Source organism: Sciurus carolinensis, unplaced genomic scaffold (assembly GCF_902686445.1).
Source record: "Sciurus carolinensis unplaced genomic scaffold, mSciCar1.2, whole genome shotgun sequence".
Taxonomy (NCBI): domain Eukaryota; kingdom Metazoa; phylum Chordata; class Mammalia; order Rodentia; family Sciuridae; genus Sciurus; species Sciurus carolinensis.
Genome location: NW_025920120.1, coordinates 2,610,616 through 2,682,704, shown reverse-complemented (window position 1 = coordinate 2,682,704; position 72,089 = coordinate 2,610,616). Strand labels below are relative to the sequence as shown.

At 35.8% G+C, this 72,089-nt stretch overlaps 1 protein-coding gene and 1 pseudogene across 1 annotated transcript; one reads left to right on the top strand and one right to left on the bottom strand.

The window, feature by feature from the left end:
- Positions 1-30,089: 30,089 nt before the first annotated feature.
- Positions 30,090-32,264, top strand: LOC124973724 (pyrin domain-containing protein 3). Its single transcript, XM_047537476.1, has 2 exons — positions 30,090-30,570; positions 32,212-32,264. The coding sequence occupies exons 1-2, from the start codon at positions 30,313-30,315 to the stop codon at positions 32,224-32,226; spliced, it is 273 nt and encodes a 90-aa protein (XP_047393432.1). The 5' UTR covers positions 30,090-30,312; the 3' UTR covers positions 32,227-32,264.
- Positions 32,265-42,271: 10,007 nt separating this feature from the next.
- Positions 42,272-70,405, bottom strand: LOC124973741 (cyclin-dependent kinase 17-like; annotated as a pseudogene).
- Between the last annotated feature and the right edge of the window lie 1,684 nt (positions 70,406-72,089).

Here is a 72,089-nt window from a genome sequence, read left to right as displayed (position 1 = left end):
TTTTAACTTGGTTTATTGTTTCCTTCATTTCAAGGATTTCAGTTTGGTTTTTTTTCAGTATCTCTAACTCTTTATTGAAATGATCTCTTGCTTCCCGTATTTGGTCTTTTAACTGTTGATTGGTGCGATCATTTAATGCCTGCATTTGCTCTTTCATCTCCTCCTTCAATGCCTGCATTTGCTCTTTCATCTCCTCATTAGCTTCCCTGATCGTTTTAATTACGTACATTCTGAACTCCCTTTCTGACATTTCTTCTGCTCTGCTGTCATTGGGTTTTATTGATGTAGTATCTAGGTTTGTTTGGGACATTTTCTTCCCTTGTTTTCTCATAATGGTCAGTTGTCAGTGGGACCCTGAGATATTGCAGATTTCCACTATTGGCTTATAGTGTCCCAGTAGATTTCCAGTGTATCACCTCCCAGCCTTCAGTAGCCTGATGTTTTGGAGGAATCTGATAAAGCAGCTCATTCGAAGAATACTGCCCCTAGCCCCCTACTGGTTCCACGTTTTGGAACTGGCTCTGTGCGGAAATGCTCTCACTGTGGGCCTGCACCGTGCAGCTGGCCGTGTGGGAAGAGCCCACTGCCGGAGTGTGGAAGACTACCTTGGGAAGACTCAAGCTGCCCTGCCCGGCTCTGCTAAGCCACCTCTATCTGGGCCTGCCACCCGGGCTGGGCTTTACCCAGTGGGCAGACTCACCCGTGGCTCCACTTCAGACCGAGTCTCTCAATGCCTCCCCTTCTTAACTCCTGGGTTCTGGAGCGACCGGGGGTGCAGTCGCCCTCTAGGCCGCCATCTTGGATCACCCCGTGAAGAGAGCCCGCAGCCGGAGTGGGCAGAGCCGCCTGAAGAGGTCTCCGGCTGCCCTGTCCTTATCCCTGAGGCTGATTGCAGATCGAGGCTCTCTGCTGGTTCTTTGCAGGAGTACACTGCACTGCAGGGGCTCCGGGACTCGGAGCGTGCTCTGTTCAGACAGGCTCTCACTAGCGGGCCAGTTCCGTTCCGAGAACCTGGAGAAGCTGGCTGTGTGGGCGGGGCCCACCGCCGGAGTGCACAGGACTGCCTGTGGATGACTCTAGCTGCCCTGCCCGGCTCCGATAAGCCACCTCTATCTGGGCCTGCCACCCGGGCCGAGCTTTACCCAGTGGGCAGACTCACCCGTGGCTCCACTTCAGTCCGAGTCTCTCAATGCCTCCCCTTCTTAACTCCTGGGTTCTGGAGCGACCGGGGGTGCAGTCTCCCTCTAGGCCGCCATCTTGGATCGCCCCGTGAAGAGAGCCCGCAGCCGGAGTGGGCAGTGCCGCCTGAAGAGGTCTCCTGCTGCCCTGCACTTATCCCTGAGGCTGACTGCAGATCGAGGCTCTCCGCTGGTTCTTTGCAGGAGTACACTGCACTGCAGGGGCTCCGGGACTCGGAGCGTGCTCTGTTCAGACAGGCTCTCACTAGCGGGCCAGTTCCGTTCCGAGAACCTGGAGAAGCTGGCTGTGTGGGCGGGGCCCACCGCCGGAGTGCGCAGGACTGCCTGTGGATGACTCTAGCTGCCCTGCCCGGCTCCGATAAGCCACCTCTATCTGGGCCTGCCACCCGGGCCGAGCTTTACCCAGTGGGCAGACTCACCCGTGGCTCCACTTCAGTCCGAGTCTCTCAATGCCTCCCCTTCTTAACTCCTGGGTTGTGGAGTGACCGGAGGTGCAGTCTCCCTCTAGGCCGCCATCTTGGATCGCCCCATGAAGAGAGCCCACAGCCGGAGTGGGCAGAGCCGCCCGAAGAGGTCTCCGGCTGCCCTGCCCTTATCCCTGAGGCTGACTGCAGATCGAGGCTCTCCGCTGGTTCTTTGCAGGAGTACACTGCACTGCAGGGGCTCCGGGACTCGGAGCGTGCTCTGTTCAGACAGGCTCTCACTAGCGGGCCAGTTCCGTTCCGAGAACCTGGAGAAGCTGGCTGTGTGGGCGGGGCCCACCGCCGGAGTGCGCAGGACTGCCTGTGGATGACTCTAGCTGCCCTGCCCGGCTCCGATAAGCCACCTCTATCTGGGCCTGCCACCCGGGCCGAGCTTTACCCAGTGGGCAGACTCACCCGTGGCTCCACTTCAGTCCGAGTCTCTCAATGCCTCCCCTTCTTAACTCCTGGGTTGTGGAGTGACCGGAGGTGCAGTCTCCCTCTAGGCCGCCATCTTGGATCGCCCCGTGAAGAGAGCCCACAGCCGGAGTGGGCAGAGCCGCCCGAAGAGGTCTCCGGCTGCCCTGCCCTTATCCCTGAGGCTGACTGCAGATCGAGGCTCTCCGCTGGTTCTTTGCAGGAGTACACTGCACTGCAGGGGCTCCGGGACTCGGAGCGTGCTCTGTTCAGACAGGCTCTCACTAGCGGGCCAGTTCCGTTCCGAGAACCTGGAGAAGCTGGCTGTGTGGGCGGGGCCCACCGCCGGAGTGCGCAGGACTGCCTGTGGATGACTCTAGCTGCCCTGCCCGGCTCCGATAAGCCACCTCTATCTGGGCCTGCCACCCGGGCCGAGCTTTACCCAGTGGGCAGACTCACCCGTGGCTCCACTTCAGTCCGAGCCTCTCAATGCCTCCCCTTCTTAACTCCTGGGTTCTGGAGCAACCGGGGGTGCAGTCTCCCTCTAGGCCGCCATCTTGGATCACCCCCCTATAAGCCTCTTGAACTTGATTTTCCATTTCATTCTTCAGATTTGGGAAATTTTCTGATATTATTTCATTGAATAGATTGTTCATTCCTTTGGTTTGTTTCTCTCAGCCTTCCTCAATCCCATAATTCTCAAATTTGTCCTCTTCATGCTATCCCATAGTTCTTGGAGATTCTGTTCATGATTTCTTACCATCTTCTCTGTTTGTTCCACTTTGTTTTCAAGGTTAAATATTTTGTCTTCAATATCTGAGGTTCTGTCTTCCAGGTGTTCTATCCTATTGGTTATGCTTTCTATGGAGTTCTTAATTTGGTTCATTGTTTCCTTCATTTCAAGGATTTCTGTTTTTTTTTAATATCACTAACTCTTTATTGAAATGATCTTTTGCTTCCTGTATTTGCTCTTTTAACTGTTGAGTGGTGCTATCATTCAATGCCTGCATTTGCTCTTTCATCTCATCATTCAATGCCTGCATTTGCTCTTTCACCTCATTGTTTTCTTTCATGATCATTTTAATTATGTGCATTCCGAACTCCCTTTCTGTCATTTCTTCTGTCATGCTGTCATTGTATTTTATTGATGTAACATCTAGATTTGTTTGGGGCATTTTCTTCCCTTGTTTTCTCATATTGTTCAGGAAAGAGTAGGTCATTAAGATATTGCAGATTTCCTCTATTGACATATAATGTCCTTGAAGATTGCTAGTATATTCCCTCTCATCCTTCAGTTGCCTGCAGTCTTGGAGGAAGTTGATAATGTGGTGCTCTACAAGGAAGCTGCCTCTCTAGGGTTGGTGACCCTCAGGTGGGCTATATTCCCTGATAGTGGGCAGAGGTGCCTCCACTTGTTGACCAATGGTCATCAAAGGGAAACTAGGCTGCAAGCTGAGGCAAGGCCTGTTTGTGTCTGTGTCTCTGGTTTTACGGACCTTGTGGGAAAACCTCAACTGGCGGGGAAGACTCACCTGCTGCAGAGATCTCGCTGGTCAGTTCCCCTCTGGAGGTTCCCCTCAATGTACACCTACTGCCTGGGCTGGGCTGTCTTCCTCTGCAATGTTCCCAGGGTCCCAGAACTACCTCCTGGGCTTGGGAGCCTCACCCTTCACACACGAGTCTCCTTAGGCTGCCTCTTCTCAGAGGATCTGCCCGCAGTCCTGGAAACTTTGCTCGGCCCCTAGGCATGTCTCTGTGCAGCTCTTCCACCAAGAAACCGCCTGGGTCCTGGGACTCTGCTCTGCATCTTATTGCCTGGCTATGCGGCTCCTCCTCTGAGCCACCACCTGGAGCCCCGTACAATAGCTCCAAGACCCAGAGACCCGCCACATACCTCTTCCTCTGGACAACCATATTGTGTTCTGACACAGTCACTAGAAGTCCAAGCAACTCACTTTGCATCTCCTCCTGCCAACCTCCCGTAGCCCTAGGCAGTCATTCCGAGTCCAAGTGACCCGCCCTGTTCCTCCTCATCCTCGGGTAGCCCCCAGGGTTTTCAGGAGCGGTGGCTCAGAGACCAAGCAACCCAATGTGCTCCTCCTCTGGGCAGGCCACTGGTGTTCAGGAGTGGTCGCTTTGAGTCCAAACAACTCACAACTTGCCTTCTCCTCTGGCAACTGCCTGTGGCTCTGATGCAGTCACTCCTAGGCCAAGTGACCCGCCATGCTTCTCCTCTTCCTCTGGGCAACCCCCTGGTGTTCAGAAGTGGTCATTCTGAGTCCAAACAGCTCACCACGCAGCTCCTCCTCTGGCAACCGCCTGTAACTCTGATGCAGTCACTTCTAGACCAAGTGATCCCCAGCACTTCTCCTCTTCCTCTGGGCAACCCCCGGTGTTCAGGAGTGGTCACTCTGAGTTCAAACAGCTCACCATGCAGCTCCTCGTCAGGCAGCTGCCCAGAGCCCCAGTGGTTGCTCTGAGTCCAAGTGCTGTGCTGAGGAACCACCTCTACGATGATCCCAGTTGTCCGTATTCACCGCTCCAGTGGGGGGAGGGACGTCTCACTGAGCAACTCTACTTCACAAAGTTCCCTGCATTCTGGGGCTACCACCCCATCCGGGACGCCTCCCCAAAAGGAGAGACTCACCCGGCGGCTTTGAGTTGGTTCCATTTCTCTCACTATCTCCTCTTTTGAATCCTGCATCCTGGAGCAATATGAAATGCAGCCGCCCTCTAGTCCACCATCTTGAAAACCCAAACTATTTAATATTAAAAATAATGTTGTCCATGCAGCAATGGTAACAATTCATGAACAGAACCTCCAGAAATTATGGAATAACTTGAAAAAATTAAGAATTTTCTCATAAAAGAAGGAGCAGAGATACAAGCAAAAGAAATGTACAATGTTTTCAATGACATAATATCAGAAAAGTTCCCAAACCTAAAGAATAAAATGGAAATCAAATATAGAGGCTTACAGGACCCCAATTGTACAAAACTACAGAAGATCCACACCAAGACACATTATATTAAAATGACTAAAATACAGAATAAGGATAAGATCTTAAAGTCTGTGAGGGAAAAAAAAGCAAGTTATGTATAAGGGAAAACCAATTCAGATTTCAACTGATTTCCCCATCCAGACCCTCAAAGCTAGGAGGTCATAGAACAACACATTTCAAACTCTGAAAGAAAATGGACACCAACCAAGAATTTCATATCCATCAAAATTAGCTTTCAGATTTGAAGATAAGATAAAAATCTTACAAGATAAACAGAAGTTTTAAAAAATCACAATTAGGATTACTGCAGTACAGAACATAGTCAACAAAATATTCTATGAGGATGAAGGAGAAAAAAAGTGAAAACTAGAAAAGGGTAAAACTACACTAAATGAATAGTCAAAAGAAAAACTAAATCAAAGTAAAAGGCAGAAATAAGCCAAAATGACTGGGAAAAAGTAACATCTCAGTAATAACCTTGAATATTAATGACCTAAAATCTTCAAACAAAAACATGGCCAGATTGGATTAAAAAACAAGACCCAACAATATGCTGTCTCCAAGAGACTCACGTCATAGGCAAAGTCATCCACAGACTGAAGGTAAAAAGATAAGAAAAAGAAATTATCACTCATATGGATTGCATAAACAAGCAGGGGTTTTCATCCTTATATCAGATAAAGTGCACTCCAAGCCCATGTTAATCAGAAGGGATAAAGAAGTTCATTTCATTCTACTGTGGGAATTATAGAGCACAAAGAAATAAAAATTGTAAATATTTATGCTCCAAATGATAGAGCATCTATGTACAACAACAAACAAACAAGCAATCAAAAACCCTTCTCAATTTCAAGAATCAAGTAGACTACAACACAGTAATACTGGGTGATGTTAACACATTTCTTTCACTACTTGACAGATCTTCTAAACAATAACTAATTAAAGAAATCATAGAACTAAATAACACACTCAGTAATTTAGATTTAACCGTTAATATAATATATCATTCATCAATGAGTGAATATAGTTTTTTTCTTAGCAGCACATTGATCATTTTCTGTCAGGGACCAAGAAGAAGTTCTCATTCTGAGGATGTTCTGACATTTATGATAAGCAGCAGCCCAGGGAGCATTTTGCGGTTGCCTCCCCTGCACAAACACCCTGCAGCTGAAGGCTGACGGATTCCCAGAGTGCGCCCCCTCCCCACTCCCGGCTGATAGTTCTGCCTATGGCCCGCCGGTGTGAACTTGCACCTTATCAGGAGCCCAAAAGAAAAACACAGCCAACCAGCCTGTGTCTCATCATACCCCTCATTCCCTCAGCATAAATATCCTTGAGAACAATAAAAATTTGCAGCTTGATCAGAATTCCTGTGTCTTGCTGTCACTCCCTGTGTCTCTTGTCCCTTCATTCCTTCTCTCTTAGGTTTGCCATCCTGTGTTGATGTCCCACGGGTCGGGACAGTTGGGACCCAACGTGGTTGACTCAAGCCTTTGTCTGAGAAGCGAACGCCGCCCTCCGGGGAAGCCTTGGCCAAGCGGGATTCGGATCGCCTCGGTAAACACGACCGGGAGTCAGATCCAGGAAGAGAGTGAGGCTGGCGCAAGGTGAGTGACACACCATGGGACAAGCAGTTTCATCACATGATTTGTTTCTGTTGGGTCTCAAGGAGTCCCTCAAGACTCAGGGAGCACGTGTTAAGAAAAAGGACTTAAAATTATTCTTTTCATACATAGAGGATTTGTGTCCTTGGTTTCCCCTTGAGGGGTCAATTGATGGTAAAAGGTGGCTCAGAGTAGGAGACTGCCTCAAAGATTATTATGAGACTTTTGGTCCTCAAAATGTGCCTGTCACTGCCTTTTCTTATTGGAATTTAATTAATGAGATTCTTAAAAGTTCACCCTTTGACAGTGGTACTTTAAAACTTGTAAAAATTGGGGAGCAGGCAATGCAATCCATCTCTCGCCCCCCCTCAGCATGCCCTTCGGTTAGTATTCAAATGCCCCCTACTCAGCCTTCTCAGGACCCCAGGACCCTCCCAGACCCCACCTTACCAAAAGAGTTCCCTAAAAATCCCCCTAAGATTTATCCGGTTTTAAATCCCCATGATGAGGTGACCCCAGAGGAGGAGGCTACCCTGGAGGAGGCAGCAGCTCAATACCATTCTCCAGACCTTCCACCTCTTAAAAATCCACTTCCCTCTGATACACCCCCTGCCTTTCGTGCACCGGCCCTTCAGGGACCTACTGCCCCCCCCAGATATTTTTCCCCCGCTTCCCTTGCCTAATCTAACCCCTTTACGCGAGTCTCTCCAACATAGGTGGAAACAAATCCAACTTTTAAAAGAACTAAAAGTCCTTGATGCCGAACTTTGCTCACTGGCCTTGGGCACGGAGTTAACACAAACTGGCCCCAAACCCCTTAATACTCGTAAGGTGAAGCCGCGTGGTCAGCCTGTTCTTGCCTTTCCAGTTACTTGCAGTCAAGCAGATCAGCTCGCACAGACTAAAGCAGAGGGTCTAGAAGGAGGTCAGGAAAAGGAATCAGGGGAGGAACAAGAGGTAGAACCAGAGGGAGAACAAGAGGAGGACCAGGAATCAGGGGATGAGGAGGAGCCCACCTCTGGACAGAGTGGAGCCCTTGGTTCTTATAAAAGGCTGAGCCTCCATTTTCTTGAAAGACTTAAAAAGGCTTGTGCTCAGTATGGTCCCACTGCACCTTATACACTGGCCTTGCTAGAGAACCATAGTACACAATGGCTCACCCCTAATGATTGGAAATTTTTGGCCCGAGCCACCCTCAGTGCAGGTGACTTCCTGTTGTGGAACGCAGACTTTAAGGAATACTGTCGAGAAAATGCCCAAAAAAATTCAACCAAGGCTTCCTCTAAATCCTGGACCTATGTTAAACTAGTGGGTAATGCGCCATTTGATACTAACCCTAAACAGGCGTGCTTCCCTACTGGGCTCCTAGCACAGGTTCAAACTGCTGGTTTGCACGCTTGGAGACGGCTCCCTCAAAATGGCTCGGCCACCACCTCCCTAGCAAAAATTCGTCAGGGCCCTGACGAGCCTTACAGTGACTTTGTTACCCGGCTTAATCTAGCTGCGGAGCGCTTACTTGGACCAAGTGAAAGCGAGAGCTCCATTGTAAAATATCTTGCCTTTGAAAATGCCAACCCAATATGTCAAGATGTTCTTCGGTCCCATAAAGATAAAGACCTTTCTGACTTCATTAGGCTGTGTGCCGGGATATGAACGGCCCATACCATGGGTCTCGCTATTGGCGCCGCCTTCACCAAGGCCCTTCACAAACTTGGCCCACGTACTTGCTTTACTTGCAAAGAACCTGGCCATTTTGCACAAGAGTGCTCAACAGGGAGACTGGGTCAAGGACCCATATCTCCTCAAACAGGGGCTAAACCACCTCCGCTCACCCTTTGCCCTAAATGTGGTAAAGGTCGCCACTGGGCCAAGGAGTGTAGATCCAAGATCAATGCCCTTGGACAGCCTATTCCCTCTAACTTCTCAGGAAACTCCTCTCGGGGCCAGCCCCTGGCCCCGACCGCCCCCAGAACAAACCCAGGGGCAATAAGGTTTGTTCCCTCTCAGACTCCCAACCCAATCCAGTCCCCCTGTCCTTCTCCACAATCACCTCCCTCCAACGCGCTACCCCAGGAAGCACAGGATTGGACCTCTGTCCCTCCACTGATACAATATTAGACTCTATGCAAGGACCCCAAATTATACCCACTGGGGTTGTAGTCCCCCTCCACCTCATATGTGTGCTCTTATTCTTGGGAGAGCTTCTACCACCTTACAAGGCATTCAGGTCTTCCCTGGCATCATTGATAATGATTACACTGGAGAAATTAAAATACTGGCCATAGCTATTAAGGGAATAGCGGCCATCCCTGCAGGAACAAGAATTGCACAATTAATACTCCTTCCCCTCAATTCAGGAAATACTCCTGCCGCCCAAAATTCACCACGAAACACGGCCTCTTTAGGTTCCTCTGATGTATACTGGGTCCAACCTATCTCCCACAAAAGACCCACTCTTACCTTATTTATTGAAGGAAAGAAATTCCAAGGGATCCTAGATACTGGTGCGGACGCCACAGTTATTTCTCAAAAATATTGGCCATCAGAATGGCCCCTCACCTCATCACTAACTGACCTTAAAGGAATAGAGCAATCAAAAAACCCCTTAGTTAGCTCCAGGGCGCTCAATTGGACTGACACAAAAGATAACACAGGAAATAAAGGAACTGTTACCCCCTTCGTTGTTCCTGATCTCCCTGTCAACCTTTGGGGACGAGACATTCTAAGCCAAATGAATGTTATTCTTGCTAGTCCCAACTCTTTAGTCACTCATCAAATGCTCCGTATGGGCTTTATCCCTGGTACAGGCCTTGGGAGGCTAGGACAAGGACAGGTTGAGACTGTACAGCCCATACAAAAACCAGACAAATTTGGACTTGGTTATTTGGATTTTTAGTGTTGGTCCCTGACCCTCTTGTACCCCATGCAGACAAAATTATTTGGGAAACTCAAACTCCTGTGTGGGTGGATCAGTGGCCCCTTACCCAAGAAAAATTAGAGGCTGCCTCCATGTTAGTACAGGAACAGTTGACAGCCGGCCATGTGGAACCCTCAACCTCACCCTGGAACACTCCTATTTTTGTTATTAAGAAGAAATCAGGCAAATGGCGCCTTTTACAGGATTTGCACACTATCAATAAGGTTATGCACCCCATGGGGGCACTACAGCCAGGCATCCCTACACCGGTAGCTATTCCTAGGGACTATCATAAAATGGTCATCGACTTAAAAGATTGCTTTTTTACTATTCCTTTACATCCTGAGAACAGACCCTATTTTGCTTTCAGCCTCCCCCACATCAATTTTCAGGGCCCTATGCAAAGATTTTAATGGAAGGTCCTTCCCCAGGGTATGGCTAACAGCCCTAGTCTTTGCCAAAAATATGTTGCTCAAGCAGTAGACCCTGTGAAAGAGCGGTGGCCACAAGTTTATATATTACATTATATGGATGATTTGTTAATCGTTGCACCTAATACCTATGATCTTAACAATTGTTATTTGGATCTCTATAAGGCCCTCACTGCCTTGGGACTTCAGATAGCCCCTGACAAGGTTCAGACACAGGACCCCTACACCTACTTGGGCCTCAAACTTCAAACTAATCAAATTCAAATCCCTAATATACAATTGCATGTGGACCACCTCCACACTCTTAACGATTTCCAAAAATTACTAGGGGATATCCAATGGCTAAGACCATATTTAAAACTACCTACCTATGTGCTTTTGCCTCTTAATGATATTTTAAGGGGAGATTTTGACCCCTCTTCTCCTCGAGAGTTTACTCCTGAGGCACGGCAAGCATTAATTCAAGTCACAGAAGCCATTGCTCAACAATTTGTTACACAAATATCTTATAACCTTCCTTTGGTTTTGGTTATATTACACACCCCTCATACACCCATGGGACTATTCTGGCAGTGGGATCCATATTTTAAAAATGAAGGTTGCCCCTTGCTTTGGGTTCATTTGCCCGCCACATCCTCTAAAGTTATTGCTCTCTATCCTGCTCAGGTAACTTCTATCATTATTAAAGGTCACCTGCTTTCTTGACAACATTTTGGCAAAGACCCTGATAGTATTCTGATTCCATACACTAAGGATCAGACCCAATTTTTACTACAGACAAGGGATGAATGGGGTATTGCCCTATCAGGCTTTTTGGGAACAATTGATAACCACCTTCCCAATGACCCCCTTTTGCATTTTGCTCAATTACATCCATTTATTTTTCCTCGGGTTACTCGGAAGGCTCCTATTCCACAAGCCCTTACTCTTTTTGCAGATGGCTCCAGCAACAGCCGTGCAGCCTTTGTTGTTGATAATCAGCCCACCACCTTTGACACTGCTTATCCATCAGCACAGCTTGTAGAATTGTTTGCTATAACACAAGTCTTTATGACATTTTTTGATAAACCTGTTAATATTTATACAGACAGTGCTTACATTGCCCATTCTGTGCCCCTACTGGAGATTTCATCCGCCATTAAGGCTTCCTCCAATGCAGCCTTTTTGTTTAACCAGTTTCAACAACTAATTCAGGCTAGAAAACATCCATTTTTCTTAGGTCACATTAGAGCACATTCTGATCTTCCCGGTCCCCTATCACGGGGTAATGCTCAGGCTGATGTAGACACTTGCTCCCTTTTCCCAGTTCTTATTGGATCTATCCAAGAGGCCACAGATTTACATAACCTTCACCACTTAAATTCTCAGAGCCTTCGGTTACTTTGTAAAATTACCAGGCAACAAGCAAGGGAAATTGTAAAAGTGTGTCCTGCTTGCGTTGTCTCCCTTCCTATTCAACATCTGGGTGTTAACCCTCGAGGATTACTGCCCAATCAGATTTGGCAGATGGATGTTACTCACTTTCCTGAATTTGGGAAAACAAAAACATACATGTTTCCATAGATACCTTTAGGGGCTTTATTTTTGCATCACTGCATTCCGGAGAAGCTACCAAGGATGTCCTTTCTCATCTTGTCTCAGCCTTTTCCATAATGGGAAAGCCAGCACATATTAAGACAGATAATGGCCCTGCATATACCAGTACCAAGTTCAAACAGTTTTGTGCCACTCTTCAAATCTCTCATACTACTGGAATTCCATATAACCCTCAAGGTCAAGGCATTGTGGAACATGCAATCCTCACCTTAAAAACCTGGCTTACCGGCCTTAAGGCCTCTTCCCTTGCATTTACCACTCCCAGGGATCACCTTAATCATGCATTATTTGCTCTTAACTTTCTTACCTTAGACAATGAAGGACATTTGGCCGCAGATAGACATTGGCATCCCTCTTCTAATTCTGCTCGCCCATCTGTTATGTGGCGTGATCCTTTAACAAATAAATGGAAAGGCCCAGATCCCGTCCTCATTTGGGGACGAGGCTCAGCTTGCATTTTAGATCAAGAACAAGCAGCCCCAAGATGGTTTCCAGAATGGCTGGCCAAACAGGTCAATGATTTACCACAACCCAGGGATGGAAACCTTCCCCCTGAGGATGAATCTTCCTCTCTTACAGATGCAGCCGACAATCTATGTGAAAAATCCCCTGAATGGCAAACCCTGTGACTGCACACCATTGCTTCTCTGGATAATAGCTGCCTGTTCACTGCTCTCCCACAGCCTTGCAGGATTTGAGGACCCTGCTAAGGTCCCCTCCTTTGCTTGCTGCTTATCATATCTATAGGTCCTTTGATATTCAACAAGATCATGGCTTTTTTTAGAGCTCATATTGAGGCTATACTCACGAAACATATTCAGGTTCATTACCATCAACTGGAGATCATGGATCGCGACGGTGATCTTAAAAGACCATCACCCCTGTGAGCTGAACTGGACAGCCAATGACGGCTAAGATTCGTGAGAGCTCATACCAACCCAAGGCAGGAAATGAGGGCTAGAGCCTCATTATCCAAGGACGGGTAAGGATGTTGCTCTGTCACGGACAACCTAAGACAGTCGCAGTTCCCGAGGGATTGTCACTCCAGTTCTGTACCTGTTGGGGCAAGCCATGCCCCTGCCTCGCCACATAGCCTCTATCACCCCTTTAAAATATGGCTCTCAGAATATGGTCAATAATTTTATATAAGAAAGGGGGAAATGTCAGGGACCAAGAAGAAGTTCTCATTCTGAGGACGTTCTGACCTTTATGATAAGCAGCAGCCCAGGGAGCATTTTGTGGTTGCCTCCCCTGCACAAACACCCTGCAGCTGAAGGCTGACGGATTCCCAGAGCTCGCTCCCTCCCCACTCCCGGCTGATAGTTCTGCCTATGGCCCGCTGGCGTGAACTTGCACCTTATCAGGAGCCCAAAAGAAAAACACAGCCAACCAGCCTGTGTCTCATCATACCCCTCATTCCCTCAGCATAACTATCCTTGAGAACAATAAAAATTTGCAGCTTGATCAGAATTCCTGTCTTGCTGTCACTCCCTGTGTCTCTTGTCCCTTCATTCCTTCTCTCTTAGGTTTGCCATCCTGCGTTGATGCCCCGCGGGTCGGATCAATTTTCTAAGGTAGACCATATTTTATGCCACAAAACAACTCTTAATAAATACAAAAAATGGAGATAATACCCTGCATTCTATCATTTCATAATAGTCTGAAATCAATTATAAAATAAAAGAAATCATTTCTTAGTATTAGTATTGGAAACTAATACACAATGGAATGATGAATATATAGTAGAAGAAACCAAGGATGAAATACTTAGAGGTAAATGAGAACACTGATGCAACATACCATAGTTTCTGGTACAATGTGAATGCAGTACTAAGGGGAAAATTTGTTGCATTGAGTTATTTATTAATGAATAAAAAGTCAGCAAATAAATAACAACATTACATCTGAAAACTCTAGGAAAAGAAGAAATCAATACCCAAAAGAGGAGAAGATAGAAAATAATTAAAATCAGTGCTAAAATCAATAAAATTGAAACAAAAGAAACATTTGAAAAAATTGACAAAACACAAAAATTTATTCTTTGAAAAACTATAAAATTGATAAACACCTAGCTGCACTATGAAGAGTGAAAAAAGGACACACAAATTACTAAAATATGTGATGAAAAACAAAATATCAAAATGGACACAGCTGGTATACAGAAGATAATTTAAAACTATTTTGAAAATTTGTAATCCAATAATATAGAAAATATTGAAGACATTGACAAATTTCTAGAGACATACAACCTACCTATACTGAATCAGGAGGTCAGACATGATTTCAACAGAACAATATCAAGTAATGAAATCAAAACACCACTAAAAGTCTGCTAATTTAGAAAAATCCAAGATCAGACAGTTTCTCATTTGAGTCCTACAAGATCTTTGAACACCAATATTCCTCAAATTATTCTATGAAATAGAGACAAACCCTTCCAAGTTCATTCTATGAGGCTAAAATCACCCTGATACCAAAATGAGACAAAGACACATCAAAGAAAGAAAATTTCAGAAAATTATCCCTGATGAATATAGATGCAAAAATTTCAATAAAATTCTGACAACTCTCAAACAAAAACATAAGGATGGTGCACCATAATCAAGTTCAGTTTATTCATAGGATGCAGGGTTGGTTCAACATATTGAAATCAAAAAACATAATTCATCATATAAACAATTAAAAACAAGGATCATACAATTATCTCATTAGATGTAGAAATAGCATTTGACAATAAAACACCCCTTCATATTCAAAAGAGTAGAAAAACTAGGGAGAGTAACAACCTAATTCGACATGATAAAAGCCATGTAAGCTAAACCCAAGCCTAACATAATTCTAAACAGAGAATAATTGAAAGCTTTTTCTTTAAAACCTGGAGCAAGACAAAAAATGCCCTCTTTCAACACTTTTACTCAACTTTGTTCTTGAAATTGTAGCCATAACAAATAGAAGAAAAAATTAAAAGTATAAAAAAGGTAAAAAAGAAAAAAAAACTATCATCATTTGCCAATGACATGATTCTATATTTGAAAGATCAAAAAATTCCATGAACAAACTTCCTGAATAAATGAATTCAGAAAAGCAGGAGGATATAAAATCAATGGCCATCAATCAAACACATTCTTATACATCCATAATGAATCCGCTGAAAGACAAAAACACTATCACATTCCCAATCACTTGGGAATTAATCTAACAAGAGATGAAAGACCTCTACATTGAAAACTACAGAACACTAAAGAAAGAAATCAAAGAAGAACTTGGAAGATGAAAAGACCTTCCATGTCCCTGGATAGGCAGAATTAATATTGTCAAAATAACCATACTACAAAAAGCATTATACAAATTTCATGCAATTCTACTAAAATCCCAATGGTGTTTTTCCTAGAACTAAAAAGACAATCATGAAATTCACTTGGAAAAATAGGAGACCCAGAAGAGCCAAAGCAAATCATAGCAAGAAAAGTGGAGCAGGGAGCATCACAATACCAGATCTCAAAGTAAACTACAGAGCCATAGTAACTAAAACAACATGATGTTGTCACCACAACAGGCATATAGACCATGGTACAGAATAGAAGACACAGAGACAAATTCATATAGAACAAGTACCTCATGTTAAAGGCGCCAAAAATATTCACTGAGAAAAGACACCTCATTCAACAAATGGTGCTGGTAAAACTGGAAAGGCATGTAACAAAATGAAATTAAGCTGTGTCTCTCACCCTTCATGAAACTCAACTCCCTGTGGCTCAAAAATTTTGGAACTGGAACAGAGACCCTAGAACTAGTAGATGAAAAAGTAGGCCCAAATCTTCACTATGTCCATCAAGGATCTGATTTTCTTAACAAGACCCCTAAAGCACAAGAAGGTAAATCAAGAATCAATAAATGGGATTATCTCAATATAAATAGCTCCTTTTCAGCAAAAATAACAATCAATAATGTGAAGAGAGAGAGCATCTTTACTACATGCACCTTGGAAAAAGCATTAATCTCTAGACCATATAAAGAACTCAAAAAATTTAACACCAAAAATACCAAATAACCCAATAAATTAATGGACTAAGGAACTGAACAGACCCTTCACAGAAGAAATACAATCATTCTACATATATTTGAGAAAATGTTCAATATCTCTAGCAATTAGAGAAATGGAAATAAAATTTACTCTAAGATTTCATCTCACTCCAAACAGAATGGCAATTATCAGTAATCCAAGCAGTAATAAATGTTGTTGAGAATGTGGTGAAAAAGGCACACTCATTCATTGATGGTGGGAATGAAAATTGGTGCAACCATAATGGAAAGCAGTATGGAAATTTCTCACAAAACTTGGAATGGAAGTACCATTTGACCCACCAATCCCACTCCTCTGTTTATACCTAAAGAACTTAAAATCAGCACTCTACAGTGCCACAGCCATACCAATGTATATAGAAGCTCAATTCACAACAGCTAAAATATGGAAACAATCTAGATGCCCTTCAACAGATGAATGGATAAAGAAAATATGGTACATAGAGAGCATGCCATGGAATATTTCTCAGCTTTAAAGAAGAAAAAAGTTCTAGAATTTTTTGGTAAATAGAGATAGAAAATATCATGCTAAGAGAAATGAGCCAAACCCAAAACAACCAAAATCCAAATGTTTTATCTGTTATGTGGATGCTAATTTACAAAAAGTGGGGCAGCAATAGGAAAGAATAGAATCATTTTATACTAGGTAGAGGGGAGAAAATGTAGGGGAATTTTTATGCATGCAGGAATGAAAGTAGAGTGAAACAGTGATCATTACCTCATTTACAAGTAGAACTGCATGAATGGTGTGATCCTAAATTTGTAAAAGAAACATGAGACTACAATTTTGTGGATATTTCAAAATGTATAAATGCATTCTATTATGTATAACTAATAAGTGAAAAAGTATCTGGTTTATTGCAAAAATGTAAATAAATTAATAAAAGAATATTAAAGTTAAAGTTGTGAAAAAAACTCTTTTGTATCTTTTGTATATCTCCAGCTTCATCTCCACTGCTGGTTTTTGAAGGTTCTTTTGTGACCCTGAGACAGGAGTGCTTGTACTTCCTCTGGGAATTGTTTTTTTCTCTGCTTGAAAGGCTACCTGCACTTCTCAGCTAACTCTTCGAGTTCTAGAAACATGATATTATACTTTTTTTTCTCCAGGTGCGGGGGCATCCGGAATTCCATCCAGTGCTTGAAAAAGATCCTCTGGAGGATGATTGCAAAGGCTCATCCTAAAAGGAATTGACAGATATTTTGCTCCAGAGCATGGTGTTTTTTCTGCTGTGTTTTTCTGAAAACATATTACTCATTTCAGTCTGAATGGATTGCTTAACGGGACGAGGGGAATACAACAAAAATTCCAGAAAATATTACCTACAATCTGAAAAACAGTGGGTCTTTACCACTAACAAAATTAAAAATAATTTTGCAACCATGCAATGAGTCCCTGAGAACCTCTGGAGAAAATAGTTATAGGTCTGCCTTTGTCTCCAACAGGCTGGTTAAATTTTAATGATGGTTTTGTTTATGTGTGGTGGTGAGGTAAGAGAATAAGGATTTACAACATTCCTTCCTTCGTACAAAGAATATGTCACCCCTATAATAAACATTGGTACACAATAACCATTGGGACTGCTGCCCTCCTGTAGTCCTTAACTCAGCAATTTAGATATTAACCAGATGGACCTAGTTGAGATGGTCACATGAGATTAGTTGTCTATCACTTTAACCGCGAGAATAATAAAAATAGTCTTAGGTCACATAGAGTTTACATATTAAAAAAATAAACATTGTATTAGCTCATTGATGTAGTTAGATATTCTTAAAAAAATGTGATTAGGTAAGGATAATCTGTAAGGTTGTTGTTTTCTGCCTATGCTTTGGAAACTTCTTTAATATTAACCACAAGACTGCCATTATAGCCTGAAGAAATATGTATATAAACCCAGCCTTCCCCAGAATAAAGTGGGAGTGATTGCACCAGAACTAGAGTCTGTGTCTTTCATTTTCCATCCATCGCCAACGCTGTCTCCCCATGCCCTGTTACCAGTGTGGAACCCATGGAGTACGGCTAGGGCTGCACCCTGACATCCAGGAATCATTCAGTGGCATTCAGTCTTTCTCTGACTTTATCACTGGTTCTCCTCATGGAGCTGGGGTATTTGCTTTTAGTTCACTACCAGATTGCTTACTAGAAGCACTGGCCATGTTCTGCTTAACAGTCTTAATTCCAACTAGCACCTTACCCTCTTAAATGTCCATGCTGTTAATTATTGTACTGTGAAAAAAAATGGGGCCAAATACCAGGGGAAATTCATTTTATGATTATAATAAAGCCACTAGAAATTTAAGAGTAGAAGAGGCATATTATTTGAATTGTCATTTACAAAGAATAGCTGTGTTAAAAAAGTCGGGTTTTGTAAAGAGAAGAAGTTAAGCTTGGTTTTGAAAAGGTTTTGTTTTTAATTTTTTTTTACTTGAACATTTTTAATTAAGCAATTGAAAATGCATTTATAGGTTGATTAGTAGTCAGAACTTACATGAGAAGATGTGTTGGTGATAAGGATTTGGAAACCAACAGTATATGAATGGTGATGTGGAAAAGTTTGTCTTATGAGAAATTAGAATGAGACAATGAGGAATGAGGAAAAGTCCTATAGCATGCCAACATGAAAGAAGTTGGGAAGAGCAATCAGGAGGAAGAGGAGCATACTGGAACATACAGAAAAGACATTGCATATGGAGGCATATTCTATTGGCAAGTATTTATGCTGTGGAGCAGACATGTCCCTTATGGGAGATTTGAATATTTCCAATCTATTTTGTTCAACATGGCAACCAGTGTGTCTGTTGTGTCCTTTAAAATGGCTAGTGTGATTGTGGACATAGATTTTTAAATTTTAATTGATTTTTGTTAATTTAAATTTGTATTTAAACAACATTTGTGGTCAGTTAAATTGCACAGCTGTGGAATTAGCACCATATGTGAGGCTATGATTTAGAATTTGGAAAGTCATGATCGTGAAATTGTAGTGGATACTGAAGTGAATGAAGTTCAACAGCTTAGAAAAGTGAGAATTGACTAGGAACACTGAAAAAGTTGTCTTTGAATAAAAAATGTAAGATTATATTGTAAGGGGTTAGAAAAAGGACCAAAATACAGAGGGCTGAGAATGTAGCCAGGTGTTGAAACAATTGATTCAGAATGTCCCTGGAAAGCATCACATGGCCAGAGGTGTTGGGTTAACCTCTGAATGTGATTGGGGTTGTAAATTTCTTACATTAGATTTAGGATAAACATTTATTTACTTACTTCATGGTAGGAGAGGTTTGGAGGAGCTGCAGTAGTAGTGGGAGAGCTCATGTTCCTGTGGTTTAGGTGAGCTTAAGGACACTGAGCAGTTTTTACAGTTAGTTTCTATGATCTTCATCTGAAAACAGAAGTTGGAAGTGAGGGTCAGTAGCCTGTGATTTACTTTCCTCACTTATAAAATGGAATTAAAATAATATTTATTACTACACAGCGTTTTGCCTATAAACCTTTAAAATGCTTTTTGTTTATTAAAACTCAAGTATGCAATTGACCATATGCTTCTGTGGGAGGTATGGGGATATGCAGTACCTCCAACTTTTGCTCAGTTTTGCCATGATCCTATAACCTCTCTAAAAGTAGCCTATTAGAAAAATGGAAAGCGTTATATAAACTTGAATTGTAGCAAGGTAGTGTGGTTTCATCAGAGTGACTCAGATTTGGAGAGGCAGACATTTGTTTTTTTCAGTCTCATATCTAACTGCAGACTATTAACTGCCTCTTTCTTTAATAGGCAAAATAAGATTTCTTTCTAAACTAAATACAAGTAAAAGACCTTTGAGTACTGTTGAGATCTATATTGTTATTTCCCTATGTGAGGTTTGACTGTGTTTAAAGGTTGAGGCTACATTTGTGAAGTAGTTGTATCTTCTTTTAATGACTTAATTTTTTAAAAAAGAGCTAAATACTTATTCTTGATTATGAGATAATATCCTATTTAAATTCAGTTTTCTTAGGTGAGGGTTTTAATCCTGATGTTGGCAGAATAGGGCTATTTGAATGCAAGGTGGGAAGTTGTGATGAATGGCTATATAAATTAGAAAACTCATTGGATTCCCCAAATTTTATTGTCTGCTCCCTCCCAGAAGGTATAGCACAAGGGACTTTGAAAGATTAAATTACCATTAATCACTCAGAGTACTAGAAGATATATTTTATAAGAAAAGAGCAAGTAACTGATATATTTACAGAAGAGTTGTTTATTAATAAAATATTTTGAAAAAAAATTTTCAATTATCTTGATAGACTTCAGGTAAGTTTTAATATAAGGTTATAAAAGTGGGGGCAGGGAGGAATTCAATATAATTCTTTGTTCTCTTACTTTCAAGCAAAATCACAATGACATTTAGGGACTTTAAGGAAGGCCATGCTGATAGATACCTCTGAGCCAGTTGGCTTTGCTGAGAGAAGGCCATAGACTTCAGCTCTGGCTTTGCCTTTCCTTGCAAATGAATGATTTTTATGGGAACTTGAGAGACCTAGAGAAAGGCCTTAGGTGACTAAACACAAAATTTACCGCTCCTTTTACCATACCAATTCAGAAGTGTATGTTCTATTGGCAGATCATATATATTTTTATATGAGGAATAGTTGCCAGAGTCCAGCCCTAGCAGGGATCATAGTGGTCTAAAGTGAGGGAGTAGGCATTGGTGTGGTGGAGAACAAAGCAACACAGACTCAAGGAATGGATGCTAAGTTCTAAATTTTATTTTTCACAGTCAGCCTTTTATGCATTAAAAGGTAGGCAGTTACACATGTTTTTTCAGAACAGGAAAAGTTTACAAGGAGAAAAACAAAAATATTTTTATAATCATTACTAGACAATGAAGTATTCTAATTATTCCAGTAATTGTTTACTTGTGATAACCTATAACTAAACAATAAAACATACTAATATTTAACTAATCATAAAGGTTAAAGTAAGCTCAGCAGGGTTGAATAAACTTCAGTTGTATGACTACTACTGTAGTTAATAAATGCTAGACAGTTTAAGCTAATGATAATATATCATCTTATACTGTGTGAACTTAACATTGAGGAAATTTTTATTCCTTTATTCCTTCTGTTCCTGTTAATCCTTCCTGATGGGGTTGGAATTATTTGCCTATGTGCTTCAGGTCACCTGAGAGTAGTCAACAGGGGATTGACAGCTACAATCTGTTTTTGTATTTTCTCATAGCATTCTTGGTTACTCAAAGTTTCATAGCAAATGACTAAATCTGAAATCACTCTTCCATTAGAAGTCTGCTTTTCATGTTCTAACCCTGGTTCTGTTAAGACTCCTGTTTTCAGGAAAAACACATTAAATATTAATAGTAAACCTACACATATTAAGCAAGCAAGGAAGAAAAGTCCACAATCATATTCCCAAGGAGATGAGACTTTGAAAACATCTTTATTACTCAGTGGAATTCTCGTCAAGCACTGTGGGGAATTGCAGGTGATGTAACAAATAGTGCTTTGCATTTCCAAATTTATTTCTTTTTCTTTTTAATTTGTAAAAAGTTTACCAATCACCAAGAAACTCAGGCACAATTACAGAAAAAAAGGCAAAGAATAATGAGGTTCAAGTATAGTTACAAGCTTTTAAATCTCAGTTAAAATGCCATCCTGGGTAGTTTTGGTATGGAAACCAGACCAGGTGAACAAAAGTTATGTCTTCATAGCACCAAAATGTTTGAACTGGAATTTCAGTTATGTGATTTCATAGTATTGTGTGTATGCATTTCTGTTTTATTTTTTCTTTTAAATTACTCTTTAACTTTATTTCCACTCATAATTTTAGGAATTACCCTGCTTCCTTGTGCATCACTTGGGTTTTGTTTCTAATGTCACATATTTCCTAAGTAATGTTTTCTAATTAAGCATAAAGGTCAAGAAATCCTTTTACTCTGAGATTTGTCATCCATCACTGATCTTCATCCTACTACAGGAAATAATTTCTCAAGTTATTTGATTTTCAAAACCTTCAGCCTATGGTAATCTTTCAGTTAATGATAATCTCTAGCTGAAAGAAACATTTGTGATAATTATTCAATTTCCAAAGTCTAATAAATTTGAAACATGACAAAAAAGAGAAAATCTGGATTATGAAGCAGAGAGTTCACATATATGCTTTACATTTAAAACATGAGACAGAAGAAATACATCATTTGCATGCTTTGTATGGATGAAAGCAAAGGGATAGACAACTGAGAGCTAAATTTCTTCATGTATGTTTACATACAGGTTGATGAGCAACTAAGTGTAGTTTAGCTATTTTCCTTTCATCCTGATTTATGGTTATGTTGAAAGATTCTCAGTATACTATTTTCTATATAATTGGACATGTTTTTCTTTTAAATATTTAATGAATAGTTTTGTTACAAGACTTGTGTGAAGATATCTTAAGAGAAAGCAATGTGATGTATTTTAATGTTTTTAAATAAAATTGAATACTGTTTACATAAGAATTATTCTAATTGCTTTCTCTTTATTTCTACAAAGAGAAAGTACCACGTTTCACCAAACTTTTCCTTGTTATGGAAACTTATCTTTCATATTTTTAAAAAAATGTTTCCTTGGCTTTTAGGCAATGATTGAAATGTATATGACATTTTTACTGGCATTGGATAATATAAATTTAATAATTTTCTTTTTTATTTTTCCAGTTGATGGATTACTTGCACATCTATCCTGAAAATTTTCAGTTTACAAAACACATAGCTATTATCTTTCTATAAATTATACTTTCCTGGTACTTTTATATAAAATGGGAACAAATTCATGTTTTGAAACAAATCAAGGAATCTCCTTAGTTATATATAATAATGACCTGTGTTTATGGCTATCAGAGGAAAACCTGAAATTAAGATATTTAATAACAGACACCATATTCATTTTTAGAAAAACTAGCACATTCTTTCTTTGAACATTTGATTGTACTTCTCATTAATTTGATTTAAGACACTTTGATCACTCTTTCTCTCTCTGTACTAAGATTGAACCAAGTGGTGCTTTACCACTGAGCTACATCCACAGTTCCTCTTTTTTTCACTTTTTATTTTGATACAACTTGTCACTGAGCTACTGAGTTGCCTTCAAACTTGTGTTCCTCCAGACTTAGCCTATTGGGCTGCTGGAATTATTGGAATGTGCTACTGTATCCAGTCAAAGACCTTTGTCTTTAATCAAATCTTTGCAAAGTGTGCTCTTTTATCTGTGATTTCCTTCATTTGTTCCTTTAGTTACTTAACTACCAAACACAGTCACTGGGAATATAGTTCTGAGCCAGATTGTCACTGTGTTAGGGTCTGGCCTCCTGAATCATGTTCAAATGTACTGTACTTTGTCATGAACTGTTCTAGAGCATGGCTTCAGCTGTATATTTAAAATATTAGGGAGCTATCTGTAAATTCACGTGACTGTGTGTACATGTAGGAATTCTCGGTATTCACTGGGCAGTCTCATTCTTAATCACAGCAAACTAGGTAGCATTGAGCTGATTCTTCTTTAGGCTTTGTTTTTAATAAGGCAATCTGACATGTAGTCTTTTATAATACTGTTTTGTTTCAGAAGTCTGGTCTATGCTACAATGTAAAAAGGACTGTGATCCCACTCCCCTGCCTCCCATCCCCCACACCCCCACACAACACACTGCCTTCAGTCAGGAACTGCTCTGCCTTCCTATCAAGTGCATTTTCCTATTGGTTTCTTAAAGTTACCCCAGGTTATCTCATGCCAGCCATTCCAAACTTACTTCTGATGCCACAGGGTTGATTTGACCATTCATACTCTATAGATTAGATGCTGAAGGACAGGAAATGGGAGAAAATTAAGTTCAGAAACAAATATGGTCCAACCTGGAGCACTGGGCTCCAGCTTTGCTTGGGATTTCTGTCAAACGTATGTCCCAACATTAGCTACTTTCTGGACCACCTGTAGGATCTCTTATAATCTTTACAATTTGTGATTTTATCACTACCATTTCTATTATACTTATGTGAAGAAAAAATGTGGGACTGTAGTTGTAAGGGATCCCACAAAAACCACACCAGTCAAGAGAAATCACATAAGGGAGTTTATTAAGCAAACAAAGTGTCCCCCTGCATGGTAAGAGAGAAAATGAGAGGAAAAGAAAGGGAATGAGAAAGGTCACACGCTAGAGACAGTGGAAAAGCAATGGTAGAGAAAGTGAGTAGGAGGATTTAAGCATGAGAAAAGATGGCAGGGTTGCTACTGTGAATTCTGCTGGGCTAACGGGACAAATAACAGAGAAGGATACTTGCAAGCTGACTGATGAAACAGTAGCTAGCTAGGATGTTCACAGACTGACAGTATTTGGGAGGTGGGGAAATGGCTGCAATGGAAAGGGCAGGGGGAGCAGCTTTGTACGTTACATTCCCCTGTTTCTGTTTTTATAAGAAAATATTTTGTTCTCCATTTTTTCTGAAGCCTTCTCTCACCTTTCTGCCTAAGTGACTGGGGCTGGTGTTGCAGGTGAGATGTAATAAGTCCATTCTCCTTCCAGACTTTCAAAGGCAGTGGTTTTCATGGAATTCATCTCCTCGATTTGACTGATCTCCCATTTCTACATTAATGCCTGTCCCCAATTCTGGCTTCATTCACCCCTCTAATTTTAGGAGCTCCTTCACTGCTGTAGGAAAAGGGGATGATGACTGATCTGGCTTCTTCGAGCTGGAAGGGGGCAGCATGAGTCAAGCAGTTTGAAGTTCCCTTTTTAGAAATTGGGTTACTCAAGGTGTCCATGGTAGAAATCTGGTTAGGGAAGAGCAGGTCATAAATGACCTGCTCTTAATGGGGATGGGTGCTTCTATGAGAGAAGAACAAAAAGAAATGAGTGCTGAAATGATATTGATACAATATACATGTTGCAGAATCTGGAACATGCCAATAAATATCATAAAGATGAAAGAAGTCAATAATTCCTCAGCAGGGGGTGGAAGAACTGAGAAGTTGTTCTGATAACAAGGCCTAGCAAACACTGGAGAGGACAAGGCCTTTATTTGGGAACTTTTACATTGTTCAGGTTATCAGGAATGTAAACACAACATTTAGTAGAAATCTCTATACTTCTGTTACTAGCAAACATAGATTAAGCCTACCTGTGTCTGTAGGCCTTAAACTGACTAAAACTTTTGACTCTGGCAGTTTCTCTTGATAGTTATCAGGCACATTTGCCTAAGAATCTCTCTTTTGCAGCTTTTAGTGTTTAGCCTAGTTTATTCTAGGCTGACACTAGTTTACACCTTAAGTTGCATTTAAGTATTATTTCTTTTAAATGCCCCAAAATGGATATATTTTGGTTTTAACTGCTTTGCTAGTTGTTTAAGATCAAGCTGGTCAAAGTGACCTGTTCCTGTCTGTTAGAGACAGCTGAGTTTCCTCAGGGGTCACTCCTGGAGAACTTAAGAGCAGCTTTTTAGCTCCATTAGTGCCATTTGGTTAGGCAGGGTCTTCTTGATGAGGTGGCTCCCCTTGGAAGCATTAGGGATGTCTCCCTTTTTCTATGACACTCCTCTGCAGCAGGTGCACTGAGTGGCTTTTCCTCTAGTGACCTCATTGATCTAGTGACCTCATCAATCTCATTGATCAGGAGGTTGTGTGACCCAGAGTTGTAAACCTCCTTAGAGAAGTCCTCTTGTTCCCTGGGTTCAGGCTGACTTTGAGGGCAAGACCCAAATATGGATTTTTCTTGACCTCTGTATTTAATCTCAGTCTCTAAGTTTGATCTTAACCATCAAGTAAGTCAGTCATAAAGAAAGAGTACTGGGCTTTAACTTCAATGTCTATGACTTTAGTTATTTACCCCCTTTTATCTAATTGGGGTATACATTTTCTATCCTATAGTTGATGGCTTACTATTCTAAGTTAATTTACAGTTTTCACTCTTGAAGCAGTACTTCTGCAAAATATTGATTAGGCAACAATTAGAGTTTACAAGGAAAATACAAAATGGAATCACCAACAGTAAAACATTCAGTTTGTGCAAGAGCTATCTTGAATTTTTGCTGAGTTATTTATTATATCCCCTATTTAAGATCACAGTAATCTTTACAACAAACAACAAACTTTTGAACACAACTTTAAATGAGTTAAAGTCTGGCTTACTTTGGAGCCATTCTAATGTTTAACAGGATTGTGAGGTAGAGCCTTATCTCAGGTAAGGTGGGGCTTTTAGCTCTATTCTCTGATGGAAACGCAGATCTAAAGAGGTATGTCAGCAATCTTTATATATGTGCATTGTTAGGTTCCAAAGTTACTGTAAGGTGGGCAGGAACCAGAGAAGGGAGCTGATGAAACACTGTTTATCTAGCAAAAGAATTCCTTCCTGCTCAAGAGCTGCATACCTGAGATCAGTGTACTGCCACAGCAGTTAGGCATCTTGTGTCCCTGCACAGGAGCACTCCCAGGCACCAGGCATGCCACAGCCATGAGGTCAGAGACCCCAAACTCAGTCACTGTTGTCTGCGGGGGCATCCGGAATTCCATCCAGTGCTTGCCAAAATCCTCTGGAGGATGATTGCAAAGGCTCATCCTAAAAGGAATTGCTGGATGTTTTGCTGCGGAGCATGGTGTTTTCTCTGCTGTGTTTCTCTCATAATATATTACTCATTTCAGTCTGAACGGATTGCTTAAGGGGATGAAGGGAATACAACAAAAATTCCAGAAAATATTACCTACAATCTGAAAAACAATGGGTCTTTACCATTAACGAAATTAAAAATAATTTTGCAACCGTGCAATGAGTCTCTGAAAGCCTCTGGAGAAAATAGTTGTAGATCTGCCTTTGTCTCCAACAGGCTGGTTAAATTTTAACAATGGTTTTGTTTCTGTGTGGTGGTAAGGTAAGAGAATAAGGTTCCACAACATTCCTTCCTTCCTACAAAGAATATGTCACCCCTATAATAAATGTTGGCACACAATAACCATTGGGACCGCTGCCCTCCTGTAACCCTTAACTCAGCAATTTAGATATTAACCAGAGGGACCTAATAGAAATGGTCACATGAGATTACTTGTCTATCACTTTAACCGCAAGAATAATAAGAATAGTCTTAGGTCATGTAGAGTTTAGATTTTAAGGAAATAAACATTGTATTAGCTCATCAATGTAGTTAGATATTCTTAAAACAATTGTGATTAGGTAAGGATGATATGTAAGGTTGTTGTTTTCTGCCTATGCTTTGGAAACTTCTTTAATATTAACCACAAGACTGCCATTATAGCCTGAAGAAAAATGTATATAAACCCAGCCCTCCCCAGAATAAAGTGGGATTGATTGCACCAGAACTAGAGTCTGTGTCTTTCATTCTCCATCCATCGCCGACACTGTCTCCCCGCGCCCCGTTTACCGGTGTGGAACCCATGGACTCCTGCTAGGGCTGGACCCCGGCAAGTGGCGCCCAACGTGGGGCACTCTGGTAAACCCCCCATTTATTAATATTAATTTCTTTCCTTTTCGAGACAGCTAGGATCCTGCCTGGGGTGCCACGGACCCCTCGGTAGAGAAGGCCGAGAAAGGATAGGCAAGGATAGAAAGAACAGCTACCATGGGAGGTAGTGAAAGCAAAGAAAGAGCATTATTTATTGATATTGCTAAGCACTTATTAACTAAAAAAGGAATGCATGTAGGAACAGCTCAATTAAAAAGATTTTTTCATTTTGTGCAAGAATGTGCCTCTTGGTTTCCTGAACAGGGAAACTTAGATGTTAAAACCTGGAAAAAGGTAGGCGATGCTATGCATGTACATCATAGATTATATGGCAATGAAAGAGTCCCCGCTGATGCTTTTGCATTGTGGAATCTTTTTAGGGACTGTTTAGACCCTAGCCATGAAAGTGAGCAGCTAAGTAAAAGGGTAAGATCACTAGATGAAATGTCAGAAAAGGAGCCTTTGCTGACAGCCTCGGTTAAAAAATACACAGAGGAAACTCAGAATGAAAGTAAAAGTAAATCAGCGATGATGAAGACGGAAAAAGGAGAAAGGTCTACCTGATCAGCTCTCCCCGTCTGATGAGGAGGACTTGGAAGAAGCCGCTTTCAGATATCACAATGAGGATCCACCTTTGGTGGCTCCTATTGTGCCGGCCCTTCCTAAACCCCCAGATAAAATAAAAAGGAAAGTCCAAAAGGTAGGATTTCTAGGTGCTGTTCGTGAGGCACAAAAACAGCGAGATGTTAGTATTTGTTGCCCTGTAGTATGGGCTATAGATGAGGGAGGAGAGCCTCATTGGGAGCCTCTCTCTCTTTTAAAATGACTAAAAACAGCTGTAAAAGATTTAGGACCTACTTCCCCTTATATTCTGCAGCTAGTGGAGAATGTCCTTCTCCTGTGGCTGTCCCTAAAGGCTATCATATTATAGTCACTGATTTACAGGATTGCTTCTTTACTATTCCTTTAGCTAAACTAGATAGACGGCATTTTGCTTTTAGTTTACCATCGCCTAATTTACAAAGACCTTATCAAAGATTTCAATAAAAAGTATTACCTCAAGGAATGAAAAATAGTCCTACATTATGTCAAAAATTTGTAGATCAAGCTTTAATTAATTGTAGACAAAAGTATCCAGACTACTATATGATTCACTATATGGATGATATATTGATTACATATTCTCAAAGCCATTTGTTACAAATAATATTACAGGATTTAATTAAAGATTTACAGAGGTGGGGTCTGATAGTGGCTCCTAAAAAATTCAACAGGAACCTCCTTATAATTATCTAGGAAGAACTATAAAAACAGATTGTGTCAGCTCTCAAAAGTTACAAATTCGAAAAGACAAACTATTAACGTTAAATGATTTTCAAAAATTATTGGGAGATATAAATTGGATTAGACCTTATTTAAAACTCTCAACTAATGATTTAAAACCTTTGTTTGAAATACTAAAGGGTGATTCAGATCCTAACTCAAGTAGAATATTAACTAAAGAAGGAGAACAAGCCTTACAAGTTGTTGAAACTGCAATTCAAAAACATTACTTACAACAAGTTAATTATAACTTGCCTTGGGTTTTTATTGTGCTAAAAACAAAACATACTCCAACAGGTTGTTTATGGCAAAATGATCCACTTGAATGGATACACTTACCAGTATCAGGAAAGAAAATATTAATGTCTTATCCTACTATGGTAGCTTCTTTGGTATTAAAGGCTAGATTTAGAAGTAAAGAATTGTTTGCTTGTGAAATGCATGAAATAATTATTCCTTACACAAGAGAACAATTTGACCAATTATTACAAATTGATGATCAATGGGCTATTGCATTTCTAAATTTTACAGGAAAAATTTCTTTCCACTTGCCCAATAATCCTTTACTACATTTTTTACTTCAAACAGAAATAATATTTCCTAAATGGTGCTCCTCATCTCCAATTAACAATGCTATGTTAATATTTACAGATGGGTCATCAAATGGAAAAGCAGTTACAATAATTAATTCTCAACCCACAGTTCTATGGACACAAGAAACTTCTGCACAAAGAACTGAATTAGAAGCAGTCATCTATGCTTTCAAAACTGTTGCTCAACCCTTTAACTTGTGCACAGACTCACTATACATTGTTAAACTGTTTCCAACCATAGAAACAGCAACGCTCTCCTTTTCATCTAAAATTATACATAGGTTACAAGAACTTCAATATCTAATTCATAACAGACTTCACATTTCTTTATAGGTCATATTCGGGGACATTCCGGATTACCTGGTCCCCTTGCTCAGGGGAATACCCATGCTGATCACTTAACTAAAAATTTTATTTTAACAGCATAGAAGAAGCTATTATATCACACAAAAATCATCATCAAAATTCATCTGCCTTACAAAAGCAATTTCATATTTCTAGAGAAGAAGCTAGAACTATTGTTAAAAATTGTCATGTTTGTCCTAAATTTATTCCTTCTCCACAGATGGGAGTTAATCCTCGAGGACTTTTACCTAATGTCTTATGGCAAATGGATGTAACTCATATATCAGAATTTGGAAAATTGTCTTATGTTCATGTTACAGTCCATACCTTTTCTCATGTTATTGTGGCCTCAGCCAGAACTGGGGAAGCCTACAAGGATGTGATTCAACATTTATTCCTTTGTTTTTCTGTTTTAGGAATGCCTAAAAAATTAAAAACTGATAATGCTCCTGCTTATATATCAAAACCATTTAAAGATTTCTGTTCCAGGTTTAATACTTCTCATTCTACAGGAATTCCTTATAACCCACAAGGACAAGCAATAGTAGAAAGGAGCCATCAAAGATTAAAAATACAAATAAATAAGTTAAAAGAGGGAGAGCTTAAATACTCTTCCCCACATCATATTTTACAACATACTTTATTTGTTTTAAATCATCTAAATACTGACAAGGAGGGAAATACTGCAATGATGAGACATTGGGAAAGTAAAAGGTCAAAGCAAAGTTTAGTAAAATGGAAAGATTTATTATCTGGTAAATGGAGAGAACCTGATGTCTTGCTAACCTCCAGTCGAGGCTATGCTTGTGTATTTCCACAGGATGCAGAAACACCTTTGTGGATTCCAGACAGATTAATACGTCACTACAATGAGCCCTATTCAAAGTAGGAAGAACAAAAAGTATTGGATCCCTTACCAACCCAATCAGATGGACGAAAACGGACTAGTATTTAAGATGAAAAAGTTGCGTCTTGCACAATCATCCGCAACTCGCAACTCAGACCTGCCGTCTTGGGGACAAGTGAAACGCCTGACTGCCGCTGCTAAACACATGGTGAACAACTCCAAAAAACCTAAAACCCCAGAGGCTTTGTTTTTTGCATTGATTGCTCTCATTTCCACTCAGGTACTGCCTATTCATGCTTATGATAATGAAGGGAAAGCTTACTGGACCTATTTTCAAATCCTCCCTTACTGCATCCAACTACTTGGAGCAGATCTAATATTAAAGTATTTACTAATGAGCCTCAACTACTTGGAGGGATTTCAGATTCTTTAATACCACATAAAATAGCATTTACAATTACATTTCATGGAATTACTGAAGAGACACCAATGTGCTTTAGTACAGATAATCTACATGTGCCATTGGAATGTCTCCCTTTAAGTTATAGGGCTTACATTACTGGTTCTCCAGGAGAAGAAGACAACAAAAGAGATATATGGTCCCTAGAGATAACCTCACTTGGATATGCTAATTATAATGATACAAATATTTCAGTGGCTTTACCGCCTCCTTTTAAACTGTGTGACGACTTTAACAGTCGTAAAGACAGCTCTTGGAATCTACTCAATTTAGAAACAGATTTCCCAAAATGGTTTGAATGTGGTTTTCATCATACTGCACTACAGTTTAAGCCACAAGGCTCTGCTACTACTATTACAGATTATTCTGTGTCTTCTCCTGATTTTGATTATAAACTTTGGTTAAAGATAAGATGAAATAAAACAGTACATTTTAATTTTAACCCTTTTCTTACCAATGAGCCTATTCATAGATGGTTTACTCCTGGATGGGTAACACCCATCTATCAGAGTGACCTTATAAATGGTAAATTCTCTTACTTTCCTAACTTGTATAAACTATTAGCAGCTACTAATATAGTATTACTACAAAGACCTAAGTTAAGTAAACCTAATGACTTTATAGTACGTGCTTGTATAAATGCTCCTCATGCTATTCTTATGTCTACCATAAATAATTTCAATATTACTAAAAATAAGAAAGCTTATAACATTTATTGCCATGATTGTGTTCTTACTAATTATATTAATTCAACCATGTCTAAAGATTTAAAGGTGTTTTTAATTGTACATCCGCCTAATTATGTTATATTGCCAATCAATCTTACAGAATTTTGGTATGATGATCCAGGTGTTGAAATTTTAAAAACAGTTAATGAACTTTTAAGACCAAAAAGATTTGTTGCAGCTTTGATCTTAGGAATAACAGCTTTAATCAGTATAATCACTTCCTTAGCTCTCTCGACCACAGCGCTTGTACAGGAAATTCATACCGCTTCACATGTAAATGATTTATCTCATAATGTCTCTGTGGCTTTAGCGGCACAAGAACAAATTGATAAAAAATTAGAAACTAGAATTAATGCCCTTGAAGAAGCTATTCTCTTTATGGGAAATGAGATTCAAAATATTCAAACTAGAATGACCACTAGATGTCATGCTAATTATAAATGGATTTGTATTACTCCTTTAATGGTTGATAATAATACTAATTGGGAACAAGTTAAAACTCACCTTAGAGGAGTTTGGAATAATACTAATATAGCACCAGATATCAATGCTTTACAACTACAAATAAGAATGTTGAGTCAGGCTCATCTCTCGGTTGTTCCAGCAGATAATTTGGCCTCCCAAATGTTTCATAATATAAAAACAACTATATTTAATAGTACATTCCTAAATACAGTATTACAATATGGCTTGATTGGAGTATGTATTTTAATTTTAATTTTTTGTCTTCCAGTCGTCCTCCGAGTAATCCTCAGACTAGTCAAGAGAGTAAAAATTCAAGAAGGCCTCTTCACTTTACAAAATAAAAAAGGGGGAGCTGCGGGGGCATCCGGAATTCCATCCAGTGCTTGACAAAGATCCTCTGGAGGATGATTGCAAAGGCTCATCCTAAAAGGAATTGCTGGATGTTTTGCTGCGGAGCATGGTGTTTTCTCTGCTGTGTTTCTCTCATAATATATTACTCATTTCAGTCTGAACGGATTGCTTAAGGGGATGAAGGGAATACAACAAAAATTCCAGAAAATATTACCTACAATCTGAAAAACAATGGGTCTTTACCATTAACGAAATTAAAAATAATTTTGCAACCGTGCAATGAGTCTCTGAAAGCCTCTGGAGAAAATAGTTGTAGATCTGCCTTTGTCTCCAACAGGCTGGTTAAATTTTAACAATGGTTTTGTTTCTGTGTGGTGGTAAGGTAAGAGAATAAGGTTCCACAACATTCCTTCCTTCCTACAAAGAATATGTCACCCCTATAATAAATGTTGGCACACAATAACCATTGGGACCGCTGCCCTCCTGTAACCCTTAACTCAGCAATTTAGATATTAACCAGAGGGACCTAATAGAAATGGTCACATGAGATTACTTGTCTATCACTTTAACCGCAAGAATAATAAGAATAGTCTTAGGTCATGTAGAGTTTAGATTTTTAAGGAAATAAACATTGTATTAGCTCATCAATGTAGTTAGATATTCTTAAAACAATTGTGATTAGGTAAGGATGATCTGTAAGGTTGTTGTTTTCTGCCTATGCTTTGGAAACTTCTTTAATATTAACCACAAGACTGCCATTATAGCCTGAAGAAAAATGTATATAAACCCAGCCCTCCCCAGAATAAAGTGGGATTGATTGCACCAGAACTAGAGTCTGTGTCTTTCATTCTCCATCCATCGCCGACGCTGTCTCCCCGCGCCCCGTTTACTGGTGTGGAACCCATGGACTCCTGCTAGGGCTGGACCCCGGCAGTTGTCCCATTTTTCTACTGTGCATTACACTCTTTCTTAAATGTAATTTTAAGAAGTTTACATATATTGACTCCTGAGTTTATATGAACATTAGTTAACAAAATTTAACATTATATCTAAAACATGAATTAAAGAAAGGTTAAGAGAGCTTTTAGGTTTCCTTTTGTGTGGCAAAGTGGTAAAATACTTTCATGCTTAACCTTTTAACAAATCAGCCACTCAATAACTTACAGAAATACATTTAACAAATTTTACATATACCCTATTTATGGCAGGACCTATAATAGAACATTAAATGATAGGTTTACCATTACAGACAAGTTTGATTTTAAGAAGAGCAGCTTGATAAATTTTCTACTTTAAAGGCTTGTATACCTGGAAAATATGAACACATTTAATATAGAAAGAATAATGTTTAAGTATGTTACCCCATGGAATAACTTTGTAAGCTAATCAGATGTCTCTAACAAACACGTTTGAGTAATCCCATACATGTCAACTTTAATTCACTCATCTTATTATAAAAAAACAAGATATCAGACAAGTGTAAAAATAATAAGATGTCAGAGAAGTGTAAACAGTATTTGCCATCTCTTTCATGTTGAAGAAAAGTCCTAGAAAAATTGATGTTAGACATTTTACAAACATCAACATTTTTTTAGTTTGACCACCTAGAGACTAGTGAGTTAATTTTAAAGACATTTTACTTCTATTAGTTTACCCAATATAAATTGAACCTTTTTAAATCATGTGAATTAAAACTATTTGGATCCATTTTTAAAATTTTAATTTTTATGCATGCTTATACTTAACATGAAAGCAAAGGCCTTGTAATGCTTATCTCCATTGCAATGTAACAGATGTTCCAAAATAATTCCAGAATTGGATAAAAATAACTGATCAAAAATTATTAACCTAGGTATGAAGGATCAAAATTGTGAGCTCAAAAATATAGCATTTAAAAAAACAAAAGTCCTAGAAGAAAAATGATAATGATTGCTAATTATAGCATGAGAAAATGAGAAAGAGAGAAGAGGTGAAAGGGAGAGAATAAAGTATTTGAGTTGCAGCCCAGGAGAAATTTAAAAAGGACACTTTTTGCCTTGGGTTTGAGACTGGTTTCCCACTGAGCATTCTGGTTTCCTCCATTTACATTTCAATGTAAGTCTTGACTGAGATCTGGATCTGAAAGGAGCTAAGATGTTCTAGCAGAAACTTGATGCCTAGGGCATTTTAACCCTTTTTTCCTGTTTAGAATCAATTCAGGTTTGGATGCAGAAAATTATGAAACAATTATCTCCCACTACTTGTGGTGAATGGGGCTGCTATATTATATTCCGTACTGGGATATGCCACTGATGGTTAGGTTGGTTACTCCCTCCACATTGGCATATGCAGGACTTCATGGCAGGAGGACTAGGTGGGTTGGGCCGGGGAATGGAAGCAGAAACAGAATGGGGTAAAGGAGATGGAGAAGCAGGGGAAGATGAAGAAACAGGAACTGGAGGGGCCTGAGCCTGCAGGAAGAGCCAAGAAGCAAGAGAGAAGAGACTTGAAGATAAGGAATCCCTTTCCATCTGCTTGCTTTCTCATGGAAGCTGTGTTCCATTACACAAATGAATTTTTATGGCTTTAAGTCAGGGTAGGGCAAAGGGTTTCCAGGTTTGAATCTGCCATATTGGAGGACCCAGATCCCATGGTGGGAACTGATACAGCCGAGTCTGTGGCCAGGGCATCCAAGACCAGAGTACTGGGCTGGAGATGAGGGGCAGTTCATTGATTGTGTCATTACAAGAGCACCAATGTTTGTGCTGGGTAAAAACTGAGAAGAGTTGAGGACCTGATATCAGGGTTTTTGAGTGCGAGTATGAGTTTGAGTGTTAGGATGAGTCTCAACCCTGAGAGAGAATCTCCACTATAAAAACAGGAATCCACCTGGTAGATAAGACTGACTATATAAGCCAGCTGTAAATATAAAAGTTGTGGCTGAGGGTACCCCCACACCTCAGCTGCCCCAAGAGTCCCAGACATGCAATGGTTGCTTCTCAGGTGAGCACAGGTGTGTTTAAGTGGTCTAGAGTGGGTACCTCTCTAAGGGAACTCACCAATCTGAAGTCCGGTATTCCATGTAAAAAGCTGAGCATCCAGGTGAATGGAAGGTGGGGCTGTGTCTGGGAGGTCAGTGGGGCATCAAATGGGTTTCCACTTGCTTAAGAGACAGTTTTAAGACACAGTGGAAGGACCCATCCGAGTCACAGCACCAATGTAAGGGATCCCACGAAAACCATACCGGACACGGGAAATCATGTAAGGGAGTTTATTAACCTAACAAAGTGTCACACTGCAGTGTAAGAAAGAAAATGAGAGGAAAAGAAAGGGAATGAGAAAGGTCATATGGTTGAGAGAGTGGAAAAGCGAGGAGGATAGAGAAAGTAAGTAGGAGAGAGAGAAGCATGAGAAAAGATGGTGGGGTAGATACCATGAAGCAGTTGAATTCTGCCAGGTGACTAATAACAGAGAAGGATACTTGCCAACTAACTGATGAAGCAATAGCTAGCTAGGATGCTCACAGACTGATAGTATTTGGGAGGCAGGAAAATGGCTGCAACAGTAAGGGTGGGGATAGCAGTTTTATACATTACAGTAGTAAAGAGCCAATAAAAAAGACTGAGAAACATGCTGTGAAAGCCAGGTTAATTGAGAACTGTGACAATTGAGTGTACCCAAATAGTTAGGGGCAGAAGTCGGTGATCTCTTTAAAACAACAGACAAGACTAATAAAACTAAAGGGGATTCATTTTTTAAAATAATTTTTATATGTCAATGGACCTTTATTTTATTCATTTATTTATATGTGTGCTGAGAATCAAACCCAGTGCCTCACACATGCTAGGCAAGTGGTCTACCACTGATCTAAAGTCCTAGCCCCAGAAAGGGGATTCTATTGAAAATATCAACAAGATGGACAAAACCTCAAACATAATATTAAAAAACCTGAACAATAAAAATTGACACCATCTAGCAGAGACAATTTGGTGCGGGAGACAAATGAATACCAAAGCTCTTGAATTTGGAACGGTTTATTGTGGATTCAGGAAACCCAGGAACTGGAACCTCGAACCTGGAACCCTGGCGCTCGAGGAAAGCCAGCTTATATCCCCTCCAGGAGGTGAAGGGTAGGGTTGATGCCAATTATGTGAAGATCAGGTGAGGAGCCAGCTGCCCAATCATGTTAAAGATCAAAATGAGCAGGCACAATCAGGAGCACTCAAGAACACATGTGCATGCATTGTATGTGTGGACTTAATTGAATATGGCCAATGACAAATCACCTGAGTGTGCTTATGTTAATTAACGTCCTCACTGCCCATGTGACCAAAACAACTTCTGGCTGGCTGCCAGGTGCCATCTTGGCATAGTCCGCATGGCATAGCCCCCAACAAAAATTATAAGGCCTGCTCTCCTCCATTGTTCACTCCAAGTCAAAGGGAATAGTGTTTAGGAACATAAAAAAAGAGTATACATTATAGGTGAAGAATTTGAAAACACAGTTGAAGTAAATAACATTTTAGAAAAAAATTAAAATTTTAAAGCACCAGAAAAGAAAAAGAACCTTGAATATACCATAAACTACTGAAAAAATTGAACCAGTAATTAAGACAGCCCCTAACCCCTTCCAAAGTAAGAAGTTGGGCAATTTAGTACAGATAAATTTTAGTCAGGGCTTAAAAGTAGGTGTTGCTGCTTATTACCTGTGACCATTATGTAATCAGAACTTTAACTCCCTGCTCATTTGTAGCCCCCAGATATCAATTGAAATGACAACCCTTGATAAGCAAGAAAGCACAGATAAAAATAATTTACTGAAATAGTCTTAACACTGCAAAAGTATATTTACTTGTTCTACAGATATTTATTGTACTTCTAACAGGTATCAGGCTATATAGTTTGATATTTAGTGCTGAAGTTTAATATTTAAACTTATTCTTGACTAAATAGGAATTAAGTTATAAGACAGTATAGGAAATCATTTTGACACATATGATCCTAGGCAATAAAACATTTAGGTGCAGTCAGGTATTAACAGGAGGCCTTTACTTCAGCTTGTTCAGTTGGGAGCACAGATGATGGATTTACTTCAGAACTGACACTTGTGACTAAAATATACACTTTTTTATCTTGCTATTTATCATCTTAGTTGCTAGTAATACAGAAATTAACTCTACATTAAGTTTTTTTTCTTATGAGTCACCTTTCTAATAAATTTGATATTATTTATCAAAGAAAATATTTTTTCAAGAGCTGGGTTTAGAGATCAGTTGTAGAGGGCTTGTATAGCAGGTGTGGGCCACTGGGTTCAATTTCAGGTACCACATATAAAAAAAATGTGCATTGACAACTAAAACAAAAAAAAAACACAAACTTTGTGCACAATGAAACAAATGCATTCTGCTATCATGTGTAACTAAGTAGAACCAATAAAAATATTTTAAAAATACATTTTCAACTCTAAAGGAGATATTCTAAATATTTTAAGATAACAATCATCATTTTTAGTTTACTGAGAAACATTTTTGTAGTACTCTGGAAAACTGATGACAAATCCAAAATATAGTATTAGAAATTATGGATTTATAAAGAGTCTGACAAGTTTTTCTTCAAAATTTAAAGCAGATCAGCTTTCTTAGGTAGCCTAGAATCTTTTAAAAAGAGTATTTGAATATGCTTTAGTAGCATCTAAATTATATATTTTTTTCTAGTAGCCTGCCATAGAGAACAATTAAGTACATTATATGTGCTTTATTCTTCTTTATTATAAGTAATCCTTCAATTGTCATCTGTAAATCATTCTATAAAATGGATTGGCAATTGACCCATTACAGTGGTGATGAGAGAACCAAACTACTGTGGTCTGTTTGGGAATGTAAGGAACCCTATTTTTTTCCCCTGGAAATTTGAAATAATTACTTTAAAATTTTTGCCCCCTGCAGTTTCCCACACTGCTTGACAGTCACATGTCAGTGCCAATCATGTCTGGAAAGAACTGCTTCTCCAGTAATGCTTTCTTTGACCTCTCAGAAATTCTGATGCAGTCTGGTTGAAATAAAAGGCTCATTGACTGATTAAGTTTGTCCCCCTGACCTAGTTTACCTGTGTCAAAAGAAGAACATTGTGAAACTATCTGTCCATTTTGTTTTAAATTTTTATAACATGAATAGTCTACATTTTTGTTGGCATTTTAAAATTTTTTTATATATTTAAGTATATATAAAAATCCATTTTGAATAAGTGAATTTTAATGTTTTTGTTTTCATATGCTCTTAGCTCTTAAGCATTGGACACTGTTGACAGTGAAGAACTTTTCTTAATGTTTTCAGTGGAACTAATAAGAATGTGAACCTTTTTTCTCTTTAATTCTGCATATGCTGAATTGTGCTTGTATACACACTATAACCAGCTGTACATTCCTTTGCATTCAATTTTATGTAAAATATTTGTATATTTTTACTATTAAGAAAAAATATTTGAAAGACAAAAGTTACTACCAAAAAACTCTCTAGTAAAATTTCATTATTTTTTACAACAGGCAAAATATAAAAGCATATTCATATCACTTTTTCCTTTTAGCTTTCAATTGTATAAGAATTGCCTTAGAATCTCTTTTGAATTAAAATTAATAAATGTAATATCCAAGTAGCATTTTTATAAGAGTAAAGTAAGCCATATTTAGACAATAAACATTCAAAAAAGAAAATGTTCTCAAAAGCATTTTTTAAACTTTGAAGTCACTTAGATATTCATATTTTTTTACCTCCCTAACAAAAATCTGAAATGGATAGTCACCAACCCATAGCATCCAAACTGCTATACTTTCCAGTTGGGCATATTATTTCAAAACATTAGCCCTGATTCTTCCTATAGAAAAATAACACGCACCTGATATATTTACTGTATCAAAAGGAGATGGGTTTCTCTAAATACCTGGAACAATAATTAACATTTAAAAATCTAATATTTTGAAAGCTCACTGGTGATGAATTCAAAAACAAAGAAGTGATTTTGTAGGACTTTCATGAGAATAGTCATAATTTTTGATGGATCAAAAAATGTACTATAATACAAATATCAAACTAGGTAATGAAGGCATTGTTTGTGGAAACTGAGACATGATAAACTGCTTTATATTTTACTAAATTGATTGTAACATTGAAAGAAAACTTGGTAAAAATTCTTGAGGAATCACATCTCTGTGGAACTACCTGCAGATACAACAAAGAGATTGTTTTGTGTAGTATAGTTTAGAATAGTAATAATATATTTTCTGTTCTGTAAAAAAAAAAAAAATCATGAGGCACCATTACAGTGGCACCAAACCTATACATAAAGCAGGAATGTTCCAAAGTAGACAAATGAACTAGAAAGTGTCCATTAAAGATTAGGTTAACTATATTTTTTTAACTAATAAGTAACAGAAACAAACTTGAAATGTGACTAAATAGCTGATCCAAACCAGGCATTAAATGGCAGGAATTATGAAAAGGCTAAAAAGTGAACTTTACAAAAACATATTACTTGAATTTTCAGAAACTAAAATTAGGTTTAGTTATAAATTAAAATTTTAGGAAAAAAAACTAAATAACTCCAGTATGCTGTAATTGCAAAGTAATGGGACTGGCTCCAAAATCCACAAACAGACATTACTGGTACTTTCTCATAAAGGTTACATCTTTACTAAAATAAAATGAGCTGGTTCAGGGAACTGGAAAATACTGAAAGTGAAATGTGTGAGCTAGAAGCTAAAATGGGCCTTTCAGAATGCTTCCCTCCTTTAGTTTATTGATCAGGACAGGTTTGCAGAAGAAGCTGAGAATTGTCTGGGGCCACTGAACTCATTGAAGGTAGAACAGTAATGGGCATTCCAATTTCATTTTCACAAGGCCTAGCTGTAAATAACTACTGGTCCAAAACTGTTAGGAAAAGAAATATCATTAAAAATTGTAGAATAAGAACTGCAGTTATAACTCAGTGTATAACTCAGTAGGGAAGTAGAACATTTCCCTAGCATGTATGAGGAACTGGGTTCAGTACTACCTATAAATAAATAAAAGAGAGGGCCATTGACAACTAAAACTTTTCTAAAAAAATTATAGAATAAAAGAACACATACAAAATGCAAGATTCTTATAGAGAAACTAAAATAATTCAATGGGCAATAATTTTAACTAAAAGTTTAATTTTTTAAAAAAATTAAATACTGATTGGAAATATTCAAATGAACAGAAATCTTATTCTTGGTATAGTTCTTCCTCAAAATACTTTAACTGCACTCTAGATACACTTACTAGAAAAGGGATAATAAAATTTTTGTTAGATCAAAATGCTCTACACATGGACAACTGTAGAAATTGAGAATAAAGGTCAGAGCAGTGCCTCAGACTGTGTGTTTTTAAAATAAGTACTTTAGTCAAAATAGGCTCCAAAGGGATGCAAACCAACCAAATTCTTTTAATGTTTGCTTGATCAGTGTTAAAGTGCTATGGCTGAAGTTTTTTAGAACTATACAACCTGAACATTGGTCCCTGAACATGTCTTATCTGTGATGGCAAATCTTCATTCACTTTTATATATGTATCATTTTTACTGTGATATTATTTTTGTTCAATAAATACTTTGTAATGAGAGGTTTTTAGAGGCAGTATGTTGGTTTTCTTTCATTTACTTGGAATGACCCAAACATTACTTTTTCCATAATGAAACAAGTTTGGAAATGTATCTTGTTACCTACCCTTAAATATGGCACATCAAAAAACACTTTAAATACAGATATATAAAGAAGTACATATAATTATTGAGGTTGAATTCAGGAGAGTAGAATGGGTTTGAAAAATGGCCCCTTGATCATTTGAATCTTAAATTCTATCAATTGCTCTGTACTGAGAAGGGAGAAGTGAAGAAGAAAAAAAACATGAACCATTGTTCTTCATTTAGGCTACTTTTTTATAAAGGAGAATGTGAACTGCCAGGTTTGGTGACAGAGGTTACTAGTCTACCCAATCTCACTTCCAGGCTGACCTATTTCTGGCTTTCATGGGTGAGTTCAAAAATGTCTCCATCTATGTCTAATACAGGAAGACTGGTGTGCATGTAAGGGAGGAGAGGCAGGAGAAAATAATATAAAACTGGAGACCCAGACTGACAGGTTCAGTACCTCTACAGTGCCAGAAAGGGTCACAGAGAACTGCTAGCCTCACATTTTATAATGCATTCTTGTAGGTAGAGTAGGAAATCATTCAGTTTGTGAAGAACAAACATTTGAATATAAAATGTTACAGGTACCTCTTCTCAAGAAGGAAAGAGATTTGTTTAGTCCAGTTTATACATAAAATAGTTTAACTCAATTAGATTTACAAAATGCCCTTTTATGCTTAAATATGCACAGCAACCTCTCCCCCACATTCACACCCCCTTTCTTCACACCTGGGACTGTAGAGCCCTGCTCCCAGGGTTAACACTGGAGAACACACTATATTCACTACCCACTCCTGGATGAATCAGGTTCCTAAGACTGTCTTTTATTTCACTAGATGACATAGTTTCAGTAATTGACAGCAACTACTTATAAGTTACTTATTATATGTAAGTGTTGTTCTAAACTTTTGTCAGAGCTTACTTTTTCTGGTTAGGGTATTTTGATTACTGTTTTTAGAACAACTTAAAACTGGTATATTTTGATGAATGTTAAATAATGATAAAATAATTTTGCTTTCAATTACTGTGTCAATTAGTACTTTTCTGAGTTTTTGTTTACACTTTAATTAATTTGGCCTTAGCATTATGTACATAATATTAAAGTAGCTATTGTTAAATATTCCCACTTTGTTAAATGTGGAATCTAAGGTACAGGCCAGTGATTTGGATGATGAAATTGATATTTAAACATAGATAATCTTGAAACCATACCAGAATTCTTATTCACTGCTTATGTTTTGGCTCTTTAAAATAACAAAATATTATAAATGTAGCAATTTTGTATCTGTATATATTTACCACTTGTCAATCTGTGTTGAGTACTCTGCAGAACCAAGAAGCACATCAGGTGGCCAATACAATAGTGTGACAATATCACTTGAGTAAATCTTGTGGGAACTGATATGAATCTGGCTAGTCCTTAGTAGGGAAAAGAAAACAAAGAAATATACTGAAATCCATTAATAATATATAGGATTTTTTAGTCCCTATCCTTGCCATGACTCCATTCACAGGGATACTGAGATGGCTATTCTATGGCTTCTTGAAGCTTCAGCAAAATTGGTTTTATGAATTCTGCTGACTACATCTTGTCTTGTGTCAGCATATCATTACATAATTAATCTAAACACAATAATTCTAAGACCACAAATTTTTACTTACTTTTATGTGCTGTATGTATGTGGTATAAAGTGTAGATGTTTAGTTTATCTTAATCTAAGCTAAAGATGTTTTCCTTTTGTCCATCAGTCATAGTGCCAAAATTATTTTCCAGCTGAAATTAAATTAATCCAAAATAGGTCAGTGACACTGAGATACACAATTTTACTTGCCACAGTTATAAGTTTTTAATCACCTTTAACCTAATGCTAACATTTACTTGCTATAACACTTTTTTATTAAATATCCTGAAGTCATTAGTCTACAATCCAATTGATTTTTACTGATAATTTCCTTGCAGAAATCCATTCAGAAAAGGTTTCCATGAAATAGAAATTACATTGTATTTTGTACTCTTCTTGTTACATGGATAAGTTTAGACTAAGAGAGAGACCTCATTGCTTTTGAGTATTACTAATTACTGTAAATGATGCAAAACATTTTCCATTCCTTTGTCAATTTAATATAGAATACACTAATTATCCAGAAATGAAGACTAGAGTTCCCAATTTTATCTGTCATTAGCACTAGAGTTATTATCATCTCTAAGCCTCTAAATCCTGATCATTGAAGAAAGAGTAATTTTGAAAGGTAGATTAAGAAAATAAATTTATTTTTACCATATATTTTATTTCAAACAAGATAATTTTTTTAGGCTGAGATTACTATTACATATAACTTTTTATGACACATAATTTTATATATCTGATTAAAATATAAGAAAATTAAAAAACTTAAATCAATTCTTTATTAAATTGTATGAAAATTGCATAAGCAATACCAGAAAGTTAAATCATGGCTAACAGTAACTGGAAGAATGCTGACACCATTTTATTTATTATTAATTTTACTATTAATCTTGCAACTTTGAGAAATAAGTAAAACAAATTATTTTATATAATTTTTGGTAATTAGTATGATGGAAGGTAGCTTTCTGATTTATCTTTCAGGTGCTAAGACTGAGTTGTAAGGAGATTAAAGACAGAGTTATAAATTTGCTTATCCTATAGCTGTGCAATTTGCCAGGTGTAGTTCCCCCAATACTTTACTCTCCTGCTCCTGAGAAGATCATGAACAAGCATGCTTGTCCAAATAGGTTCCTGGTTTACAATCAGAATTTTGGTATTGGTATGAAATGAAATATACAATCTCCCAAACTCAACTGTCACATGATTCTGAAGCCAGAATTGGGGACATGCACTTAGTGTAAAAATAGGGGATCAGGTCAAATCCAGGAAATGAAGGCCATGAAGGCCATCTGTCTCTGGAAGTTGGAGACTGCCCCTGGGAGAATGAAACATTAAGTATCTCCAGAGCTCATTGATTACCAAATTTAGCTGCTCTTATCAAGGACTGCATGCAAGGAGCTGCTAATTAATGCTCCCTGGGCCCTTGCCTGGCTGAATCACTTTGGCCCTCCCACTGCCCCATCCACTTCTCACTTTTTATGTCTCACCTGCAAAACCAGACCTAGTCACCAGCAGGAAGGAGAGATAAGAGAGGAGAGAACTGGAGAACAAAAGAGACCTTAACCTATAAAAGATGTAGGGTGTGCTAATTTCTTGGGACTTTAGAACATCAGCCATGGCCCCCTTCTCCCTCCAGGGAGAAGTCTGTATTATTAGTTTTAAATAAAACCTGCTTAATATGCTTGCCATGGCGTGCTTCTCTAGTGTTCAAACTTCAACATTAGAAGGAGCAGAACTCATCACCGGTAAATGGCAGTATCAATTCTACACAAGCCAATTTTTATCATTAATGAAAATGACTATATTGTAATTCCTAGACCTCTGATTTTCACTGGTCATGAAAAAAGGGTAGAATTTTCAGAAAGATCAAGAACAACTTACAGTATAAAGACTCCAACTGAATTGACCCTCACTTACTTGAAGCCCCAAGTGTATTTACTCTGTAATAAAATAAATAAATAACCAAAGTAACAAAGTTGATTATATTATCCCAAGGAAAATCAGAATTTATTTTTTCTCTGTTTTTTTTTTTTCTTTTCTTTTTTTTTTTTTTTTTTTTGGTACTGGAGATATAACCCAGGGACACTTTACAACTGAGCTATTATTTTAGTCAGGGTCTTGTTAAGTTGTTTAAGGTCTTCACTACCTTGCTGAGGCTGTTCTTGCATTTGCAATCATTCTGTCTCTGTCTCCCAAACTACTGGGATTGCAGGCATGCATGAAATGCACCTGACAGTAATCAGAATTTCTTACTGGTCTGTGACAAGAAAAAATTTCTTTGCTAACTTTAAAGAAGATAGAGGTGAAATTTAAAGCACTCACAGTATTCCCAGGTAAAAGGGGATTTTTGATGGTCCTTGACATTCCTTTTGCATTTCAAATACTCATGAATGTTTCTCTGTCATAGCCATTCATTTTGCAATTATGTCAAAGAGCTATAAGTGCAGTTTGACAAAGAGAGGAGGGGTGGGAACAATTAAAAGGGAAATAACAATATAAACTATTTAAAAATGACTGTATAATCTATGCAAGCATATGAAAATAACTTGTAATTTTTTGTTTAAACCTAAGTGGCCCACTCATTTTCTTTTTAGGGAAGGAAATATCAAAAGTAATTTACACTTCAAACAAATAGCAAAATACTAACTGAGTAGAAGTATACAAATTGCCAAAGACAAATTCACCATTTAAAAAATAAATTTTTAATCCATTATTGAGTAATAACCTGAAATACTCATAAAATTTAGTAAAATTTTCCAAAAGTGAAACTATTGTAATAATTTGTGAAAAATTAAAAATTCAATTTTGTAAAACTGCAAGGATTTTTAAGAACTAAGTTCTATCAAAGTATTCAGAAAGTAACAAAATTTTCAAAGCTAATCAACAATTATTTTTCTTCCTCTAGTAGAAACAATGTACTCAAAACAAAAAGAACATGTAATTTTGTTTTACTTTCAAGTCCCTTAAAATCAGATTACCTAAAATAATATAAGTAAATAACTACCACTTAAATTACTAAGCACATAACAAATGCAGTCATGGTGGCAAGCAATAATAAACGAACACCATTTCAGAGGTGGATTTTAAATTCTTGGATCTTGAAACTCATTTCAATTTCTTAAAAATTATTAAGGACCCCAAGTATTTACTTATATAGATTACTGCTGATGTTTATCATAAAATATGAGAAAAATTAAAGTATTTAGTTATGCATTAAAAACTCCTCTCATGTTAGCATAAATAATATTTTTATGAATTTTTTTCCAAAATATTATTTAAGAATGTTTTTCTAATATTTTAATAAACTGTTTAGAGTCTATTTTTATAGAAGACAGTTGTATTCTATATTTGTTCTTGCTTTCTATCTGTTGTGAAATGTTGCTTTACTCCATATCACAACATATCATAATATATATACCTATTTGAAGAAAATCAAATCTCACAGATATGAAGTTGGAAAAGAGGAGAAACATTTTAATATTATTTTATAATTTTTGTAGATAATGTTCTTTGATATATTAGAATTAGATTAAGTTCTTTTTTCAAGGTTATATTGTAACTTAAATTATATCCATACACTATTCATACTTTTGCAAAAATTCACTGGTCTATCTTGCACTTTAAATGAATAGTTTACCATACATGATTCTATAATATGAGGTGCTGATAACTGGATAAAATATTTATTTTTGTGTTATAGATTAAAAATTTTATATATTTATTCAAAAATTTAAAAAAAAAAACTTCTATTTGTTAATATCACAACTGACCACATCAGAAAAGTTTCTACGTACTGGGAAGATATTAACTTAAAGCAGCAGATCCAAAATTTCAAAATCTAATTTGTATTTGTGAACCTGAATTTTAGTATTGGCTAGAAATACCTACAATTGATTTCCTTAAAGTGACAATCTTAATTCATTAATTTCAAGAAAAATCTGCCAAATATCTGAGTCTGGATAACCACACTTTGTCTGTTGATTATTTTTCCTAGAATAAATGATATTCCTTAAAAAAAAGGAGGGTAGGGGCTAGTTCACCTTGTAGTCAAATAATCACTCAAAACCATTCCTTGCAATAACTGTAGTATTTCTGTGTGAAGTCCATATGTTTTTATATAATTCCCATTTCAGCATACATATACACCACAAAAATACTATTCATTTACTCAAGGATGCAAATTTAATAAAATTAATGCATTTTATTGCTTGGCAAAATATTTTAAGTGTAACGGATACTTTTTCTCTAAGAATGTGCAGTGGTGAATAATACCATGATATACTTTGGTGGCACTGCCTGAACGTATACCACGAAAGAGCAGTTTTATTCTTATTGCTTCTGGATCAACAGTGCAAATATTAACACAGCAGAAAAAAGCAAATAACATTTAGTACACTTCTGAAAATATATTTTTATCTCTGGTCACTCCCTGAAAGGGTATCAGAAACCTGGGTTCCTTGGCTACACCTGGGAACCCTTGCCTTTTAGTATTTTTGCTAATAACCAATGCAAACCACCCACAAAATTCTGCCAAATATTGTTCAGAGGGTTCAGAGAAAATTTCCAAACTCATATGAAAGTGATAACACCTTGTGACAATGGTTGTTCTTTTATACCTAACCACCTGGAGGAATTTATAAATATTATTTATTCCATACCAAACTCTGCTAGCTTTAAATTCCATTTTCATTAATGAGAGGTTCTGTGGTTTCAAGTCTCGATACAACACCATTCTTCTGTGGCAATAAGTTAATCCACATAGAATTTGGCATAGAAACAACTACAAAAGCAAATAACTAAAAATTAGTCTTACAGAAATCAACATATACTTTGGTATTAGCATTGTTGGGACTAAAGACACGTTAACTAACTCAGGCTAATTCCTTACTCCCTGGCGAGTGAGCAAGATCAAGGCCTCAAAGGCAGTTTCAAAAGTTAATGACTATAAATCGGACCACCGTCAGGGATTGGTTAACAACAGTTTCGGGAACGTGATCAGCTCGTGCTTGCCATATTGTCCTCTGGGACTCTCATCTGCATGAATACCCCCCCAGTGCCTTGCTGACCTTTAAGCTGATTGATTCCTGCCTAGCCTCCACACTACATAAAAGCTGTGTGATTTTCTCAATAAATGAATTCCTGCTGTGACTGGTCTCCCTGACTTGTCTGATTGTCCTCTGCCTGGAGGGCTGGGTGCCAGTGGTCAGTCAGCCCTACCTTTTCTGGTCTGACCTTGTTGGGGAGGGCTCCCTTCCCTTGTCCCTGGTTGAGAAGAGCAAGGGGGCTTAAGACCCTGACAATAGCATAAGCTATGGTTAGTAGAAAAGCAACTGGTCTAGAATAGTAAAAGAAAAAAAATAAGAAATTATATCATTTTAAGGACAATGCCTTTTCCATTTTTAGTTGTTTTCTCAATTTTAATTCATTGTTCAATTTGAAGCATCTATCACATTTGTCAACAGTATCTATGAAAATAAATATAAATATAACAAAATTTTGTTTTCATAGTAATAGTTCATTTATTAGAGAAAGCAGCCTAAACAGATGTATCCTCTATACTACTGAATCTTATGGTTTGATTATAAAATTCCAGTATGTCAATCAAACACAGGCACTTACTCCCTTAAAAAACAATCTGACCTGTGTCAGCACCTTTAAATATGGCATTGGACTTGGTGGCTTTATGTAAAGTCTCAGGTGTCAGAGAGAATGGGGCTGCATACACTGGCAAATCACCCACTAAAAAATAACTCAATCAGCTTTTAACACCTACCTCCTGGATACTTTGCATTTAGCAATTCCTACTCAGTTTCAAAATTAGCTGTGATTCAAAAAGGGGTAATGCACTCTAGTGCTCTGAAAAAAGCAATCCCTGTAAAGCTAATGGTAGAGGTTTTTTTGTGTATTATGTTGAAAAGGGACATGTGGAACACATCTTGATTTTCTGGGGTTACCAAAAAGAACTTTAAGTATTGAAGACTCAAGAGGTACCTTTGGTTCACTTGTAGATGAAAAACAGTATCTGAATACAAAGAATAAGGCAAGGCAGCAGGTGATTTATGGCAGAAATACCTCTGGTGTTTTTTTGGAGGGGTGTAGTATTGATTGATTTCTAGAGCCCTGTACATCAGAGCTATGCCCCAAATTATTTTGGATTTTAATTCTGAGGCAGGGTCTCATTAAATTGCTCAGACTGGTCTCAAATTTGTGATACTCCTACCTCAGTTTCACAAGTAGCTGGTTTGTGGGCATACACCACAATGCCTGGTATGAATAAATTGTAAGCTGTGAAGTCTTAAGACTCCACATGTTTATTTACATTTTTGAAAACTCTGAAGTTACCACTTTAATATACTCCTGTTGGATTGCTTTGGGGTTTCAGTGTTGAGCAAAACTACCTTTCAATATATTCCTGTTAAATTTTATATTTGGAAAACATTAAATAAAATTTCAACAAACAATAAAATATTTTTAATTATTTAGACCTGACTTAAAAGACTTCTCAAACTTCTGTCAAATTATGATATTTAAAGACTTTGCTTTCCAAATTAGTGCTAATATAATAGCATAAAAAACAGAATTTAAAAATTGAGAAGATCTACAAACACAACAACTTGCAAAGGAAAATATAACCTATGATGAAAATAATCTTCATGAAATGTATATGGAAATACTTGTAAAGCCCTATTCTAAAATTCTTAGCAAAGTGCTAGCTGTATGTTCAAACCTCTCTTTCAATAAAAGAAACTGACTTTCCTTTATATTTACCAAATTCACTATTTAAAAAATGTGAGTTTGAAGTTACTAATTTACTATCTACAGAATTATAAAGGTTTCAAACACACAAGATGGAACACTCTATTTTCAAAATAGGTTTCTATAAACTGTTGAACTTTAGACAAATAAAATCTTTGAAAATGTAAAATGTACCACTCAGAACAAAGACATCTATAAGAACGCAAGTATGTCAAGTGCTTTTATTTATCTAATAACTTCTGGGTTTCTTCTGTATCTGATTATTATAGCAAATTTCTTTAGCATTATTCGAATTTTTAGATGTACTGCAAAAACACAATTATCTTACTATTCCTTCTGACAATACAGATAGTTACTTCAAGCAAAGCAATTACAATACCTACATGTTTCTGGCCTTACTTATAACCCTTATTCAAAATGAATAACCTTGAAAAGTCACTGTTATTATATAATTTAATACCATTTTTAACATATTAGGGGAGTTCCCCATTTAAAGGTGGCCTTTTGCAAAATGTACTCATCATTTGGATTTTTTTTCAGAAAGTAAAATATTCCTACAGATTTATTATACACATGTAGGACAATCAATTATAATGTGAAATAAAATATCAAAACTATTTTTAGAAGACCTGTAAAATGAAGCAATTTTACAAAAAGGTATGATTCCAGAAAAGCTGTAGTATAATAAACAGAAGTTGAGTAAATAAACCAAACAGAAAATTCCAAAGATTGTTTATGAGGTTGATATATTTCACTGTGCAATCTAACTAATTTTCTTTACACTTTAACATTACACAATAAACATACCTTTACATTGTGCATATTCATGATGTTCCCACAGTCATCCCTGAAAAAGGTCAGCATTTTACTGCATTACAACAGTTTTCAGAATGCATGACTGTTTAACTTAGTAGTAATAAATTTTTTAAAGAAAATTGTTTGTCAGGAAAAGATACAGAATGTACCACCTAATCAATTTAAATACCAATAAATAAACAATGATGGTCCTGGGGCTGTTAAAAATAAAAGTCTTTCTATTACTAAAGAAAAATAAAATACTGAGTATTTTTTAAATGCTTACCAAATACTCAAGGACCAGAGTCAAAAAAATTTAGCTGGGTGAACTATGTTATGTAAGATTACTATGTTTGCATGTTTTAAATCCTTTAAGAGTAAAACTGTAAAACAGAAATGAAAGCCGATTGTTTAATCTGTGGAAGGTCAGATTTTATAAAAACTTGAAGTAATTTTAACACATAAATCAACTGTTATAATATTCTCTTAAGTTAAAAACAGCAATTTGCTAAGGGATGAATGGTAGAAAAACTTATGGTATCAACTTTTACCTTTTTTATGATTTTCAGTTTGATATTATAGTACCTAAGGTCATCTCTAATTTTACAACTCACCATCTTCTGCTTTTTTTTTCTTTAATGATAAATTTTTGAGCCTCTGGGATTAATTTATATACAGTTCAAGGTAGGCTTTCTTCTGCTATGCTGCTAATCAGTTGCCTCAAATATTATTTATCTATTTATTTATTTGTTTTGGTACAAGGGGTTGAACCTGAGCCACATCCAAAGCACCTCTCCTTTTTGTTTAATTTTTATTTTGAGACAGGTTCTGGCTAAGTTGCTGAGGCTTGCTTCAAACCTGCCATCCTGCCTTGGCCTCCTGAGCCACCAGGATTGAAGGCATTTACCACCAAGTCTGAATCCAACCAATTTGGGATAATTCACTTTTAAAATAAAATGGTACCATGACATGTTTATATACAGTTTATTTATTTCTTATATTTAATATTTGCCACTAATTTTCAGTTACCATGCTTCCCATGTAGCAATATGTAAAATTTCCCTATCAGATATTTATCTATGTCAGTATTTTGAATGACTTCATAGTATTTCACTATACATTAAGAATATTAATTTTTTTCTATTGAGTATGTTAGTTTTAGAAAATAGTTTTAAAGGTCTAAATATATCTTCCAGTCACATTATTTATATCTGCTTTTATTTCTTAAAATTACTCTTATACAGCTTTGGTTTTAAAATAGTCTAAATAAATATACCTTCTCTTATAGCTGTACTGGATTTGCCTTTATGTTCCAAACAGATCTCTTTAAATGCCACCAAATTCTCTGTCAGCTTACTTCTTCCTTTATAAACTGTTGCATATGTGCCCTATAAAACATAGTTTGGGAGATCAAGCAAGAGTATCATAAGAGGGTAACAATGAAGAACAATAAAGTGCCCTAACTGAATTTATAATCTCTAAGCATGCTGAGTTCCATCTTGCAAAGAAAACTCCACAATGTCCAGTATTATATTTTCTTGTGGCAAGGATGACTTTCAGTTACATACACATAGCTTCCATGTTTTTATAAGACCAAAAAGTGTCTCAGAAGTATAAAACAAGAATTTAATTTACTTTTTGTGCTTTATTTCAAATTCAGATTTGGAACAATAGTATTAAAATCAAAGGTGCTTACCCTGTAATGGTATATGAAGACTGAAGGACATTGAGCACATTAAATGAAACAATAATTGTACTGTTAAATCAAAAATATGGGGCTGGTGATATAGCTCAGTTGGTAGAGTGCTTGCCTTGTAAACACAAAACCCTGGGTTCAATCCCAGCACCAAAAAAAAAAAAAAAACAAACAAAAAAAATCAAAAATATGTTTTACCCAGGTTTCCAAACACTTTAAAATCTTTGCACATAAATTCTTTAAAAAGAAAAATAAGCTTCCCTAATGACTGGCTATTATTTTTCTTCCTGCTATTTATTATTTATTACTTTCTATCTTTTTTATTTATTAGTTTACTTATTACTTTTTACTTATTATTTTCTTGCACTTTATTACTGTGGAAAATAGAATGTTTCTAAATCAGTAGAATTACAGGTAGTGAAAAGTTCAAGTAAAAAGCACATTTTAAGAATTTCTTACACTTCAAGGAAAAGATTTATTTCTAAAGTTATTTTTCAGAAATTTTAACTATGTAATTTCCCATGACAGCACAGACAGGAGACTGCTAGGAGGTTAAACAAACAGAAATCTGTTGTGTTACCAAGAAAGCAAAATATTTTGTTTCAATAAAAGATTTTAAGCCTATTAAAAACATTCATTTCCTCTCAAACCGATAGGATACTTTCAAGAACTGAAAGTTTCACACCTAATTTTGTTATCTTTTCCTAGCAAGTTGTAATTTTTTAGACAATCATGTTCACAATTTTGCATGGTTGGCAAAACCATACACTTACATGATGAATGAGAAAATTTTACATTTTTAAAATAAGAATTTACTTACCTTTCCAAATTTTTCCAATTTTATGTATGTTTCCATTCTCCCAAGCCCAATTTCTGACTGAAGTTAAAAACTATGATAAATTGATTATTTATTCTTAAAATTTCAGCTCTTCCTCAACTTCTAAAACTCTCCAATTCTACAGTGTTTATGAATATAAACTGTTGGTTACAGTCAAATTGTTCAACATCTATCAAGTTTTAAAAGCATCAGTATTCATAATTGAAATAGTCAATGTACCTTACGTATGGATTGGATAGTGGTCTGCAGTGAATGCCTTGTTTTATTTTAAGACCCCAAATTTTAAAATACCACAGTCTTTGATTTTAAGATACTAAATAATCTTGTAAAAATTACTATTTGATTTTTCTTTTTACTAAATCACAAAATAATTTTCTGACCAATCTTTGAATTTCTATGGAGACTTGAAACCAACAAGATGCTATTTATTTCAGGTTCTCCAATCAAAATACAGTTAAAAAGGAAACCAATTTACATTGTACTGTAGATCAGGAAACATGAAAGCACAAAACCAGTAATGTAAGTCTCATTTTTCCCTCCTTAAAAGCTTTAAAAGTGAGTTCCCAAACCCTTTCTTTTAAACCTTAAGCTCACAGTTGATTTTGTATTGAGACAATAAATGGGGTAGGTGGAATATATCAAAATATGTTACAGAAACCCAATATACCCAATGTATATTTCAAAAGAAAAATTTAAATGATAGACAACCTTAACACCAAAGATTTGGAAAAACAATGCAAACAGGTGGAAAATAGGAACCGAGAGATCAAAATTAAAAAAAAGAAAAGTAAACAGAAGCCAAGAATAAGAATTTTCTTAAAAAATGTTTTCTAGAATCCCTTTGCAATAGAAGATACAATAACAATCTAAAAAAAATCACTTCTTCCATAGATGATGCTAATGTCCTTAAATAAAAAGCTAGTTAAAGGAAATAATGCATAACTTCAGTTTTCAAAGGTATATAAATCATATTAAATTATTAAAATATTGCATTGTACTCCAATCCTAGAGAATCAAACATGCAATTTTTCTGAAGCTGTCAAATAAAATAAAACTGATACTTAGTGGTTATACTTGGCATCAATTACCACTTTAGATAAAACAATAAACTTTCAAAACTTGAATGACCAAAAGTAGAAGTATCACAAAGGAATTGTTTTTATCCTTTTATTACAAAGACATACACCAAGTTAAAATAATGTAGAAAACTGCAGGTTCAACTAACAAGTGCTTAATTCAATTTTGATATACTAAAACTCTAGTCATAGGTAGTATATTACTACAAGACTGAAGAAGGGCTTTTTTGGTTTTTTTGTTACCTTTTTTCTTTATGTATATGATATTTTTTATGAAAAACATTAAATTAGAGAAATAAAGTTTTAGAACCATCATATACTACCTACCCAGGTATTGTCTTGTATGTAACTGTTTACTAAGTTCTTGCTTTCTACTAATAGCTGTGCAGAATAATGAAGCAACACCACAAGATACAACACTTTCCAGAAACAAATGAATTTTTTTTTTACTTCATTATGGATAATGAGGCCAACAACCCACTCTCTGGTACGTGACAGTCTGATTCCAATAATTTTTTACTTTTTATATAAAGTGAGGTTTACAGGGTTAACAAAACTATGATAAAATGACATTATTTTCTTATACCTATCTGTGGAATTTAGATGTTTAAATTTCCAAACATGGAACTACTGCATTTTCAACTTGAATTTTAAGTTTTGGGTCATCTTTTACTGAGAAAAAATAACACTACTTTGAAAATACACATAAGCCAATATGAACAAAAGAATGAGTATAAATGAAAAAAATATATAAAGTCATTGTCTATAGCAATGAGAGTCCATTAGAAGACATGACCGTGACCTAGAAACCTTTTCTTCTCAGCAGTAAGAAAATTTTCTTACTCATTTGTGTATGTTAAGTGAATACGAGAATGCCCTTAACATGAAGTACACATTGGTCTAGGGGTGATCATGACAAAAACAATGGAGTTTGCTTTAAAGATTATGCAATTGAGAAAAATAGATTACATAAGTATACTGACTATAAATTAATCATTTTAAAGGTGAAAAGTTACTGTACAATGTAAGAAATGATTTGGAAAGGATACATGAAAAATTTAAGACTACAAATAACCACTCTTCAGAGAATAAAATTTAATGACATTAGAATATGCTAAAAATCTATTTTTTAAGAGTAACAGGTTGGCAAAAATTAACTGTATTTCAGTTAGCTGAGGGGATTGTGAATATTCCCAACACAAAGAAATAATGAATATTTAAGGTGATAGATATGCCAGTTACTCTCATCTGTTCAGCACATATATATACATGTATTGAAATGTCATTATACCCAATAAATATACAAAATTATTTGCCAATTAAAAATAAAATTATATATAAGGAAGAACATAATTTAATTATCATACTGTAATTACAAAGTTAAATTTGAATAATCAGTCTCTAATATAAATAGTGCCACTGAATTCCACCCAATCAAGAAAGTGGAGAATTCAAACAAAAGGCAGTTATATTAGTGAACTATCAGATCCTAATGCAAATAGTAAAGCACATTGCAATACCCATTCTAATAATTTCCAACCTTAAGGATTTAAAGATCACACCTGAATAGTAATTATGATAATTAATAAATTTTTAAATGGAATTTTTAGAAAAATTTGCTTGCATTTGTATTCATTGAACATAAGACTAACAATAGTTATAATCACTAGCTTATGTACATGCTTTCCAGTGGAAATTATTCAGAGGACAGAAGACAGAACTCATTTATTTAATATTTATGAAGCACAATGTTAGGTGCTGAGCATACAGTGAAGAAGACAGATGTGATCCCCGCTTTCATGAGTTCAAAAATCTAGAGTGAGTTGCACCTTATTTTGAATATTTTAAAACTTTAAAAGTTGCATAAAAACAGAAAATAATAGCTAAAAATATAAAATGAATGTTGTATTTTAATATAATATAAAAACTTCCTTAATACTGCTTTCCAGATCAAAGGTGATCATTTTTCTGATATTTCATTGTTCTTAGAAAATCCTTCACTTTTTCACAGCCTAAAGAAATTTCTATTCATATAGCTCTTACAGCAAAAGCACATGAACACTAAAATATAAGTACAAAAGATAAATTACAACTTGTAATAGATCTTCCTATAATTCAGTGTACTTTTTAAACATTATCAAGTGCAATGAGAGACTTCTAGCTGGCTTTGTTTCTAGCAACATAATTTATGCATCAGATCATGAAACTGAATTAATAAGCTGGATATGCATTTCCAATTTAGCTTTAGAACAAGTGAAGAATATGCTGAGATTCGACAGGTGTCATGTTAAAGGTGAGTATGTATTGAAAAACACTGTGGACAGCAGGAGGTTACTTCAAAAACCCATTTCCCTCTCTGTGACAATTACTGAATTGCCCTATTTGACAGCAATGGGTTTTGCTCCTTGACATGTGGGGACAGAAAAGAGACTGAAAACCTCAATTCTACTGGCCATTTTTTTTACAAAAATTATCAGTATAGAAATGAGGAATCCACACAGTGGGAAGAAATAAGCACTTCTAATGTACCTAATTTTATATTTTAATATAAAAACACAAATATTCATATATAGACTTTCATTCTATTGATGTTACACATAAAAGTGTCATAAAACTTGTACTGGGTATGCTATTATTGGAAATGCAACAAAACTGATGAATTCTGACTATCAGCTTATAAGATTTCCCATTAGTTTAATATTTAACTGTGTTAAGAGAATACTTCATTTATTATCAATTATGTATAAGTATTGCATAGAACTTCCCAATCCAGTAACCAGTATCTTTAATATGAAATATAATTACTAAATATAACATGGTATCCTGGATGGGATTGTGGGACATAAATAGTTGGTAGAAAAAAAAAACAACTAGTGAAATTTGAATAAAATGTGGAGTTTCATAATAGTAATGTACCAATATTGGTTCTTTAGTTGTACAAAATGTATTAAAGTAACATTCTACTAATTATAGGAATAACTGGGTATATGGTAAAGATCACTGTATTTACTTTGTGATTTCTCTGCTAATCTAAAATTTAAAGTTTTTTAAATATAAAGTCAAGGGGAAGGATGAAATTAAGAAAGGGAGACTGAACATAAAAAGAGTTTTATAGATATAATAGGTATTCCAATAACCCTGAGAAGATGAGATGGGACAAAAGGGCAACATGATTGAAAAGTGTAGACAGATTTTTATGATTGTTATTTGGAAAATGTGGAGTTTCAGGTTTACAACATTTGTTCTATTATATAGAAGAGATCAGCTCCTTGCTTAGAGTTAAACAGTGCAATATGCAAAACTGAGGGTCCACTTGAGGTTGGTACCATGGATTTATAGATCCCATCACCCTTCCTTGTCACTCCCTCCAGCAAAAATGATTTCTAGGATTCATTTTCTTAATTCCCATCTAAGATGAATGGTATGTTATCCACAGAAACTTGAACTCTTAATAATACATGTGAAGAATATTTGTTTTTACTGCTTTCCATCTATTTCTAATCTTACCCTTGTTCTTCAAACATAAAGTCTAAGATTCAGATTGTATATTGAAGAATAGAACTCACTGAGGAAAAAAATCTAATTTTAGATACACAATGAATGTGGCATCTATGTAAACTTGAATTCTTAGTGTTGTGGAAAATAGTTTTCTTTTCCCACCTTTTCCACTATCCCATTCATTTGCCTACTTCACACCTTCAAATATTAACCAAAGTAAAGATTTTTCATTTTGAAGAATAATTTTTTAATATATATTAAAGACAATCTGCTTAGTAAATGTAAATGATAACAAAAGGGATGCATGGTTAGAAATCTAAATATAGCTGGCATGATTAATCTGAAACTAATAAGTCATTTCAAAATCAAAAAGCATGGGAGATAGGAACAGACAATAATAATAAAAGCTCTAATCATTAAGCATTCAGAATAGGGTTTCACATACACTGCAAGAGACAACTCTTTTTAAATGACACCTTTGAGAACTGCATGGTAAGGGTTGGGGATGCAGCTCATTGGTAGAGCACTTACTTAGTATGCTAGAGAGACTGGGTTTGATAATCCCCCCAAAAAGCTATCACATGGTATTAAATCATTTTTCACTCCTAATCAGAACAAATGTAATTCAGAATTCATTTAAGTACAAATCTTTTATAAAAATTGATAGCCAAAGAAAACTTTTCACAAGAAAATCAAGTGACAAAATGTATTTTAAAATATTTTAAGCATTGATGTGCAAAACTATGATAATCACAGGCATGTACCAAAATTAAGTTGGTTATGCTTTGTCAATGTGCTCAGAGTGTATACAGAATAAAGTATTTATATATTTCAGAATAAAGTAATTATATACTTTAGAATACCTAATCAAAACAGAAGCTTTTGTGAATAAAAAAAATCCCATGATAATATATGGAAAGGAAATAAATAGCTGTGATAACCACAGAAGTCATCATCAATTGTTCCTTCCTCAGACACAAAGTTTAGCTGGGTACCAGGTTCTCTCTATCTTCTCTCAGTATGACATCTAGAGTCTGTGTTCTACTTTCTTTTTCCACGTGATGGCCACACCATACCTAATTTGGAATAAATTCCTAATTCATCTACATACCTCTTGTCTATCTTTCCCTATAGTTCATTTTCTCTACTTTATCTGAAGCTATAATTTGAAAGAAAAATGTGATCATGTCAGCACTTGTTTAAATAAACACTTGTTATTACATGGGAGGTTCACACTCCTTAAATGGATATCTCATGCTTTTTGTACTCTGGTTCATCCTATCCTTTGAAATCCTATTTTAAAATAAATCATTACATATCAAACCTTCTTATCTGTTACAATTTTCCTAACATAACATACACATTCCTATCTTTGAGTTTATTGCATGAAATTTCATCTGCTTAGAGCACTCTTTATTCATAGATGCATTTTCAAGTTGACAAATTCCTAACTATCCTTCAAGGACGATCTCAAGTTCTTCCTTCTCTGAAGACTTACGACTTGCCAGCCACTTACTTTTTGCCCATTTTATTTATTACAACACTTTATATGTATCCCTAGTAGAGGATTCTAGTCATCCAAAAGACATAATATGCAATCACCTGAACTTATGTCAAAGATCAAAGTGCACCAGGAAAAGCTGTCCTTTCAATAGCAACTGGTAGGACAATTGCAACATTCTAGAAGATGTTTGGAAAACATAAAGCTGACAAAGTTCCTTTATGTGGAATGTAAAGAATTTCTTAAATCCATAAAGAAAAGGTACAAGAGCCAGTAGGAAATAGACAACATACTTGGGCAATTAATCTACAAAAGAAGATACCTAAATGACCAACAAACATATTTAAAAGTGTTTAACTTAGACAATGAAATGCAAAATGAAATCACAATGAGACCACTATTTACCAGAAAGTTAAATTAAAAAAGAAAAAACAGCCTAAAAAATGGGCAAGAAGACCTATTAGAAATATAATACATTGATGTTGGAAGTATAAATTAGTACAACTACTTTGGAAAACTTTTTATATTTTCTAGGAAGTCTGTATATATATATATACAATATGATCCAATAATTCCACTCCTAGGTATGAAGTGTTACATATGTTAAGCCAAAAAAAAATCACAGAAATGGTTTTAGCACTATCTGATAATAGTAAAAACTGTATAGAAGCAAAATGACCATCGACAGAATTGAAAAACTGTAATACACTAAAAAAGTACAATATACTTATATAGTAAAAGAACATGAAGCAAAAACAATGAAATATCACTACATGCAACAACATAGATAAAACTCACAAACTTAATACAGCAAAAGGAACCAACCACAAAAAATGCATACTGTATACTTTTATACATATCAAGATACAAAGCATTTAGTACATATGTGTATATACATACGTACAAACTATTTAAATAATATTCATTTCCATGTCTATGTAAATTTTTGAAAATATATTTCTATACTAAATTACACCAAGTTCAGTGGTTTAAATAAGAATAAGAAAAGAAGTATTAAGCATTTTAAAGGTAACTAAGAATGTGTACTTATGAGAATAAGAAAGTTCCAGGTATTAAAACATACTATAAAATAATATGGTCAAAATAGTATGATGAATGCAGATAAAACTAATCTTTGGTATAGAAGAGACAGAGATCATGGCTACAGATGAGGGGTATTAAATGAAATGAAAGGTAATAGAAGGGGCTTTCTGGGATTTTTAAAATTTTATTCAACTACATACTACTCATACAGGTATGTTAACACTGTAGATACTCATTGAGTTGTAGAGTGGTGGTTTGGGGACCTCACTGGGTAATATATATATATTAACAAATGTTCACTGTATCTAGTATAGTACATCTAAGAAGATATATGTGGAAAATATTCCACATATTTAGCATATATCAATAAAATTTACCAAAAATAAACTATAACATAGCTTGAATCACATTCCAATATGCATGCATGTTAAGGATTCCAATAAACCCTTAAGAATGGAAAATGATAAATCCCAGAATGTTTACATATAATATTAAGTTAAGAGCTGGTGTTTTAGCTCATTGACAGAGTTTGCTTAGCGTGTGCAAATTTTGGGGTTTAATTCCCATAACTGCCAAAAACTAAAAGATTTGCATTCAGACAATAGAAAAAGCAAATCTGATGATGCAGGTAGGATACCAAAAACTTACTAAGAAAGCTCTATGAGACCTACAGCTCAATGGTTGATGAAATGGTGGACTGTTGATCTTCAACTTTTCCAGATATCCTTCAGGTAAACTGATATCTGCAGGTAGGAATAACCATTTCATTAAACCCTACAGAAAGAAAAATAATCAAAACAAAAAAGACAGGTCATTTGACTTTTGATTCATGTACCTTAGAGTATTTTTTGTAGCAATAATTTGAAGTTAACTGCAGTTTAACAGTTATCTATTTTGATTATATATAATATTTTGAAGGCAAAATATTTACTACTGCAAGCAAAATTATATGTTGCAGTTTTACAGAAATGACATAGGACAAATTGGATTCAGTTATTTTGGGGTCATTCCATTAGTAAATTTATCTTGGATTTACTTTGAAATTATTACACGATATGGTAGGAACATGCAGATACAACATGTGATCAATATAAATAATTCAACAAGTAGATATTATTTTAAATACAGCATGTGAAAGAAAATTAAAATGTTTTCTTTTTGTTGTTAGTAGAAGTAAAATTTGTTCCATTTCATTTAACTGAAGCAAGAATTGGAGACAGGCAGTTAGTGTAGAAACAGGGGATCAGGTCAAATCAAGAAATGGAGGCCATAAAAGTCATGTGCCTCTGAAAGTTGGAGACTGCCTCTGGGAGAATGGAATGTCAATGATCTCTGGAGCCCATTGATTACCATATTTACCTGCTCTTATTAAGGACTTCAAGGAAGGAGCTGCTAATTATTGCCCCCTGGGCCCTTGCCTGGCTGAATCATTTTGGTCCTACCCCTGCCCCATCAACTTCTCACTTTTTACATCTCACCTGCAAAACCAGGCCTAGTCACTAGGCAAGAAGGAGAGATAAGGAGGAGAGAAGTGGAGAACAAAAGAGACCTTAACCTATAAAAGATGTAGGGTGCACTCACTTCTTGGGACTTTAGAATACCAGCCGTGGCCCCTTATCCCTCCAGGGAGAAGTCTGTATTATTACCTTTAAATAAAACCTGCTTAATATGGTTGGCTTGGTATGTTTCTCTAGTGTTCATACTTCAACATTAGAGGAAGCAGGACTCATTGTTGGTAAATGGTGGTATCATCACTGTAGAATGTGAGCTGAGACAAACTTCAAGGAGAAACTTGCCTCTATCATCATATCAAGAAATGTAAATTCTATAAAAATAAACCATTTTATTATAAAATCATAAAAAACAAGAGATAAAAAAGAAACTGTGTAAATATTTACTGAGAGATGAAAGACTTAAATACAGATATATACCATATTCCAAATGGTTAGACTAAACAATGCAACAATAGTGGTTATCACCATATTGATTTTAATATTTCATATAACCCAAATCAAATACCAAGATGATTTTTGCCAAAAACAATGAAATTCTTAAAACTCATCTGGAACAATAAACAAAAAATCTCCAAAAATATTCTTGAATAAGAGTATATGTTCTTCAAATAATCATGGGGTTATGTCCTGTAAACCAATTATTAGATGAAAATATCATTAAGTTGGAAATGCACTTAAATATACCTAACTCACTGATTATCACAGTTTAGCAACAAAGAACACTATAGAGTCCTGTTGCTTCATGGCTAACTGGGAACTGTGATACAGCATCACAAAGCAGTATCATACTGCATATTGCCAGTCAGGTAAAATATCAAAATTCAAAATGTAAAGCATGGGTTCTTATAAATGTGTATTGATTTTTCAGCATTGTGAAGTTGAAATTATCAGTTAGGCCATGATTAATCAGAAGTAGATCATGTGTATATGTGAAAAGGGAGGAATGAAAAAATAAATTGTTCTAGGTACTAAAATGAATTAAACTAAAAGCATATATATATATATATAATCTATACCATGTAACCTCTGGAGGGAAAATATATAATTAAATGAAAGAATTATATGATCTACATATAGATCCAAATGCCAACATCATTTATACCTGTGATAAAATCACATATATTATAAATAAAACTAAGAACAATTTTATTATTTTGATATATCTATATAATTATGAAAATATCAACTTGATCTCAAGAGTTGAAAGTGTTAATTTATTAGAGAGAACACTGATATTGTTTTCCTTAACTATTCAGAAGCATTCTTTTAACAATAAAAATGTAATCTACCAGTAGGAAACTTTAATCTTCATTGACTACAGCTATAAGAAAAAAACTTCTATTTTTAAAGATTTCACTTTTTGTAGAAAAATATTAATATACAGTACATACTGAAATGATAAGTAATTATTTCTGTTTTCATAGTTATAATATCCCATTGATAAAAAGCAGAAATATGTTGAAAAACTTACATGGAGAAATAATTTACTATGTACAGTAGGGATTTCTAGGTGCCATGAACCACAAAGAAAATGACACTGACACTTATAAAGCAAGAGAGGGAAAAAAATCAGGTGTCTATTTTATTTTTCTCTCTTAAAATCTGAATATGAAGTATCCAAATGAATCTCAAAGAGATATAACTAAAATCACATTTTCTGAAAAGTCTCTGTAGAATGATGCCAGTCTAGATTTCTGGAATCTAAAAGAAAATCACTTTTGCTCAACAGGGAACTAAAAATGAATATTCTGTATATTGTATAATATAGAATTCTGTGATTAATGTGTACTTGCCTTGGAATAGTAATTAGGAAAAGGAAATATTAAGAATATAAATCACTGATATAATTATAACAGCTCTCTTCATAAAAATTGTCAAATTGCAATATTCACTTAATATATATGTATATATATGTGTGTGTGTTTATTTATATTCAAAAAACACATATAAATGTATGTTTATATATTTTTAAAGTGTTACCTCCATTGACATATATCTATGGTTTTGATTTCTGAGACAAACACCTGTAGGTGACCGGACTTCATCAGATGAATTCCCAGAAGCTTGCTCTCAACATCTGACCCCATTTTTAGAAATTTTTGAATAATATCTGCATTGGAAAATGAGACAATGTTTAACTTAATGAATATTTATTTTATTCTACTATGTAATTATCATTGCAGGTAAAATAATAGACAACCAACATACAAAAATCAGATCAAAACAGTCTTTTATAGTCAGGTGCATATGTGTGCAGTGAAGAGATTAAAACATTAACTCAAATGTCTTCAAACAGGAAGTACTAAAAAAATCCTTTTACACTCTTGGATTATGAAACATTATGAGAGAACTTGCATTCAAGACATTATCCAGAGTTAAATAAAAATTACAGCCTGGAAATATACATTTAAACTTTTAATGAATAATATTTACTTAAAAATAGTACTTTAAAAATTAAACTCAAGGTTTTCTTATCAAATCAATATTAAAATTTACCTTATTTCTGTAGTTTTGTCTTGGTAACTTAATACTAAAAATTTAAAAATGTTCAATTCATATTCATAAGCAGTTGCAAATGATAATGGAATACACTTCTATTATAAAGAAATTTTGGAAAAATTTTATGTTGACATCTAGACAAAAATTAACTTGGCAGAAAAAATGATTGTATTGGTGATTGATTCCTAATGTCTTAAAATTTGATATCAGATACATCTACAGTCACAATTTTTTTGTCACACTTAAAAAATGTTAAAGAATTGAAACCTGCCTTATATTTCTAGCAACATTTGAAAATTTTCCTATCTCAATGAAATGTAGATCAAAATATATTGCTTAAATAAGTAAACATGGTTGCAAAAACTGTATAGGCAATACCCAGGAAGCAAATTAACAAAGAGAGAACTGAAAGTCAAGAGGTCTTAAGCATAAACAGACTGTCCCTTTCTTGGTAGTGGTTGCTTATACTGGCAGGAAAGTGCTTGGGTTTAGGTGCACAGTGAGATAAAAGGTGAAGACTTGGGTGTCTAAACTGCAACTGAGTCATAGAAACACCAGTCTATTGCAAAATTATTATGATGTAACTTTGGTAGTCTCAGACTATTAAAAAAACTTGAAAGCCTCCTGACACAACAAAGTTATGCTACTAACAAACAAGTGTTATTCAAACACAACTGCTCATTGGTAGTTTTGATCCCATTAAGAAAAATGAAAACAATGCAGGCTTATGTCAGAACTTTACTAACCTTTCAGGTAGGTAAGAGATTTCTTACCTGCTTAATTTTTGTGCCATTCACTACATAATAGCTAGAGATCCAGTAAATTTAAATTTCATCTCATTCCCTAATACTTTCAACATTGCTTTCTTAAATCTAGACCAAGAGTCCAGTACAAGAATAGATGTTTTAGTGTGGTTCCTGAACTAAACATGTTTTTGGTTGTTTATTTTGTTTTGTTTTGTTTTTGCATTTTAAATGCTACTAATCAAAGAAAAGAATATGCAACAGAGACCATAGTCCACGAAACCTAAAAAATGTACTAACAAGCCCCTGGTTTAGACAATCAACAGTCAGTCAAGTCCTGACCTGTAGTGTTTTCTAATTTCCTTTGACATGAGTCATCCATAGCAGATTTCATGCTACCAACACAACACTGAATGTGTAACAATGGGAAGAATATGCAGTAGCACACCATTACATGGTTCTTTGTAATAAATATACCACAAAATCAACTCTTACCACATAGATAATAATAGTAAAAAGCACAAGAATAATCAGAAATAATCACTCTTGCATAATCACTACTTTTGCTTCTGAATTTATCTTAATTATAACTATATGATTAAAAATTAATAATAGCAATGTTTAACAGACAAAATTGCTGGAAATTTAAGAATCGTCTCTCAGTGTGAACTGATTGCAGCACACCATTTTTTAACGTCACACATAAACAGGTAAAGGCTACATTTATTACCCACAGATAAAAACTGCATGAGTTCATATTTCCAAATTTTATGAAACACATCAGGAAATAATCTGCCATGGCAAGAAAGAATGCAAACAGTACAAAAAATGCTCAGAAACTTCAGTAAATATAAATATCTAATGAAAGAATAAAATTGTTCTGTTTAGCTGGGTGTGGTGGCACTCACCTGTAATACTGAGGCAGGAGGATGGTGAGTTCAAAGCCAGTCTCAGCAAAAGCAAGGCACTAAGCAGCTCAGTAAGACCCAGTCTCTAAATAAAATATAAAATAGGACTGGGGATGTGGCTCAGTGGTTGATTGCCCCTGAGTTCAAAACTGGTACCCCAAAAACTTTCAAGAAATTTTGAATTACGTTTAAAAACATAACATGATGCAAAAGTCAAATCAATCATGAATTTTAAAAAAGAAACTAGGAGGACTGTCATTGAGACTCAGTGGTAAAGTGTACACCCAGCACATGTGAGGCACTTGTGTTCCCTCCTTAGTACCACATAAAAATAAATAAATAAATAAAGGCCTTGTGCCCATCTGCAAATAAAAAGTTTTTTTGAAAATTTTAAAAATAGACACCACCAAAAATGATCAGGGAAATAGGCATAAAATAAATAGAATCTTTCAGATATGTACTTTTCTGGGTATTTAAAAGAACATAATAGTAAAAGAGTAACCTCTGAGGTGATAATCGAATTACTCTACTAGTCTATAGTGATTATTTCAAGCACTAAAGAGGTATAATCCTAAATAAGCACCACCCTAAGTTTCCAATCATTTTGAAATTCTACATGTCCTTCTTATGGGACTTGGTTCCTTTCTGATGGACAGGTATTCAAATATTACTTTTCTGTAGTATCAGAAATACCCTCTCTAGAACCTTCCATCTTTCTGATGTCCTTCCTACTCTTAACTTGTTTTTTTTAACTGGCAAAGAGAAATCAGATAATAAAGGCTGGCAGATGGAAACCTAAATACATGCATATTCTACAATCAGAAAGTTAGATGAAATAGACAAATAATCAAATTACTAAATCTGCTTCCATTTCTGGGCATTGCCATGATGGAGCCAGGGCTTGCTCCAGTGTCACTGTGGGGTCTCCACAATGAGGGTTTCTTGAAAGAGTCTGTGTACTGGTGGAGAAAGGAATGTATGCTGTCAGATGGTGGAGGCCTGCCAGTCTTCACCAAAGTCTCTGTGGTTCACAGTATTTGAAAATCATTCCATCACCAGCCCAAGATTCAGGATCACATGGGAAGGATTGAGAAAGCAAAGCAGAAAACTGAAATTGTAACAGAGATCAGTATATATAAACTCATGCGCGGAACTATTCATACAAAGCAGTACAGTTAAAATAATTGCTTATGAAAAATATTTATAAAAATATTTTAATTTAGCTAATATCTATCCCTTTCTCAAGTAATAAAAATTAGATAATCACAAAACTAATATACTCATTTTATCCATTTGTTGACTTTAACTATCTCAAGATTGTTTACATCCATTCTTTCATGAACTTACTACCTCGTATGTGCTTTATGATGAAGCATGCTATAAAATATAAAAGATATAATCCTTGCCTAAATGAACTTATATTCCTATTGAGAGACATCTAGAAAAATGTGTCAATTAGTGAATTAAACAAAAGAACTTAAGTATCAGTTTTACAGAGACTATGAAATTATTGTCCCAAATTTGATATTTTAATATAAATAATCTTTAAACAATCAGAGGTCTATTACCAAGCAGAAACATTCCTAAAATATAATGCTTTAAAGTTATTTAGGACAGGTACAGTGATGCATGTGTATAATCCCAGTGGTTCATGAGACTGAGGCAGAAGAATTGCAAATTCAAAGCCAACCACTGCAACCTAGCTAGACTCTAAGTAACTCAACAAATCCTGTTTTTAAATAAAATATAAAAAAAGGATGAGGATGTGGCTTAGTGTTTAAGTGCTCCTGGGTTCAATCCCTGGTACCAAAATTAAAAGTTATTTAGTTATAAGTGGCAAATAATATGAATAAGACTTTGTAAACCTGTTTCAACTCTTTTGAGTATAACCCTAGGAACAGAATTGCTGCTTCGAATAATAATTTTATATTTAAATTTTAGGGGAAATGGTATGAATTAATTTTTGAAAAATTTAAAAGAATTAAACATTTAAAAAATCTGATGAACTCAGAATTCTCTATTCTTGCAAGTGCTTTAGATAAAATTCTACATTTTAGTATAAAATTTTTTATTCTAACAATGAACCTAAAGTCCATAAGGAAAGAATGTGATGGAAGCAATTATTAGGCACTGACCAAAAAGATGAAGAATTTCTGTCAAAGCTATTAATGAATGCAAGGGAATATGCAATATCAGATTGTGGTAGTCCTTGCTACCTGCAATCTCTTCAATATCTATTAAGATGCTCCCAAGTATTATATCAAGTAAGTCTATTGAAGAATAAATTCAACAGTTTCTATTTTTTCTTCTTTACTACCTGTCACAAGTTACTATTGTAAAAGGAAATGTTATTAAAGAAAACAATATATACTACTTGAAAACAATTACATGTTGTAAACATTTCAACAGGTTGTAAACTAAGCATTTTTTAATAAATAATACTGAACTATTTCAGAAAATATGCAATTAGTCTAAAATATTAACTAGCTCTCAAAAAAGTAGGTTCATTTTCTTTGATTCATAGCTTTTTTAAAAAAAGAGGTATGTCTTGTGGTAAAATACTCATTAAGGATATGTCCTGGGGTTGAGGTTGTGGCTCAGTGGTAGAGTACTTGCCTTGCATGTGTGAGGCACTGGGTTCAATTCTCAGAAGCATATATAAGTTAATGTGTAAAATAAATGTTAATAAATAAGCAATTTTTAAAAATAATATGTCCTAGCCAAATGTTGTGGTACATGCTTACAATCTCAGAGGCTTAGGAGGCTGTGACAGAAGGACTGTGAATTCAAAGCCTGCCTCAGCAACTTAGTGAGACCCTGAGCAACTTAACAAGACCCTTTCTCAAAATAAAAAATACAAAGTGATGGGGGTGGTTCTCAGTGTTATAGCACCCTTGGGTTCAATTTCTAGTACCCCCCAAAAAAAGAAAGAAAAGAAAAAGTGTCCTAGTCAGGTACAGTGACTCATGCTGCCTGGGTAATTTGAGTAGGAGGATCACCATACCAAATCCAGCAATTTACCAAGACTGTTTCAAAATGAAAACTAAAAAGAACTAGGTATATGTTCAATGGTAGAGTAGTTCTGGGTTCCATTCCCATTACCACCCCTCCTGCCATAAACATGTACCATAAACCACCCATGAAGATGCATACTGTGTTTATTTTATTTCTGAATATCACTGGCAAACATAATGGCAAGGCTCTTCTACCTTAAAAATGAACACACTGAGGTGGGCATGCTAACAAGGATCACAAGTTCAAAGGTAGTCTTAACTATGTAGCAAGGTCCTAAGCAATTTAGCAAGACCCTAAACAAATTACCAAGATCCCATCTCAAAGTGTTAAAAAGGGTTAGAGATGTGACTAAGTGGTGAAGCACCATTGGGATCAATCCCTGGTATCAAAAAACAATGATAAAATGCCCCCAAAAACACTGGATTTAAGTAATACCAAGAATTCAATGGGTTTCTGAAAGAAAATTAGAATTTTGTTTCAGGTATCTCACAGATATCATATTGCAAGAAAAATTTAAGACTATATAGTAAATTTTGGGATTTGATACAAAGGCAACTTTTCCCCTCCTTAGTGTGACTATATCCAAATTATTATTTCAAATTTCCTACTAGCCCATCTCTCCTGTCCCACATTAAACACAAAACAACAGCTCTCAGTGAAATCTCAGCAGAAGCTAGGAGGTCTGGGAAAATAGATACAATGTTGTAGACTTTAAAGCAAAGAAAACTAATCTGTAAAGTATTTATTCTGAAAACATGATGGGTATCCTAGAGGAAATAACAACCCTTCAGAGAAAAGGAAATATGGTATCTGAAGTCTTGGTAGACTAAATGACTTCCCTGGAGTTATCCAACAAAGTATTTCAGCATATCAAATCCCAACCCATGACTTCTGACTTAAAATGCAGATTCCTTTCCACTATGCCTTTTCCTCTCTCACAGCACAAGCATCTACATGCAAAGCAAGAGGTGAGGGTGACCATGTTTTACCTACTTCCACAAATCTCTAGAGCAGAATCTCTGGCACTGTGAGGGAAGGTAATCTGTGTGTCATGACACACTGGCAGCCAGTCATGTAAGCTCCTTTCTAGTAATTATGACATTCCTAGGGATATTTTCATTTTGAATATGTAGACTTGTTCTAAAAATGTGACTCAGTTTACATTTTAATTCATTCACTGTAACAAGCTCTTTATTTTATATCATTATCTGTGTATTACTACTTTGACTTGTAAAAAGGCCTATCACATTAAAGAAACATTATATGCCTACCTGCTCTATGTGCTCTGTACTACAGATAAAGTCTGTGACAAACATAAAATTGAAAAACAATAAAATTTATTTATGATTAACCTTAGAATTTAGTAAAGATTCCATATGCTTATAGCATGTTGAAAAACTACGCTGAGACCACAAATTTCACAAATGTTCTATGCATTTTTAAGCTGAATTAATTCAGGTTATAAGACTAGCACAAATATTTAAATGTTAATTTAAATGTAAAACTAGATATTTAACAATTAGGATAATATTATGCAATATATCATTATTTATGAACTACTAAATACAGAAATATGGGATGGAATAATTCATTATGACTTGAGATAGGCATAGTAACAATGTTGGAGTGAAAGCAGAATAGTCAAGTAAGCAAGAGAAAGTTATACAATGTTGTGTCTCCTAAAACACCAGGGAATGAGAGAAATAAAAGGTCATTATTATGACTTTATCTAGACAGTATATTCACATTGTTTATAAATTAAAATGGGGAAGCATCTTCTCCATCCCAAATATGTACTATTATCCTTGCTGCTGTTTTCTTTGGTAGTCATATTTTCAGCTAATTCAGATTATGATTCACCAATATTCTGGCATCCTCAAAGAGTGAGGAATAGCTTTCTCTCAAACTTTTTCATCCTATCAATTGAATGTGGCTTGAAAAAATTCTGAAAGAATGAACACAAAAGTGAAGTTATTAATATTTTACTGCTCAAGAAAATAATGTCATTCTGAATTTCCTGGGAATCTTCAAAACAGGAATATGATGAATATAATCAGGAATATTTAATTTGCCAAACATCACAAAATTCAACCTTTTTTTAAAAAAGATGCATTTGCTAATTAATGCTATATTTATTTGGCATTATTAAAATAGCAGAAGTTTTGCATAATTTGAATTCAATCACAATAATGAAATTTAGAAGGATTGGAAATTTTCTTAAAATGTTCTTTCTAAAAGATTCTAGTCCTACAAACCAAAATCACATAGGAACCAGTCAGCAGATATCTTCAGATATAACCATGGGTTAGGAGAGGTAAAGAGAAAAGGATAAAGAATAAACTTTGACCTTTTACTATCCCTCTTTATGTATTAAAAAATTTTCTCAAAGAAGTTCCCTGGTACAAGTCAGACAAATAACAAATAATTAGACTTAACAACAGGATTGCCATTGACTTTATCCTCCACATTATAGCATCTCTGAAATCAGAATGTATTTCACAATTAATAGGATGTCAAAATGTAATTGAGAGCATTTTTTCTTTCTTATACATACATAAATGAATGATACAATTCATGGTGTAGATTTACAAATGATGAAATAATGTACTTGCTCCCAAACCCATTTCTTCAACAATTTACCCATCACTTCTTTCTGACTTACTTTCTCACTTGCAATGAGCAGGTTTACCAGATCACCATTATGTTATAAGCATTATCCTACATAAGAGTAAGGTCCTCATAAACTCCTTTATGCTTGGACTGGGGTTGTGGCTCAGTTTTGTAGTGCTTGCTAGGCATATGTGAGGCACTGGATTCAGTTCTCAGTACCACATAAAAATAAATAAATAAAGGAATTATATCTATCTACAACTAATGTATTAAAAAACTCATTTATGCTAAAATACATGATTTATCAACCACCTTTGTTTACCTATTTCTGTCTATGTTTAGCTTATTGTCTCCTTCTAAGGCTCTATTCTATGTAGTTGAGTTTGCTGAACAGGTGAACTCTACATAAGATACTAGTGATGTAATAATTTTTGTTTTCTCAGAGCCTGAATGGAGGGTATCATGTACAAATTTACAAGTAGCAATAATTTTGTTTCTGACCATCTCCATGTTATATTTACTATGCCTTTAAAAATAAACACTACAAGAAAAATATACAACCACACACATGGAAACAGCAAGAATTACAATTACAGTATAATAAAGACTTTTTTTTGCTCCTAAGCTGTAAAATAGGAGATGGACTTTGGTGAATTATTGAAAACACTTCATGCCTTAGCTTGTTTTGATTATAACACCAAAATAAGTATATTTTGCTGAATATTTTTTATTCATTTATCTTTTAGATTACCATTCCTCTTTTCAACTGTATCTAACCTGCAATTTAACTTATCTATTTGGTTCTTAATTTTAGTTACAATATTTTTGTTTCAAAATTTCCTTTTCTTTTCTATAGATTTCACTTCTCTAGTAAAATTTTCAATCTCAGCATGCATTTTCATAACTAGATTAGTAACCATGTTTTAATGCTTCTGTAACTCCCAAGTCTGTGTAATCTGTATCAAGACTATTTTGATGCTTTGAACTGTTTC

Bases quoted from the DNA above. Each gene is read 5' to 3' on its own strand.
- LOC124973724 (XM_047537476.1), top strand. From the start codon at position 30,313: ATGAGCCCTATTCAAAGTAGGAAGAACAAAAAGTATTGGATCCCTTAC.